At 36.2% G+C, this 72,089-nt stretch overlaps 3 protein-coding genes and 1 long non-coding RNA gene across 4 annotated transcripts; 2 read left to right on the top strand and 2 right to left on the bottom strand.

The window, feature by feature from the left end:
• Positions 1-33,736: 33,736 nt before the first annotated feature.
• On the top strand, positions 33,737-36,936 carry LOC132271838 (uncharacterized). Its single transcript, XR_009469855.1, has 2 exons — positions 33,737-35,768; positions 36,637-36,936. It is a non-coding gene; the product is annotated as an uncharacterized LOC132271838 (long non-coding RNA).
• A 2,607-nt stretch (positions 36,937-39,543) lies between these two features.
• On the top strand, positions 39,544-41,827 carry LOC132268668 (probable (S)-N-methylcoclaurine 3'-hydroxylase isozyme 2). Its single transcript, XM_059769477.1, has 2 exons — positions 39,544-40,436; positions 41,026-41,827. Exons 1-2 carry the CDS (start codon positions 39,549-39,551, stop codon positions 41,626-41,628), a joined length of 1,491 nt encoding a protein of 496 aa, XP_059625460.1. The 5' UTR covers positions 39,544-39,548; the 3' UTR covers positions 41,629-41,827.
• A 22,562-nt stretch (positions 41,828-64,389) lies between these two features.
• On the bottom strand, positions 64,390-64,797 carry LOC132270372 (uncharacterized). The gene has a single exon (XM_059771549.1). It carries the CDS (start codon positions 64,795-64,797, stop codon positions 64,390-64,392), a length of 408 nt encoding a protein of 135 aa, XP_059627532.1.
• A 120-nt stretch (positions 64,798-64,917) lies between these two features.
• Positions 64,918-65,826, bottom strand: LOC132270371 (uncharacterized). The gene is made up of 2 exons (XM_059771548.1): positions 65,311-65,826; positions 64,918-65,229 (listed from the first exon to the last, which is right to left on the bottom strand). Exons 1-2 carry the CDS (start codon positions 65,824-65,826, stop codon positions 64,918-64,920), a joined length of 828 nt encoding a protein of 275 aa, XP_059627531.1.
• Positions 65,827-72,089: the final 6,263 nt, after the last annotated feature.

The raw sequence follows: 72,089 nt of genomic DNA, 5'->3' as shown, positions 1-72,089 counted from the left end.
TTATGTACTGAGCAAAAAGGAGGAGGAAAGGTGAGGTATACATAGAACAGGTACAATATCATTATAATATTATATATAATATATATACTATTAAATATTAGTTCACTATATTTGCATTTTTAAGTAGACCAACATGCATGATTCTGATCTTTTTTAAAAATTTATCTGCTAATTTGTTTATTTAAATTTTTTTTTTTGAGAATTATACTGTGCATTCATTAATTTTAATTTTAATTTATACAAGTTCATTAAATGGAGTCATCTTCTAATATAAATTACATATTCTCCAACGTGCAATGTGATTGTGGAAGAAATAATTTCCCTTCCGTGGCCCCATGAGTCTCTAATACCAACCAAGATCTACCCAAATTGTTAAAAACAAATCTTGATCTCTTACTCTAGTAAATAAAATTATTCAAGTTTCTTTCATTGGATGAACACATTTTTATTGTGTAAACTTGAGTCATTACCAAAATCACCAACATCACAATAAGGCAGAAAGGGAAAGATGTGACATTCTTTCTTACATAAAATCTCAGAATGACCCTAATTCAATTTTTTTTTCTTTGAAAACTCCAAACTATCAAATGCAACTACGAAATTTAAATAATTAAAATAAAACAAAAAAACTAATATTGAATCATTAGAGAAACAATTATGTGCAAAAATAAAAAGAACAATCAAATTGCACTACTTTCATAAAGTAGATTTTCAAATAGGCTTAATGGATATTTTAGTCAATAACTATTTTAGTTTCCTTTCAATTAACTTCCATTTTTAATTCACCCCCCTTGGATAGTTGAGGGGGGTTTTTTGGCAAAAAAATAAAAAGGCAGGGGATTAATTTTTTATAGGGTGAACAACATTAATCGCCCTTTTTATATTTCTGTTTTGCACAAACCACCCCCTAGATAACATCTAGTGAGCACTAACTGTGGTGATTAACACCACCTACCTAACATAGCCTTATCATCACCAAGTCAGTGCCAAATAAGCAAGTCAAGTAAAAAAATTACTTTTGTTTTACCATATGTACGAATACCACTTTATGTCTTATACTTTATACAATTTATTATTATACAATTTAACTTTACCTTTTGACTAAAATTAAAATACAAAATAAAGTCACTTTAAAACAATTCAATAAAAAAATAAAATATGTATACAGAACATAAGGTATTTTTACCTTGATTTAGGGTGTTATTGTTCAATTTATCGAACTTGGGGGTGTCATTTTCAAAAAATGACCTAAGTTTTAACTACCTGTCTCTAACATTCCAAACATACAAGTGAGGTGAGGCAATTTACCCAAAAATAAAAAAGAAATAAAAAAAAAAAGGGAAAGATCAATCTTTTATATTCAATTTCACCAAGAGCATTCAATCAATTAAGTGTGTGGAGGGAAATTTCCCCACCAATCATAATACACCACGTGTCAGCAAATATAAAGCTCACCTTATATCAGAATAGCCTAAAAGCCAGAGGCCCAACAAGAAAGACTTGAAAAAAGGCCAATTTGGCCCAATTAGTAAAGGAGAGTTCATTCAGCAGCAACGAACCAAGGAATGGCCCAGAATCGGTACATTCAAACTTCCATAATGCCCACCATAAAAGAGAGGGTCGCATTATAAAGGGGCCATAAACACCCACGTTCAGAAAGAAAATTGCCAATAACGGCTCCATGTAAATCTCTATACAAGCTTATAAATAAAGCATGAATAAGAGAAGAAAATGATCGAATTCCTATTATTGTTCTCTCTTGCCAAAATTGTCTGTTATCTCCTTCATATTTCGTACATTTTCTTTGATTTATTTCTTTAAATGTTCGAGTGTGAAAAATTGCACCTACACTTTGGCGCCGTCTGAAGGAATTCGTTATAAAAAGTCCTTTTTCTACCACTTTTATGTGACATCATTTGTTTAAATGTTCGAGTGTGAAAAATTGCACCTACACTTTGGCGCCGTCTGAAGGAATTCGTTATAAAAAGTCTTTTTTCTACCACTTTTATGTGACATCACTCCGGAATGGCGACAGGATTAGACGCCGCACGAGCACAGCAGTAGAAAATCATTCAGAAGATACATGAAGAGATGCAAACACAGTTTGACGTCCTTCAACGAGCCAACGAAGCTAGTACTGAACAGATTAATGCACTAAGATAGGCTCACGAAGCCAACATAGCGCAAATTAATGCTCTATGCCAGGAAAATAAAGGACTTCGAGTCAATGCTCAGCAAAATGATCCGCCAATCAACCCACAACCCGAGCGTCAGAATGAAGATCCTCCTCTGGCACCCGAACTCAATAACCCTCCAATCCACCAGAAGGTTCCACGGCAGCAGCTCGATGAAACATTGGATCGTGATGAGGCCGAGGAAATAACAAGTCATTCCCGCATCCCGAGAAACTTCATGATGGGAAGGCCTCAAACCACCAAGGTCCCAGCCTCAGATGATGCTGATTCAAGAAGAAAAGAGGAATGGATCCCAATTGGTGATCAACAATCACCAGGGAATGATTTTATCGCTAGATTCCAAAAGGAAATGGATGAGCAAATCAAAGGGCTGAAGGCCCAAACACCCGAGGACATGGTGAGAGATTTCACTGCATCAATAGTGAAAACTCCCTCGAATGAGATAGAACAAGTGGCAAAACCCAAGAAGTTCACAATGCCAAAGTTCATCAAGTTCAACGAGATTGGAGACCCTCTCCAGCACCTCAATCATTACACTCAAGAGATGACTTTAGAGGCACACAATGATCCATTTATGTGTAAAATATTCCCATCCAGTCTAACAGGAGTAGCCCTAGAATGGTTCAAAAATCACCCGTGCAAGTCAATCTCAAACTTCGAGACACTATTCATCGCGTTTCTAGCCCAGTACTGCGGGAACAAAAAACAAAAAAAGACCATTGCTAGTCTCTTCACGATTCAGCAAATAAAGGGAGAAGGCTTGCAAACCTTTCTCACTCGGTTCAACATAGAATCTTCAGGTATTCCGGATTGTAACCAGGATACGGCCATAGAGGCATTCAAGATAGCCATGTTGTAAAGTTCACGTTTTCATTCTTCTCTGGTGAAAAAAACTCCGGCTAACATGTCAGAATTGAATTCAAGAAGGCAAAACTACATCAGACTCGAAGAAAATAAAGTAACCAGACAACAAAGAGCAACTCTGGTCACGGTTGAAAGCCGACTAAAGGAACGCCCGAGCACCTCAAGGATCCAACAGGAACCCCCGAGCATTAAAGGAAGAGCCCCTGAGAAAAAGTCTCGAACATCCGAGAAGATCACACCTCTCAAGGTAACACTGACAAGATTGTATCAGGAGACTAAGGGTAGGAACATTTTTCAGATCCCTCCGCCGATCAGACAACCAATGGAACAGAGAGACTAAAGTAAGCACTATACATTCTATAATGATTTTGGCCACCAAACTAATGATTGCAGGAGTCTGAGAAGATAGGTCGAGGCATTGATAAAACAGAGAGACTAAAGTAAGCACTATACATTCTATAATGATTTTGGCCACCAAACTAATGATTGCAGGAGTCTGAGAAGATAGGTCGAGGCATTGATAACCAAAGGCGAATTGGCAGACTACCTGGTTAACTCAGGCCAACAAAGGCAACCCAAGCAAGCCAAGCTAACTCCAAAAGCCGCAGGAGATAATCATCTCGTTCAAGTAATCAATACAATCCATGGCCATCCGGAAGAGAACGAACAACCAGAAAATTCTTACTGGATTCAACTCAAGCAAGCCCATAAGTAAAAAGGGTCGGCGAAACCAACGCAGTCGAGTGTAAGCCGAGTTCAGCGCATATTTCCTTCTACGAAGGAGACCTCAGGAGGATAAAGCATCCACATGAAAACCCACTAGTGATCAGCCTACTGGCAACAAATTGCTTGGTCAGTCGCGTACTGATTGATCTTGGCAGCAGTGCCAACATCATAATGAAGTGGACATTCGACCAACTGTAGTTGGACATGGACCAGGTTCGCCCCACCGGAAACCCCTTGGTAGGGTTCGATGGAAAGAGATTGGAGGCCATAGGCGTAATCACACTATAAGCAGCCAAAAGATCCTCGAAAGAGAACTTTATGATTGTGGATATCCACCCAACCTATAGCCTTTTAATGGGTCGAGGATGGATCCATCATATGGAAGGAGTCCCATCGACTCTGCATCAAGTCATGAGATGCGTTGTAAGAAGTTATCGATATATGGGGGGGATCTGGTGGCGGCAAAGGAGTGCTACCACACTACTATTTGTCCAAATGATAAAGGAAAGCAATTGCTAAAATAGCAATTACCAGGCTCCTTCTTTCCTAAAAAGAGTAAGGAGCCAGAAGAAGAACGTCTAACCGAAGAACCCCTAGAAGCCGTGTAAATAGTCGAAGGGGATGAGCTCAAGCTAACTTATATGGGGACGCTCCAATCAACCCAAGAAAAGGAAGAGCTGACAAAAATCTTAAGGTAGAACGCCGACATCTTCGCTTGGAATCACTAGTACATGCTAGGAATTGACCCACAGATAGCGTGTCACAGCCTGAACATAGACCCGAGCCACCACCCATTGAAACAAAAACATAGGAGATTCGCCCCTGAAATAAACAAAAACATTGGTGAAGAGGTCAACCGACTTTTGGAAGAAGGATTCATTTGAGAAGTCTAATACCCCCAATGGTTATCAAACGTAGTTGTTGTCAAAAAAAAAAATGACAAGTGGAGGGTATGCATTGACTTCACTAACCTAAACAAGGCTTGCCCGAATGATAGCTTCCCATTACCCAAAATCGATCAGATGGTGGATGCTACTACTGGGTATGAGAAACTAACTTTTCTTAATGCTTATTTAGGTTATATCCAGATCCCGATGAACCCTTCGGATAAAGAGAAGACTTTTTTCATTACCGAATGCGAGATCTGCTACTACAAAGTAATGCCCTTCGGATTGAAGAATATAGGGGAAACTTACCAATTGGTAATCAATAAAGTGTTCAAAAAGCAGATCGGCCGAATAGTTGAAGCTTAAATAAATGACATGGTTGTAAAAAGCAAAGACAATAAAGATCATCTACAACATCTGCAAGATGTGTTTGACACTCCTAGGGAAAATAAAATGAGGCTAAATCCAGCAAAGTGTTCATTCAAGGTATCCTCAAGTCAGTTCCTAGGCCATTTGGTGAACAAGAGAGGAATAGAGGCAAGCCCCACTCAACTGACAAAACTGCTACAGAACAAAGAGCCCCAAACCATGAAGGAAGTCCAAATCCTCACCGGGAGAGTAACGGCTCTTAGCCATTTCATATCCAGGCTGTCAGACAAATGCAAGCCTTTCTTTGATGCAATCAAGGCAAAAAAGGGAGACATTTAGGGGGCATAGTAGCGAGAAGCTCTCATAAAACTCTAGGAGTACATGACGAACCCCCCAATTTTATCTGCCCCTGAACCTGAGGAACCATTATACCTCTATCTAGTAGTATCACAATCGGCGACCAGTTCGACCTTAGTAAGAGAAGTGGGTAAGAAGCAACACCTAGTCTTCTATTCCAGTAAGACCATAACTGATGCAGAGAGCAGGTACTCGATGGCAAAAAAAGTCATCCTCGTTTTGGTCCAGACAAAAGGAAAGCTTCGACATTACTTCGGGGCTCATCAGATAATAGTCCCCACGACACATCCGATTAGAGTAATTTTTAGTAAGCCAGATATTTAAGGCCGGATTACCAAATGGGCAATTGAGTTAAACTCCTTTAACATTCGGTATGAACCACGCACTACAAAAAAGGGACAAGTGGTTGCAGATTTCCTCTTGGATACTAATCCAAGAGAGGAACAGCCAATCACAAAAAACCCCTGTTGGGAGTTATACGTAGATGGCTCCGTAAACCAGAATGGGACTGGGGCAGGATTTGAGATAAGAACCCCCAAGGGGACCAAACTCGAACAATCAATCCGACTAGAATTTCCAGCCATGAACAATGAAGCAGAATATGAGGCGTTGTAGGCAGGGTTTAGTGTAATACCCCTAGTTTTCAAAAGGATAAAATTGGAATTTAAATTTTAATTTCATGTGTATTTTTAATTGATTATGCGACTATGTGTTTATGTGGCAAATTGTTTATTTGAATAATTGTTTATTTGATTTTTGTGATTTAATTGTGTCTAATTGCTTGTTAAATTATGTGGTTTATTTATAATTAAATGGTTAGGCTTAAATGATATATTGCTTTATATTTTATTTTCATTTTATTTTAAAAAGGAGTTAATTTTGGATAGTAATAGTGGACCAGATAAATGTGTCACATGGACTACTTGGATAGACCTTCATTGTAAGGTGTAGGACCCATGGGTACTAGAGGTGATTATTATTATTATTCTAATTAATAATGATTAAGAAGATTTAGTTATATATAAATAGATATAACTATATTATATTTATAAATGATTATATTTATATGTAAATACGTCATATGTAAGGGTAGTATTAGTATTATTAAAGTAGGATTATTTGTTCCTCTTTTCTAGTATAAGCCGACTTATGGTTAAGCTAGGATTAGGGTTTTATGTTGTAGGTATATATTATTGCCTATATATGTATATTTAAGTCTGTAGAGGAGGAGGCTAGGTTTATTACGTGAGTTTAATTAGTTCTAGAGAAAGAGAAATAACAGAGAGGAGAGAAGAGAAACCGAGAGAGGAAGCTAGGGTTCGGTCGAAAGGGCTAAACCAAGGAGGAGGAGGAAGAGGGGCTGGCTCATGGGTTAAATCAAGAGCGGCAGAGGAGGTTCAACGGCAACTAAGATCGCTGAAAAACTTAGGAAGAAGACGGTTAAAGGTTTCAAACCGAAACCTTGAGAGGTAAGTTTTACTCTTACTCCTTCTCTTAGACTCGTGTTCTGTACATGCCTAAGTTAATTCCAGGATTAATCACGTATTAAATTGATCTTATGCTTATTTAAGTTGATTTAAAACAGAATTATATGTTTATATTCATAGTGGCTTGATCTTGAAATTCTTGCATGAAACTTGTTTTAAATTTATGTAAAAGATGTATAAGAACTCTGTAAAAATTATTTGAGATCATCTGGGACTTAGAACAGAAGTTTAGGATCCTTAACGGAGATGATTGGAATGATGAGAGGACGTCGGACACGAAGAAGAAGAAGCAGAACAGGTTGAGAGTCGGTTCCCAAGGGCATGGAGCCGGTTCCTTAATGAAAACAGACGACTCTCAGGGTGAGAGCCGGCTCCATGGAAGAGGGAGCCGGCTCCCTGAGGCCGAAAGCATGCTCTTTTGGTTGAGAGCATCCTCTATTAGTTAGAGAGCATGCTCTTTTGGTTGAGAGCATGTTCTACTAGTTTGGAAGCTTCCTCTTTTGGTTGAGAGCATGCTCTATTAGTTTGAGAGCTTGCTCCATTGAGGACAAAGCTTGCTCTCTCAAAACGAGAGCATGCCCCATCACTAGGAACTAGTAGATTTTGGTTTTTAAAGGTTCTGTTTGATTGTTAGGATGGTTCCAATAATGTTTAATTCAGTTTGGATGATTTATATGATTTAAATAAATTGGATTAATAACCGGAATACATAATCTATGACTATATGTTATGGACTTGAAAAATATAAAATTTTAAATCAATTTGCATATTGTTAACTAAGGATTTCATTACTTAATATTATTTAGCAATTTAGATGGATGAATATTGGAATTAAACTAATTAAATCAATTAATTGGATTTAAATAGTTTAATTACGTCCTGGAGGTTAAAATAATCTATTTGAGATGCATGTTAATTTAGTATTGTAAAAATTAAATGCATACTACTTAGAGTTGTTATTTTGCTTAATTATATGCAAGGATATATATATGATTTTTATCATGTATTATGGATTTATTTGATATACTGTTTTAAATGTTACATCATTTATGGATCATGTGGATTATATGTACCGGTATGGGACGATGGCATATTAGGAATGGATTAGATCAAAAAGCTAATTCTTACCTATTCATACATACGGAATGGATTAACTAAAATAGTTAAATCCTACATGGATTCAAGTCAGATCAACTGAATAAGTTGAATGACTAACTGGATAATTTGTTACTTATATTTTATGTCAGATCAATGAAAAATTGAATGACATACTCTGGTTTGGATGAACTTTAAATATATATCTATGGTACCGCGATATGAGCTTGAGTCTCAGAGTCGACGGTTAGGGAGCGTATATGCAATGGGATGCGTAGCTGGCTATGATAAGTAGTGGTGTACCCTGTTAGTCTTAGGTAGACATACCTACTTCAGGTGCGTTTTGCATGCTGCCTTCTATTCAAGTTGAGACCCTCTTTGTAGTCTAGTGAATGTCCTTAGTGTAGATATATATATATTTATGGACTAAACAATTATTGTTGAGTTATCTAGGATGTATTTACGTATCAGGTCTCTACTTGGATTGTAGTTAGAGTAGAACTTGTTTGTGGGCCTGACCCACCATCATTTTTCAGGTATTCGACAGGAGTAGGGATTGTTCGTGCTGAGCAGGGATCATCTTCTTCAATCTTCCGGATTAATTACCTAGAAGTTTTCTTTATGTTTCAGTATTCTAATGTAGTCACATGATCAGTTGGGTTTTTTTCTAGGGGTCCACATAGTATGGATTCCCGAGTTGTATTAGTAATGTAGTATGGATGTATAAGAATACTTTCTTATTTATAAAAAAATTTATTCTAAGGATTTCATTAATGAATTATCGTTTTAGTTTTCTTTCAGCAATTTTATTTATTCCTATTTATTATGTTTATATTCTGTGTTTGATTATTGCCATTTGTTTTTATATCCTCGGGTATTCAGGCGTGGGCCTGGCCAACACGCATCCGGAAATCCAAGGGTATCACAATTGGTATCAGAGCACTCCAGATTCAAGTGTCCTTAGGAATGTCTTTCGTTATATGACTTCCGTGTTGCGTCTCTTAAAACTTAGGGCTTATAGTAGGATTCGTTGTACTCTATCTACGGTTTGTTCAGAGGAGCTGATGTCATTTATATTCTGTAGTCACAGAATAGTTGGCACTAGGAAGGTGATGGGGTCTAAGATGAAAGCGATAAAGACCCAAAGAAGTAAAGGAGTACGTTATCGATTTCTTTACCAGAAGGCAGCATTAGGAATCGACGGTTTAGTTCCGGGGATGGCATTACTTAGAAAGTATAAGCCAAGGAAGGATTAAGGGGTAGGTGTTAGGTCACCACATATCAGGCCCAACATGACTTCAGTTGATCTCAACAAGAAGACAAGTGACGAATACGAGTCCAAAGAGGATTCTAATAGAGGAGATTTCAGCATATCCAAGAAAGAGGATACTAAATCTTGAAGATGAATGATCACACAAGGGTGATCTTATTCGCTAGTAGTATAGTGAATTATACTAGTAGAGTTGGTGTGGATCAATCTACATAAAAAATATATATATAAAAAAAAAAATTGAAACTTTCGTATCATCTCTAAAAGAGGTAGATAGAAAGTACTCTTTAGAAGTTTGGAGATTTGATGGAGTTCTTATCAAAACGAAATACATGATTTTATATCACGTTCAGGAAAGTATGGGGATTATGTTGTGACATTCTAAGTTGCTTTCTCAAGCCACGTTAGACGGTTTGCATTTCACGTATAAGGAAGATGTGGGTTAAGCCTTTGGTATTTGCTTAGGCAAATGGATATATTTTTAAGCTATGTTTAAAGATTATGTTTCGAGGTTGGATGATTACCTACGAAACTATAAAAGGAGATTTTGTGAAACAATTTTTACAAGTTGATTCCAGAGGAGATTTGCTTTTCTAGAAAGAAAGAGTCTTAAGTAAAATTATATTTTATTTTATTGTGTGTATCATACGTGTTTTATTTTTTAGAAATTATTCAAGATTGGGATTATGGTTTAGTTGGGGACACAAGTATGTGATCAGCCAATTATTGTTTTAATAACATAGAGTAATAGTGTTATTTACGCTAGGATTGTGAGCATAAGTTCATAGGATTTGGTAGATATACATAATTCTAGCCAATCTATTAGACATTGGTATGCATCATTATGGTATATTATTTGGGATGGGATAGTTAAACCATCACTACGCATCAAATAATTTAGTACGATTAGTTTGATATCATTTACGCTAGGTCTGGATTTGTATCTTTTTACAACGCCATAAAAATGGTGGTAGTTAATGTTTCGGTGTTTGTAAGGATGTGGTAAACAAAGACCATTGTAACAATACGATGGTTTATCTGAGGTGGCGGAGTTGCAGAATATCTTCTTAGAAATTCCAAAAGTTGGCACCTAGAGGGAAGGAGGATTTCATGCTGGGTTAGGTACTTACTGGAATGACACCGAAAGAGGATAGTAGACTGACTAAATCTTCATCAGTCTATTATTAACCAAGACACTATTCACGAGGTTGTCAATTAGAGGAGTTGTCGGTGTTGCATATGAAGGAGGAAACTAAGTCTTTTCATTTGCACAAATATATGGAAAATTAAAAAATAAAAAAATAAAATTTTAGGGCACAATTCGCAACAAATAGTTTTTGCTAGGGAATTGATGACTATGGGGAGGATGGACAAGTTCCATATTCATTTAAAGTTAGATAAGAAGTCTGATTGACACTTAGTTGTATTAAAGAAGCAAGGTATGTCAAGACCGGATGGGGAGACCGATCGCCCATATAAGGAAGAGGTGCACGGTGTGTGTGGAAAAGTCATAGCTAGTTTACTTTCGATGAATAGAATTACCGGTTAATTTTTATTATCGGTAAGTTTGTCACGGATCAGTGGTGCATGGATTCAGTTGTAGAATGAGCTTTTGAAGTTGATTCATGATGAGTGCTGAAAAGTGCGCATTTAAACCCCTTAAGCGAGGGTATTTTAGTCCATTTATCTATCTTTATTTACCCGTTTTAGTACTTATTTGTGTTTTTGTCTATTTCAGGTCAATAATGTTAAAACGAGCTAAAAATGGTTTCTTAAGACCTTTTTGGAGTTAAACTAAGTCTTTGTGAGAATCTGGAGCAAAAGGAGGCTGATTTGGAGCAAAAGGAGGCTAATGCTGAAAAACTGCCAAGTGAGATCTATCAGAAAATTTGGATCGATTGAACCCAGATCGATCAAAAGTCTGATCGATCGAACCAACTCTGATCGATCGAAGAAAAGTCTGATCGTTCGAAAATGTGCTGGCAGCGAGCTGTCTAATTCCCAAGCGCGCCAATCTCTACCTACCAAAAAGTTGCGGGATTAGAAATTTTTGGGCTATATTTCTGACTTAGTGGCTAAGAAAAGGACCTCAATATATAAAGGGAATTGAACCATTTTGTAAGAGAGCTTTTTCATCATTTTATTTTTACATTGTAATTATTACTTTCTCTCTCTAGAAAATTAGTGATTAGGGTTAGAAGAGAAGAGAGAAGTGGAGGCACATCTCTAGATCTACATACTCTCTCTCTCTAGAACTTCAAAGAGAAGAAGAAGAAGATGGAGCCATGTTTAGAGCTTACCCTTGAGGGTTTCATGACCACATTTACCTCCTCCATGATTGGCTAGATCTACACTTAGGGCTTGGATGAGCCCTAAGTCTTGTGTAATCTAAACCCTTTTATTTCTGGGGATTTATATATATATTGTTGTGATTAGTGCTTAGCCTTGTGATTGTTGATTTAATTCTTCCTTATGATTCTCTATTTTAATTACATGTTGTCTTATGTGTAATTATTTTGGGAATTGATCTCTACACTAGATTCTCTATGTTGGTTGCATGTCTATGTGCGATTAATTAAGGATTTAGTGATGGCTAAGCATAGGTTTTCATTGAATGGATTTGTCAATTAATTTGATGGATTATTCTTATGCTTGATGGGTTGTTCTATAATTTAATTCATCTTTGTAGGTAGGTAGACAATCTATTCTTGATTTGATATTCCATAGCTTATTATTGCAAATTCCATAATTCTCTAGATTGATGTGTGCTCTCATTACACCCATTTGTTAATTAATGATGGATTATGCTTTTGTCTCGGTGGGTTGTTCTACAGTTAGTTTACTTATTGGTTAGGTAGACAATTCACTCTTGCATTATATAGTTCACACTTTTACATGCAAATTGTGTTTATGTTTGTAGTCACATCTTGATTGCAAGAATGTATTCCCCATTAATGGAAAGCAAGTGGTTAATTACATGAGCTTTGATTCCAACACCCTAAGACCTCACTTCATATCTCTTAAATCCCTATCTTTCACTAGTTTACTTTAATTGCATTTTAATTTCCTTGCATTTTAGTTTAATCAACCAATCTCTATCTTTTGCAATCAATTGATACATTAGAGTCAAAGTTAAATTCCAACACGTATAATCTCTGTGGACGATCCCTACTCGCTATACTTCATTAGTTGTAGTAGTGGTTTTATAAATGTAAATTTGACTGGAAAGGCTTCTTAAACCACATTCATATTTTGACCTTGCGAAGCAACCTCTCGCATTAAAAAGTCCGTTTTCTAAACATATTTAAAAAGGGCTTGTCAAATTTTGGCGCCATTGCTGGGGATTAATGGTTTTGTTGGAATTAGACTAGACAATAGTGTTCATTTGATTGCTTCTATTTTTATTTTATTTTCGATTGTATATTCTTTTCTGTTATTCTCATTATTATTTGTCAATTAGGTACTTGACTACAAGAAAGGCAAACTTTGGATCTTAAAGCAATCATTGGAGTTTAAAGCTAGCATTGGAGTTTGAATGCATATCAAGCATCATCTTTTGATCCTTATGAGATTGAGTTCAATGCATATCAAGTATCATCTTTTGACAATGGGCTTAATCCCTTTCATGATCCTCCTTATGACTACTACATTCCTCCACCATTTTATGAAGAGCCAAATCCACCACGTTCTAGTTATTCACCCAGATTTGAAGAAAAAGTGTTAGTTTTACTTGATGTGCATATTTCACAAACTCCACTTATTAATTCTCATTCTCAAACTTTAGCCAAGCTTGAAACTCAAGTTGACTAAATTGCAAGTACTCTTTCTCGTCAAGAGGAGAAGGAAGAAGCAAATGAAAAAATGGCAAGAACTTCAATTTACATAGATGAGGTTGAGGAGAATGACGAAGAAGTAGCAAATAAGCTAATGCCTAGCACTCTATCTTGTATAGAGGAGGAAGTGGCTAGTGAGTTAGTGGCTAATCCAATAGAGCATAACATGATTAATGAGGACTTTCCTTGTTTTGATTATGATTTTATCTTGGCCGTTGATACTTTAGAGAGTGAGGATATATTGACCACTATAGAGATAGGAGAGGAGGAGGAGGAACTTGTTGAAGAGGGCCTACCTTCTATTCTCTCCAAGGACCCTCTTGAGGAGTGCCTTTTGCAAATGTATAAAAAGATGTGGTTTTGACATAGAAAGCTCTATAAATGAAGTCTACTCTCTAATGGACTCCTTAGCTAACTTAAAAGGTGAGGAGATGGTTATCTTTGAGGAAGAAAAGAGGGATGAAGAGAGGGTGTTTCTTGATATTCCAAATGAGTCTTTGAAAGAGAATGCCTCACCAATTATCAAAATGAATGATCCTTTGAATGTATTTCAAGAACACAACAAAGAGGCAAGCCTAACCATGATTGATTTTGTTTTCAAGACCGTGGATGAAAGGACCAATATCATTTCTTTCATTTCTTTTCAAGTCATTCTTTTGGAGGATGATTTCATTGTCATTAGTGGGACATTAAATGAGAAAAGTAAAAAGAGGATCAATAAGGATGTCTCATATCCAGTTTTTGATATGTTTGACTAGTGAGTCGAACCAACGTCTTGCTAGAGACGTTAACACTAGTATTTGTAGAGTTTTAAAACTCTATTCCTCCCTCATTTCTTTTTTATTTTTCATTTTTGTGTACATTCTTCTATCCATTTTCCAATCTCCATTCTTGTTATTATTATTGGGGCTTAGCATATGATTTTCTACACTTTCATCTCAAAATTAAGCATTTAGTGCCCTGTTCGATCGATCACAAGAGATATTTGATCGATCGAACATCATCTCTGCATATTTTCATCTCTCTATTCCATCGTTCGAACTTTTTCTTCGATCGATCCAAGTATCTTTCGATCGATCCGGATGTCCCTTCGATCGATCCGAATGTCCCTTCGATCGATCTCAGTTCTATACTTAGAAAATTTTTGGAGCTCTGCATTTTTCACCTCTCTGTGTATCAATCGAGCTTATCTGTAGATTTTCACATCTTCGATCGATCGAGTTTAGATCGATCATTCTCAGATCGACAGCCTGGCCCCTTTGACCCTTTGACTTTTTGACTTTTTCTTCTTTCTATTTTTATTTTACTTTCTTTTTCATTTTCTCTTACTTTTGTTATTTTCTTTTATTACTTTTCTCTTATGAAAAAAAAAAAAAAAACTTTCTCTGCATTATTTATTTCCTTGTATTTTCACTTCTTGCATTTTTATTTACTTGCCTTTTTATCTTTGTTTGTGTAAATATTTATTTTCTCTAGAAAATATAATTAAAAAAAAAAACAGAAAAAAAAAAAAACCAATCTTTCAAAGTGGTATTCCATCTTGCTAGAGACGTTTAACTTAACAATCATTGTGCATATTTCTTATATTTTGTTTCATTGTACATACTTTCAAAAAAAATTGCATCCCTTATTTCCTTACATTTTCATTCCTTGCATGTTTATTTATTTTATTTTTGTGTGTATACATACTTGTTATGTCATAAATAAATTAAAAAAATGAAAAAAAATAATAAAAAAAAAAATAGAAAGAGTTTTTATTTTTATATTTATTCTTTATTATTTTGTTCTTGCATCCTTTCTTACTTTTTGTTTTTCATTTATTGCATTGTATATATTCTTTCATTACATTTTACCTTCTTTATTTTTCTTTTTGCATTTTGTTCATGCATTTTATTATTTGTTTTTCTTGCATTTTATATATACTTGCTTTCATAAAAAGAAAAATATAAAAACTTTTCACCATTGTGCCCTTATGTGTAGTCATGCATACTTTATGCTTTAGTTAGGGCTTGATCTCATAAAACTCTATCATATTGTGTTATATTGCCTTAAAATGCATGATTTGATTATTCTTATCCCATTTGAAATTTGATGTGAGTTTGTTAGTGTGGTTATTCAAATAGGTTGTTGATTCCAAGTTTGGGGGAGACAGTTTTTCATATTGGATTATTGTCGGGCTTCATACTTTCGCCACCACGATATACTCTTTCCATCTTTTCCATTGTTCTCATTACACATTGAGGACAATGTGCAATTTAAGTTTGGGGATAAGGTGACTTTGTTGCATTTGACTTAACTTTGAGACTTAAATGCATGATTGAGATTGGAGATCCATGTTAGCAATGATTTTGATCTTTTGAGGATTATATTACTTAGAATTTAAAAATTGCTTGACTTGAGAGTCCAATACTCCTTGTATGCCTTGTGGATGCCATTTAGGAGTAAATTTTTCGAAAGATTGATATCTTGCTTGCACTTGTGGTTCACATCATCCTGATTTTGTGATTATTTTGAGATTCACTCTAGGATTTTACATTAGCACAGGCGCACACTAGCATTCATGTGTGGGGTACATGCTTTGTTGATTATTGAATTGGTTATATCCCAATTGGGCTAGTAGTGCATTGAAAGCTTTCATCTTGATAAAAGTGGATAACAAACCCTTTTCATTGAGCAGCCGGAATTCTAGCCTCATCAAGCACTGAATTTCTCACGCCGAAAGGTGGAGGGCCCAAACTCTAGGTGAATAATTGAGTACTAAAAAAAAAAGGGTTGTTGCGAAAGTAAATAAAAAAAGTGAGGACTTCTCCTAAAAGGTGAGAAGTAGGAAATGATTAGATGGAGGTTGTTTTGATTTGTAGCCTAGTTAATTTGAGCTTGTAAGTCCTTATGGGTGTTTCAACACCTAGTGCCCTAAAGCCATCTGGTTTGGGAGTCATTGACCTAACGCTCGACCTCATAGATCGCTAGAAAGCTTAATAGATCACTACATTACACCATGCTTCCATCTTTGATCCTTAGGGATGGTAAAAAAAAAAAAATTCGAGTGAAAAGAATAAGCGCACCTAGATCAATAAAACTTTAATAAAAGGTCTACTCTTTGTCTTGATAATCGGTATTAGATTTGTGTGCTAGTTTGAGGGTAAGGATGTGATCATTTCTCTAGTTGGCTTAGATAGCAACATACTTAATGCCGGTCCACTAAAAAAGGATTCTAGAGTTGTTTTGATTTGCATGATCATTTTCTTGATGTGTGGAGGACCATACTTGCTTGCTTGATGTTGAAATTTTGGGAGATTACTCGGAAATGGTTGAAAAATTGCATACTTGAGGTAGTTTTCTCCCAATACTTGTTTGCAACATTGGTGCCGCTCTTGTGAGAATGAGCTTAATATTTGCGGGTATTATTTCCGGAAACCCTCACGAGACTTCACTCGTCCACTAGAGATAACCTAGGAGTTCAAAAGGCTTGTTGCATGTGCTAAATGCATTCGTGTTCCCTACGAAAGTGGCGTTATCCATTTATTATTTTCTAGTTTATAATTGTTTAGTTGTTCATTTCATTCCTTTACTTTGCAATTCATTGCTAGGAACTAGCAATATTTAAGTTTGGGGGTGTGATGAGCACTAAAAAGTGTGCATTTAAACCCCTTAAGCGAGGGTATTTTAGTCCATTTATCTATCTTTATTTACCCGTTTTAGTACTTATTTGTGTTTTTATCTATTTCCGGTCAATAATATTAAAACGAGCTAAAAATGGTTTCTTAAGGCTTTTTTAGAGTTAAACTAAGTCTTTGTGAGAATCTGGAGCAAAAGGAGGCTGATTTGGAGCAAAAGGAGACTGATACTGAAAAACTACCAAGTGAGATCAATCAGAAAAGTTGGATCGATCAAACCCAAATCGATCAAAAGTCTGATCGATCGAACCAACTCTAATTGATCAAAGAAAAGTCTGATCGATTGAAAATGTGCTGGCAGCGAGCTATCTAATTCCCGAGCGCGCCGATCTCTACCTACCAAAAAGTTGCGGGATTAGATATTTTTGGGCTATATTTTTGACTTAGTGGCTAAGAAAAGGACCTTCTATATAAACGGAATTGAACCATTTTGTAAGAGAGCTTTTTCATAATTTTATTTTTACATTGTAATTATTACTTTCTCTCTCTAAAAAGTTAAAGATTAGGGTTAGAAAAGAAAAGGGAAGTGGAGGCACATCTCTAGATCTACATACTCTCTCTCTAGAGCTTCAAAGAAGAAGAAGAAGAAGATGGAGCTATGTTTGGAGCTTACCCTTGAGGGTTTCATGACCACATCTACCTCCTCTATGATTGGCTAGATCTACACTTAGGGCTTGGATGAGCCTTAAGTCTTGTGTAATTTAAACCCTTGTATTTCTATTTTTGGGGATTTATATATATATTGTTGTGATTAGTGCTTAGCCTTGTGATTGTTGATTTAATTCTTCCTTATGATTCTCTATTTTAATTACATGTTACCTTATGTGTAATTATTTTGGGAATTGATCTCTACACTAGATTCTCTATGTTGATTGCATGTCTATATGTGATTAATTAAGGATTTAGTGATGGCTAAGCATGGGTTTTCATTGAATGGGTTTGTCAATTTATTTGATGGATTATTCTTATACTTGATGGGTTGTTCTACAATTTAATTCATGTTTGTAGGTAGGTAGACAATCTATTCTTGATTTGATATTCCATGGCTTATTATTGCAAATTCCATGATTTTCTAGATTGATGTGTGCTCTCATTACACCCATTTGTTAATTAATTGATGGATTGTGCTTTTGTCTTGGTGGGTGTTCTACACTTAGTTTACTTGTTGGTTAGGTAGACAATTCACTCTTACATTAGATAGTTCACACTTTTACATGCAAATTGTGTTTATGTTTGTGGTCACATCTTGATTACAAGAATGTATTCCCCATTAATAGAAAGCAAGTGGTTAATTGCATGAGCTTAGTGGTGATTCCAACACCCTAAGACCTTTCTTCATATCTCTTAAACCCCTATCTCTCACTAGTTTATTTTAATTACATTTTAATTTCCTTGCATCTTAGTTTAATCAACCAATCTATCTTTTGCAATCAATTGATACATTAGAGTTGAAGTTAAATTCCAACACGTATAATCTCTGTGGACGATCCCTACTGGCTATACTTCATTAGTTGTAGTAGTGGTTTTATAAATGTAAATTTGACTAGAAAGGCTTCTAAAACCACATTTATATTTTGACCTTGCGAAGCGACCTCTCGCATTAAAAAGTCCGTTTTCTAAACACATTAAAAAGGGGCTCGTTACTTCAATTTAAACAGTGGGTGCAGATTCCATATTCATTTAAAGTTAAATAAGAAGTCTAATTGACACTTAGTTGTATTATAGAAGTAGGGTATGTTAAAACCGAATGGGGAGACCGATCGCCCATATAAGGAAGAGGTGCATAGTGTGTGTAGAAAAGTCATAGCTAGTTGACTATCGATGAATAGAATTACTGGTTAATTTTTAATATCGGTAAGTTTGTCACATATCTGCGGTGCATTGATTCAGTTGTAGAATGAGTTTTTGAAGTTGCTTTAATTTAAACAGTGGGTGCAAATGACAATTGGCGGTACCAGACTAATGGTATTTTCTGTAGACAAATTGGAACGAGGATGAAAGGACTGACGTATACAACACTTAATTCTTTATTCATCTTGGTCGAAACGTATTGCTTCACGATATGGAGCAAATGTTTGGAGGACATGTAGGAGGAGGGACATAGTGACTTAGTCTCCTCGTTTAATATTATTAGATAGCCGAGATGGACCATCAGAGATCACTAGATCCTTGCGGCCATTTCCTATACTAAAGTGGAAATGACAGAGCATTTTTCATGGATTTAGTTGAGGGATTGCTGATTTTACACAAGGGTTAGGATTCTGGTTGGGATGTTAGTTAACTGATATTAATTTTGTTTATTTTGAACTGGTAGGATATCTGTTCATACGAATAGAACGGATTACGAGATGGCTTAGATGGATAGATGTGGTGTTTCACACTTTGTATTTAGTTCCGTCTGGTGGAAGTGACTATAGAAATGAATGTTTTTATCAACCAAGGAAATTAAGGAAGTCAACTTCAAATATTGGAGCTGACTTTAGTGGAGGTGTTACCTTACTTAGATAGAGTTTAAGGTACTGGAGGAGGATTCATAGTTTCTGCAAATGATGTCGGAGTGAATGAGATATAAAGTTCATCAATTGCACTCAGACGATTATAAGGTAACAAGATATCGAATGTCTGTTCTAGTGAACCGGTTGGTGTAGGGACATGATTAATTGGTATATTTGGATAGGTTGGTTTTAAATTAATATTATGCATATGATATGCATGTTATGACTATGTGTGATTTAGTTCATCGTTAAATTTTAAATCGGTACATGGTTGAATTGTAGGCATGGTTGATTTGCCAAAGTATAAATAAATATACTTAAGGAGGCATGGTCGATTTGCCAACGAATAAATCCATATACTTACGAAGGCATGGTTAAGTTGCTAATATCTAAATAACTATATTCATAATGGCATGGTTGAATTGTTAAAGCATAATTAGATTTCTATGTTAAATTCGTTATTGGCTTTTGGTGTTGCATACAGATTAGCATTACCAAATTATTAGCACTGGATGTATAGGAATTTTGTGCGATTATCCTATAGAACTTGGAGGAATAGAGATCGTTGCCCTTAACTACATATTGGGTAAGATTGAGTTGTTGTTAGATACAACATAGGAGTTGTACATTTATGGTGTTTCTTAAATATAGGAACCTTGTTTATTGTTGGATGCATTGGAATTCGGTGGAACCTATACATAGAGGTTGAGTCCACACGAGAACGGAAATGAATTTTAAAAGGAAATAATTCAGAGTTTCGTGAATTCCGAGGACGGAATTTCTTTTGTTAGGGGAGAAGAATGTAATAACCCCAATTTTCAAAAGGATAAAATTAGAATTTAAATTTAAATTTTATGTGTATTTTTAATTGATTATGTGACTGTATTTATGTAGCAAATTGTTTATTTGAATAATTGTTTATTTGATTTTTGCGATTTAATTGTGTGTTAATTCTTTGTTAAATTGTGTGGTTTATTTGTAATTAAATTGTTAGGCTTAAATCTTTATGTTTTATTTTCATTTTATTTTAAAAATGAGTTAATTTTGGATAGTAGTAGTGGACCAGATAAATAGGTCACATGGACTACTTGGATAGACCTTCATGTGTAGGGTGTAGGACCCATGGGTACTGGAGGTGATTATTATTATTATTCTAATTAATAATGATAAGGAGATTTAGTTATATATAAATAGATATAACTATATTATATTTATAAATTATTATATTTATATGTAAATACGTCATATGTAAGGGTAGTATTAGTATTATTAAACTAAGATTATTTGTTCCTCTTTTCTGTATAAGCTGACTTAGGGTTAAACTAGGATCAGGGTTTTATGTTGTAGGTACATATTATTGCCTATATATATATATTTAAGTCTGTAGAGGAGGAGGCTAGGTTTATTACGTGAGTTTTATTAGTTCTAGAGAAAGAGAAATAACAGAGAGGAGAGAAGATAAATCGAGAGAGGAAGCTAGGGTTCGGCCGAAAGGGCTGAACTAAAGAGGAGGAGGAAGAGGGGCTGGCTCGTGGGTTAAATCAAGAGTGGCAAAGGAGGTTCAACGGCAACTAAGGTCGCCGAAAAACTTAGGAAGAAGACGGTTAAAGGTTTCAAACCAAACCCTTGAGAGGCAAGTTTTGCTCTTACTTTTTCCCTTAGATTCGTGTTCTGTACATGCCTAGGATAATTCCAGGATTAATCACGTATTAAATTGATCTTATGCTTGTTTAAGTTGATTTAAAACAGAATTTATATGTTTATATTCATAGTGGCTTGATCTTAAAATTCTTGCATGAAACTTGTTTTAAATTTATGTAAAAGATATATAAGAACTCTGTAAAAATTATTTGAGATCATCTGGGACTTAGAACAGAAGTTTAGGATCCTTAATGGAGATGATTGGAAAGATCAGAGGATGTCGGAGATGAAGAAGAAGAAGCAGAATAGGTTGAGAGCCGGCTCCCAAGGGCATGGAGCCGGCTCCCTAATGAAAATAGACGACTCTCAGGTTGAGAGTCGGCGCCATGGAAGAGGGAACCGGCTCCCTCAGACCGAGAGCATGCTCTTTTGGTTGAGAGCATGCTCTATTAGTTAGGGAGCATCCTCTTTTGGTTGAGAGCGTGCTCTACTAGTTTTGGAGCTTGCTCTTTTGGTTGAGAGCATGCTCTATTAGTTTGAGAGCTTGCTCCATTGAGGACAGAGCTTGCTCTCTCAAAACGAGAGCATGCTCCATCGCTGGGAACTTGTAGATTTTGGTTTTTAAAGGTTCTGTTTGACTGTTAGGATGGTTCCAATAATGTTTAATTCAGTTTGGATGATTTATATGATTTAAATAAATTGGATTAATAACCGGAATGCATAATCGATGACTATATGTTATGGACTTGAAAATTATGAAGTTTTAAATCAATTTGCATATTGTTAACTAAGGATTTCATTGCTTAGTATTATTTAGCAATTTAGATGGATGAATATTGAAATTAAACTAATTAAATCAATTAATTGAATTTAAATAGTTTAATTACGTCCTGGAGGTTAAAACAATCTATTTGAGATGCATGTTAATTTATTATTGTAAAAATTAAATGCATGCTACTTAGAGTTGTTATTTTGCTTAATTATATGCAAGGATATATAAATGATTTTTTTTATGTATTGTGGATTTATTTGATGTATTGTTTTAAGTGTTGCATCATTTATGGATTATATGAATTATATGCACCGGTATGGGACGGTGGCATATTAGGGATGGATTAGTTCAAAACATTAATTCTTACCTATTCATACATACGGAATGGATTAACTAAAATAGTTAAATCCTATATGGATTCAAGTTAGATCAACTGAATAAGTTAAATGACTAACTGGATTATCTGTTACTTATATTTTATATCAGATCAATGAAAAATTGAATGACATACTCTGGTTTGGATGGACTTTAAATATATATCTATTGTACCGCGATATGAGCTTGAGTCTCAAAGTCGACGGTTAGGGAGAGTATATGTAGTGGGATGCGTAGTTGGCTATAATAAGTAGTGGTGTACCCTGTTAGGCTTAGGTACACATGCACACTTCAGGTGCGTTTTGCATGTTGCCTTCTATTCAAGTTGAAACCCTCTTTGTAGTCTAGTGAATGTCCTTAGTGTGGATATATATATATTTATGGACTAAATAGTCATTGTTGAGTTATTTAGGATGTATCTGCGTATCGGGTCTCTGCTTGGATTGTAGTTAGAGTAGAACTTGTTTGTGGGCCTGACCCACCATCATTTTTCAGGTATTCGACAAGAGTAGGGATTGTTCGTGCTGAACAGGGATTATCTTCTTCAATCTTCTGGATTAATTGCCTAGAAGTTTTTTTTATGTTTCAATGTTGTAATGTAGTCACATGATCAGCTGGGTTTTTTTTCTAGGGGTCCACATAGTATGGATTCTCGAGCTGAAAAGTGCGTATTTAAACCCCTTAAGCTTAGGCATTCTAGTACCTTTATCTATCTTACTTTACCATTTTAGATTGATTTCGTATTATTTCCATTTTCAGGCACTTATCCCGAAAATAAGCTAACTCAGCCAAAGAAGAGCTTAATTGAAGCAATTCTGAGATTAAACAAAGAAATGAGCAAAGTGGAGAAAGAAAGAAGCAAAATGAAGCAAAGCAGCAAGTTCGATCGATCCAAGTCCAAGATTCAATCGATCGAACATTGATCGATCTCAGCACTTCAAGATAGATCCAAGCCTTGACCCAAAGCACTTAAGTCCAAAAGTTCGATCGATCCAACATCATTCTTCGATCAATCGAACACCTTTGTCCTTATCCAAATGATTGATCATGTCCACAGCTGTACCACCCACTAACCACTTTTGTCCTTTTCCCATAAATATTTCCCATAAATATCTTGGATTTGTCTTTTTCCGAAAAGTTCAGCCAGTTGGATCGATCCAGCCTAAGTTCGATTGATCTCACTTCCTTTCGATCGATCGAACTTCCTCCAGTGCGAAAAAGTTAAAATTCCATCTCATTGAAAGTTGTCCTTTATCCAATCATTAGGGAATATTGTGTGCACGACCCCACCTCATTTTGGGTGTCATTTTGACCTACCTATATAAGGATAAGGATGGCTTTTTCAAAGGGAGCCAACATTATTTTTGATATCATCTCTTGGAGAGGAAGTTAAGAGGAGGAGGCTAGAGACACCATTGGAGATCTTCATCAACAAGGAGCAAACCTCTTCCATGGAGTTAGCCCTTGAGGGTTGGAGCATCCTCACCATGAGTGGCTAGACATCCTCTTGGGGCTAGAGTTAGCCCCAAGCATGCTTTCTATATCTTAATCTTGTGTATTATTGAGGGATTAGTGTTGTAATTAATGTTTTGACACTTTAATATATATAGATCTTGTTTAATCAATGATTTTTATGGTTTAATGCTTCCAATTGATCATTTCATTCTATTCATATGTCTATGTATGCTAGAATTGATGTTCATGTTCTTGTCTCTAGATTTTGTGTTGTTGATGCATGTCCATGTATATTGATGCCATGGATTTAGAGATTGTCAAAACATTGTGCTTAAAGGAATGCTTTTGTGATTCTCTTGATGGTTCATGCTTATCTCTTGATGGATTGTGCCTCTCCCCTAGTTTATTTTCATGCTAGTAGCTTAGATGTAGTGTAGTTGTAGTGTAGTGTTAAATGGGAGGACAATCCATGCTTATTGTTTGATGTTCTAAGCTTTTGAATACAAGTAGCATATGTCTCTAATTTTGTGTTATATTTGGATTGTGAACCTAATGAAAGGATTAATGACTTGTTTTGATTTATTGTGCCTTTCACATGTTGTTTAGACAATATATGCTTCATTGCTTAGATATATTGTGCCTTTCACATGATGTTTAGACAATACATAGTTAACTAGTCATCCTTGCTTGTTGAATCAACCAAATACACACACACCAATATTGCAACACCTTAATTGCCCTCATTAATTACTTGTCAATAATATAGAAATGCATTACTTGGTGGTGATCTCTAAACCCCAAGACTCTTCTCTCTCTTACTTACTCTTAATTACACTATTTTGCTATTACTTAGTCTAATTTAGTTGCCCTTTAATCAACCAACCAACCAATTATTTGATCACTCGACCTACTAGCCCTAATTGCAATTCCACAATCTACTCCGACATTGCTCAATCCCCATAATCCCTTGGGACGATCCCTACTCACCCTTACTACATTAGTAATAGTGTTGGTAGTGATTTTTATAAATTTAAACTTGACCCAAAAGGCTTTTCTTGAACCGCACATTCACTACATCAATTTTGGCGTGTAGGAACGGCCACGCCAAAATTATAATAATTATTCTGTATCAAAATAATGGAGTATGGATGTATCAAAATACTTTCTTATTTATAAAAAAAAATTATTCTGTGGATTTCATTAATGGATTATTGTGTTAGTTTTCTTTCAGCAATTTTATGTATTCCTATTTATTATGTTTGTATTCTGTGTTCGATTATTGCCATTTGTTTTGATATCCTCGGGTATTTGGGCGTGGGCCTGGCCAACCCGCATCCGGAAATCCGAGGGTATCACATTTAGACTGGCCAAGGAGCTTCAAGTAAAATGTCTCCGAGCTCACAGTGACTCACATCTCATCACCAGACAGGTGACTAAAGAGTATACCCCCAGAGAAGAATGAATGAATGCATACAAAGAAGAAGTAGAGAAACTGGCAAAGCATTTTGACATGATTGAATTCCGACAAATCCCGAGGGAAGAGAACCCGATTGTCGATCGCTTGGCCTACGCGGCATCTTCAATAGATCCAATTCTAGCATACCTCGAAAGAGGGGAACTCCCCAATTCCAAAAAAGAAGCCTAACAGTTAAGAATAAAGGCTGCCGGATACTCAGTTGTAGAAGGACAGCTCTTCAAGCGATCACACTCAAGACCCTACCTCAAATGCCTGACTCCCACGAAATCCAGAGAAGTTTTGAAACAACTGCACGAAGGAGAATGCGAAAATCACTCTGATGGCAGATCACTAGCTCACAAAGTTCTAACTCAAGGCTACTTCTGGCCCTATATGGCAAGGGAAGCCGAAGAGTATTCCAGAAGATGCGATAAGTGCCAAAGGTATGCCCCCCTCATCCATCAACCCCTAGAAGAGATGCACACCATGAGTAGCCCTTGGCCATTCGCTCAATGAGGAATAGACGTAGTACGACCTCTACCACTGGCCGCATCACAGAAAAGGTTCGTCCTATTAGCCACTGACTACTTCACTAAATAGGTAGAGGCAGAAGCATACGTAAGTGTAACTAACGTTCAGGTGAGAAAGTTCATCTGGAACAATCTAATATGTAGATTCAGAATACCAAAATCTATCATTATGGATAATGGCTTAAATCTGAGCAATGAGTACACTCAGCGTTTCTAAGACAAATACAGAATCAACTAAAAAATGTGAGCCGTTTACCATCCATAAGGCAATGGACAAGCAGAAATAACCAACAGAACAATCTTCGCCTGCATTAAAAATAACCTCGAAGACAAGAAAGGAAAATAACTGGATGAATTGCCAAATGTCCTATGGGCATATAGAACCACTCCGAGAGGACCCACGGGCGAAACTCCTTTCTCTTTAGCCTACGGAACTGAAGCCATAATCCCCACTGAAATGGTAGCACCTACTATTAGAAGCTTAGCTTGGGAACAGAGGTTAAATGATTAACTCCTATTGCACAATCTAGATCACTTGGAGGAAAAAAGAGAAGTAGCGGTTATTTGGCTAGCTGTGTATCAACAGTAGATAGTAAACAGGTACAACAAAAGAGTCAGACGCAGTGGCTTCAATCCAGGAGACCTGGTGCTTCTAAAGTCAAAAAAGTATGTCGGCAAATTGGAACCTAATTGGGAAGGCCTGTACCGAATCTTAGATGTGATTGGAAAATGAGCTTACAGACTCCAACACCTGGATGGCACTGAAATGGCCAAACTAAGAAATGCGATGAATTCAAAAAGGTATTTTCAATAAAGTAATCGTATAATGTTTTTCAGTATTTTATTTTTGCGAATAAATAAAGTTATCCTTTGTCTTTATTGAAAGTCCCACATCGAATAAAGTTTTCCACAATGGGACCCACTATCAGGGGTCTCCACTTCACACCTTTTGTCTTGTTTCAGAAAGACGAAACTTCTCTATCCATAAAAAATTAAATAAAAAAAAATGTCCCACATCGTCTAGAAAATATACCTCTATGCTATTCTTATAAACTTATATGATTTACTTACAAATCAGTGATAGGATCCTTGATAATAGTAACCCATTTACGATAAATCTATTATCAAATGCCCCATTGTCAAAGGTCTCCACACACTCCCCACACCTTTTTTAATAAAGATATTTCCTTTTTAAAACCTGGGTCCCACATCGACCAAAAAGGAAAAATAACTTTTATTATTAAAGTACGACTTTATTGGTATATAATCAGTGGGTGAGGATCCTGAATTATATGATCTATGGACAATTAGAGCCCATTATCATGGATCCGTAATTCAGAGTATTTCTCGCTTTCTTTTGGAGTTAAATATTTTCAAATAAATATTTTCTTTCAAATCGTTCAGTGTCCCACATTAACTAAAAAGGAAATATTTCCTCTATAGTTAAAACAAAACTACTTGACTTCAGTATCAGCGGGTCAAGCCCCTTAATAATGGAGGCCCATTATCACCTATTACTGAGGGAGAGACCCATTTTGACTACATAGACCCAATAAAAAGGGATTGTCCCCACATCAAGACACATTTATTATGTTCGGACCTTCATAAGGGCAAAAAAAAAAAAAAAAAAAAAAAAAAAAAAAAAAAAAAAAAAAAAAAAGAAAGGCCAAACGGCCATAAGAGTCGATCAGAAAAATAGGCGAAGGCCTTAAGAGTTGAACGCCTAATCAAGATTTAATCAGAAAGTTGATCAAGTCCAAAAAAGCCGAATGGCCCCAAGAGCCGATCGCAAAAATAAGCGAAGGCCCTAAAAGCTGAACTCCCATTCAAGATTTGATCAAAAAGTTAATCAAGTCTAAAAAAGCCGAATGGCCCCAAGAGCCGATCGCAAAAATAAGCGAAGGCCCCAAGAGCCGAATGCCCAATCAAGATTTGATCAGAAAGTTGATCAAGTCCAATAAAGCCGAATGGCCCGAAGAGCCGGTCGCAAAAATAGGCGAAGGCCCCAAGAGCCGAACACCCAATCAAGATTTGATCAGAAAGTTGATCAAGTCCAAAAAAGCCGAATGGCCCCAAGAGCTAATTGCAAAAATAGGCGAAGACCCCAAGAGCTGAACGCCCAATCAAGATTTAATCAAAAAGTTGATCAAGTCTAAAAAAGCCAAATGACCCTAAGAGCCGATCGCAAAAATAGGCGAAGGCCCCAAAAGCCGAGCGCCCAATCAAGATTTGATCAAAAAGTTGATCAAGTCCAAAAAGGCCGAATGGCCACAAAAGCCGATTGCAAAAATAGCTGAAGACCCCAAGAGCCGAACGCCCAATTAAGATTTGATCAGAAAGTTGATCAAGTCTAAATGGCCAAATGGCCACAAGAGCCAATCGCAAAAATAGGCGAAGGCCTTAATAGCCGAACACCCAATCAGATTTGATCAAAAAGTTGATCAAGTTCCAAAGAGCCGAGCGTCTCATCAAATTTGATAAAAAAATAAATAAAATAAAATAAAAATGTTTGATCAAACTTAACAAAAGACTCAAACAAATATAAACAATCAAAAGAAGAACAAAGAAAACTTCTATTAGAAATAAAAAAAATTTACAACGAAGGCATGACATACCCTACACCTCCATAACAAAAAGATCAAGGCACATGAACATCAAGTACTCATGTGCGGGGTCATCCTGAGGCTCAGCTCCACCTTCCGCTTTAAACCTCTGTGTAAAAGTATCAACCAGTTCCACCCTAGCTGGAGTAGAGGAGGGGGCATCAAGTGCTGAAAAAGGCAACCCTTGAGAGCTCGAAAGATACTGAAGTGGGGGCAAAACCTCAGAAGCCACCTCGCCCTTCAGAAGAGTAGCAAACTCAATTTCCCTAGGACCAGCAGAGGGTTCGGCATATTCTTCAGTAATCAAGAGCCCCTACTCGGCGTCGTGCTCATCAGCATCACCATAGTCTCTCTCCTCAGAGGGAAGCTGCCCTTGAGCAAAGCCAAGTCTAAAACCCTTGGCATAACAGAGATTGGCAACTTGGGAAAAGCGGTTAAACATTTCCAAACTCCCTTCCTTGCAAGTTTGGATCAAGCAGTTCGCCTTCCCAAGTTGGAGGCTAAGCTCAGCCGCCTCGTTTTCAAGCTCCTTGGCCCTCTTATCAAAATATTCAATTGACTTGTGCTGTTGGGCCTTCTCCTTCTTAGCCTTAGCAAGGGAGGCCTCCAAAAGGTCTACCTCTTTTGAAGGGCAGCAGATTGGTTCACCTGAAGAGAGTCAGCTAACAGCTTCTTCATAAAGGCAAACATCAAGAAAGAGTTCTGCAAAAAATGAACAAAGTGTTATCAAGAAGCTAAAACAAATAAGTAAAAGAAAGGAATCAGGAAATATTACCTCTATTATGGACTTGGGAGCAAGGGAAAGGAGATTCTCAACACTCATCTGCTACTGCAGAATCTCATCCCTGGGCAGCCACATCCCTCTAGCTAAGCCCATCAGTGTCTCCGGGTCCTTGGCTCTAGATTTACCAATAGTAATAGGGGAGCCATCAACCTTCAGCATCTTGGGGAACCACCTTTCGGCAAACCTCACAAAGTCACCCCCCTACAACATCAGTTGAACTAGGAACCAGGGCACTTCTGCCTCCAAAAGCCCCAGCCATAAGCTTGGAGCGCTTGGAAGGAGGATTATCCCTCACAAAAAGGTGTTTGCTCCCCTTCCCAATTGAACCCCCTTCTGTTTTTGAGAAAGGGAAAACTTACTCGCCACAGTAAGGGCATTCTTCCTCTCCTGCAATAGCTTTGCAGTTGCCTTCCTCTCTTTCCTGGTCATATGAGGTTTAGGAGGGGGAAGTTCCATTACAAATTGAGAAAGAAGAAAAGGGGCAGGCGAAACAAAATCAGTCTTAGTATCAGAGGCCACAAGGTTAATAGGTTCCTTAAGATTCTGAACAATCACAGGGACATCTCTAGAAATAGCCTCAAGAAGGGAAGAAGAAAGCAAGACCCGAGCGGAAGAAGTGTCAATCCAGACACTAGCCTGCAAATACTCAAGTCGGATATCTGTAAATTTCGAAGGAAAAAGTCAGCTTTATGGCCCAAGAAGTCATAAATATAATAGAAATGCTTTACAACATAGACAAAGCAAGAAGACTCGCCCGAATCATCAAACGCATAAACAGATGGGGCATGAAAGCTCGTCCGGATAGAGAAATCCCGAGCGGAAGAGGAGCGCCACACCCCTCCGACCTTAACAGTTTTATCTTTCCACTCCTTATCAGAAGTGTTAAGATGAGTAAAAAGAGCTCTACCCGTCCTAGAGTGAAAGTGAAATCTACCCTCTTCACTTTTTATTCTATTGAGCGTATAACAGAATAGAAGATCAGTAAGATTCAAGGTCAAACCTCAAACCCTATTCAAAGCAAGAAGGCAAGAGAGAATACGCAAAAAAGTTAGGGTTAATTTAAAGGGGAGCCAAATTCAACACCGACAAAACACGAAGATAGAATGGGTTAAGGGGAAATCGAAAAACAGGAAAGTGCAAAGTCGAGAAGAGCATCTCGCCCTCTCCTAAACCCTCACCACACTACAACAAATTTGGGCTCTTGCCACGAAATTTTTTGCCACGCATAAAATTTTGTGGCAAAAAGTACCTTTTAGCCACAAAATAAACTTCTTGTGGCTAATATATAAGTGTTTGCCACGGAGTAAATTTTTCGTGGCAAATACTTGTTCTTGCCATGAATATTAGGGACGACCTAAAAATTTGTGGTAAAATGTTAATTTTGCCACGACGAATTAGGGACGACATACAAAGTTGTGGCAAAATGCTATTTGTGCCACGAAATTCTATTCGTAGCAATTGTATGTTTCTTTTGCCACAAATATATTTTCGTGGCAAATCACTTTACAATTTGCCATGATGTTATTCTCGTGGCAAATATAATTTTTTGGCACGAAGTTTTTTTCTCGTGGCTAAAAGATGGATTCTACCACGAATTATTAATTGTGGCTATAATATGCTCTATTGCCACGAAACTATTTCCGTGCCAAATCTATTAATTATTCGCAACGATGCTTTATTCGTGGCAAATAATATCTTTTGCCATGAATTTTCAATTCTTGTGGTGAAATGCCTTTTTTACAATGAATTTGTTTTCGTGGCAATTAGGAACTATTTTGTCACGAATTTTCAATTCTTGTGGCGAAATGCCATTTTTGTTAATGAATTTGTTTTCGTGGCAATTAGGATATCTTTTTTGACTATTATTTATTTATTTATTTAGATTTTGTAATTCCTTAAATAAGAGGCCTAGAACACTGAATCCCTAAGCAAATTAATTAATTGTTAATAAAAATCCAAAATGGTATTTCTTTTAAATGTGACCCTTTTTAAATACTACTACTTGTCATACAGAAAAGATTAAAAAAAAAATGTACCAAACATTCTTATATTGAATTTAAATTAATCATATATATATAGATATAAATCCATAATGCAATATTTATAAGTAATTAAAAGTTAAAGATATAATAAAAAATATAGATCAGATATCAAATCTTGAATAAATTTACAATTACAAAATAATTAACTTATTATACGACCTATTCTATTATATATTAATTGATCACCTTCAGATTGAGATAACTTTTAGTGAACTTAATTTCATACCACTAAGTTGGATACAATAATTAATATTAAATCTTAAAACATTATAATTATTATTACAACATTGTACTATGTTGACCTTAAGAATTTCATCCAAGGATAATCTAATTGTTTTTATAATTACAAATCATTAATGATGTGTATAGACTAATATCTATATTGAGTGTTATAGATTATCTACATTCAAAGATTGACCTCAATGAAGCAATAAAGATTAATTCCAAGTATTCCATTATTTAAGATTATATCAAAGAGCTAAAGAAGCTGTGAAGTTACAAAGAGCTAAATGCAAGTCCATCCAATGATAACTTGGACAACAATGATCTATCAAGCAAGTAACTCAAAGAAAGGAAGAAGCAAGAAACCTCAAAGCATAAATGATTATGGACAAAGCTTGAAGAAAACAATAGATAGGATGGTAAGTATTTAGAATTCAATGTTAAACTCTTTAATAATCTATTTAAAGCTTATCTCTATAGGACCATATGTCAAATGTATATATATATGATGAAATCCATTTAAAGCTTATCTCTATTGGACAAGGCATATCAGTACATCATTCATATGAGTCTTAAAACCATTAGGAATTGACTATAAACTTCATCATATATATATATATATATATATTTGACATATGAAGTTATTGCTAAAGAATGAGTTAGTTCAAGCTTGCATAAGCTTTAAAAGAACTCAACACTTGGGTTAGAAATGCTAGGACCATGCATATCAATCATATGATTTATTTTGGTTTCTAGAAAGTAAACTTTAAGGCACTGAACTTATTTTTCATCCACAAGGCCTTTGTTACCATGACTGGATAAAAGACTTTATGACCTGTTCATTTCTTATGAAAATTGTTTTTGCTGTTTTTGGCTAAATTAAAAAAAAAAAAAAAAATTTGAAATAAAGATATTTTCAAAATAATTTTTCCCGGTATTTACTCATTACATATTAATTAGTCAAATCTGATTTTATTATCAACCTTACATTGGTGTGTATATATATATATAATTCAACCAACATTGAGGATTTGCTGTCTTGCTGAGTCTGGAGGTATCATGTTGAACTAGACTCGTTGTACTCTCTTTCTTTATAGTGAATTTCTTGGCCAAGCCAAGTCCCGAGCATTTTTTGATCCCGAATAGGAGGTAAAATTATGTATAATTGGAATTTATAATTATTTATTACTTAAATATATAAATTAATTAGATTAATAAAATCAAATGTAGAAACATTAATATGAATGTGTATATATATATAAATATATAATATTCATAAACACTCCTTCAAAAAGTTGACGTACGTGTATATATATATATACAAATGCAATAATAACAATTCATACCATTAATTGATAAGTTTTTCATTTCTTTTAAAATATTTTTTTGTCTGAAAATCATATATAAAATGTAAAATGTTTAGAAAACTTAAATTTAAACATATTATATTATAAAAAATAAAATTACTTGTACTTAAATTTTTTAATTATTTTATTAATTAAGTTGATTTAATTAAATATGATAACATATAATAAGTAGTTTATTTATATATGTAAATCATTTATAAAACATTTTAAGGAAAACTATATTAAAAATATTTTTAAAAAATTTTTATTTATTTTTTGCTTTTTACCAAAAGTTTTTAAGTGCGTTGAAGCGGGAAAATTTCGCGCTTCGGATTTTTCCAAACTCGATTCTAAGTGCCTCAATATACATACGTTTTTTAAAAAATAATTCAATCGCTAATAAAAGAGTATCTATTTATATATTGGGACTTAAATGGGAAAAAAAGATTTAAAAAAAGGACTTATTGCTCATGATGAAATTTTTTAGGATTTATTTGTTTCTCAATGATAAAAGTAGGACTTAGTAATAATTTTTCCTTTTAATATAGGTTTTTAAAATATAGTAAATCGAACTTATATTAGTGTCATTAGAGAGAATACTAAGTCTATTAGTCTCATATTTATTAAACACCTATGCAAAACAAACTGTAAAAAACATTAATAAGGATGAATTTCACTATCAATTAGTGTATGCCATATTGAGAAAACAATATATATAAATAAATTTACTTATGTATGAAAATTAATTTAATTTGTATGAAACTTATATAACACTTGTAGTATAATATATCATACTATTTAACAAAATAATTTATTTATTTAAATGGTTTATAAAAAGTTCTAAATATTTAAACAGGTTATAAATTTTTTTATATTTAAATAATCTTTTATTTTTTATTTTTTTAGCTAAATGCAGGAGCGCCAAAGTTTGGCGCCTGAAATTTGGCAGAAGGAAAATGAGATTTATTTCGTATTGGGATACTAAATCGAGATAGATACCTCATTCTTTTACATTAATTCTCTCATTTCCTCTACTCTCTCGTAAGGACGCTCCCTTCCATAGCATCATCTGATCATGTTAGCGGCCACATCGGATCGTTCTCTCTTCTGGATCTTCGCTGGTAAGTGTTCTCCCTCTTCCATCATTCACTCTCACTCTCGCCCTGGCTCCTTCACAACCTCGTTTGTCTATTGATGTTGAGTAAGGACTTGAAGATCAGCAATCGACCAAAATTGCAGAACTCTACAGGTAAATGTTCTCTCTTATCTTTCATCTCAAAATGTTGGCGGAATATTTATCTCCGTATGTGGATAAGTAATTGTGATGAAAAATCAGCTGGGAATTTTGGGATTTGAGGATTTTACTAAATTAATTTGATGCAATTTATTGATTTTCTTGAAGCCCTAGGTTTAATTAGAGTTCTATTATGTTTTATGTTTGTGAATTAATGAAAAAGGTTTCGTGATTTAAAGGAGAGGAAGAGGAGACGTTGAAGATATGGGTTATAAAGACTATTGCTGAGATAATGAAGCTCAGAAATGTGCACTCAAGGTGCTTGTAAAATTGTCTGAACCAAATCTCCAGCTGTTCTACTAGAATTTTTTGAAGTAAAATGCCCCCAAATCGTGCTAGGACCACCTCCTCACCATGATCCTACTTTTTTCTTGCCATTGACAATTATTTCCAGTGGAATGGTTTGGATTTAAATATACATGCACACAAATCACAAATATACATGAACATATGTAGAAGTACAAGTAATCATTAGCTCCTCTTTCCCTTCTTCCATTTGACTGAGTTGTTAAATTTTAATTAATTGAGTTCAAATTATTGTTCATATTTATTGGCATATACTTTGTAGATACTAATGTCTATAGCACTTGTCTGTATACTTTGTTGATCCAATCTCTGAATTTTCCATAGCTGATAGCCGTAAGTACCTATTCTATAACTACTTCTCTCTCTCTCTCTCTCTCAATTTCTGTCTCTCTCTATAGTCTATAAATTATATATTTATATGTCAGAAACCAATTGAAGGATTATTGGGTGAATTTGTAGATGAAGCGTGCAAAGAGATACTGATTGTTCCCCTATTTATCCCTACTTATTTATTATCAGGTTGATACTTCCTTTTTTCTATGAAAAACAATTTAATATAAGGTTACGATAAAACCAATTCCTTGTTTATTATCATGGTGGGTTGACTAACTTGTTTATAATCATGTGTATGCTTGCTGAAGCAGAAGTTTATTATCATGTCTATCTAGATTGTCACCAGGTGGTGCTTGAAAGTTTATTAATCTCTGTAGAGGCAGCTATTGTGATGTTAAAGCTAGCATGCTGGGTAAGTTCACCTTTTACACTGTTCACATTAGGATGTTCAAATTAACCATATTAATTTATTGTGCTTTTCCAAATTTTCCCTTTCCTATATAATGAGTAATATTATATAGTAATTGCTTTATTCATAAACATGAATTTCAATAGAGTGAGTACCTACAGTTTAAATTTCACTCGTTGTCATTAAAAAAAGGGTCAAGTCTCAATTAAGTAAACCTTTTTGCATCTCTCTCTCGCACAAAAATGCGTAGTGGGTTCTCACAATGTGTAATCACAATTTGATAACCTACATTACTATGTTTAATTAATGGGACATGGCCACACCTTTAACAAGAAAGTAGTGCATATTGGAACCTTGTTGAATTGATGATTCTGTTTTACTGGTTACCATGTGATAAAAGGATTTGATTTTCAAGTACTTATTTTCTTTTATTTATGTCTTTATTTTTCCGGAGCAACAAAATTAATGATTTCAGTTTACAACAAAGGTTAGAGTTTTCTTCTTTTTCATTGCTATTTGGTGGGAAATTACGATTTACATGTTTGGTTTTTTAAGAAAGTGAGAATGAAATATAAAATAACTTAAGATGTGCTTGGTAAGATATATATATATTTTTTATATTTTATCTCCACTATCATGTTTAATCCACATGGTAGTCCTTGGCAATGCATTCTATGCTTAAAAAGTTAAATATTTTTTCCGTTGCAAATTGTGTGTTGTGCCTACCCTATGAACTTGTGTGTTTAGCTTGTTGTAATGTAATGCATTCACAAGTTGTATCCCGTTACTTGGATTTTCTTTCTTCTCTTTTCTCTGTTTTTGTTTCCTCTTTTTGTCTTTTGTGGTTTGATTGTTGTTGCAGGTGGAGGAAAGATCATCAAACCCTGCCAAATGGGTACCAAGAATTCTTCTTCCAAAAGAAAAACCTTCAAGATCCCCTCTGAGGTATCTCTCTTTGTATTATCTCCTCTCTCTCTCTCTGTCTCTCTCTCTCTCTCTCTCTCTATATATATATATATATATATATGTTGTAATTCTTAATTTTTTCTAGGGTTTTTTTTCCCCTTTCATTCGCTGGTTCTAAGGTCTAATTTATTGAATTTGCACTCGGATATTGTTGCGAATTAAGTTACCTTACCCAATTATTAATTGATACATGAATCTGTTAACGAGCAATCATAGGAAAACAAAAGAAAATTTTGAAATACATGTTCAGTCGAACTAAGTCACAATTATTTAATTTCATATTTTTGTTCTATGGGTATCCCAGATTATTGAAATCTTCCTATTCAGAAATCTAGGGCCTGTTTGGTTTAGCTTTTTGGGAATAGTTTTAAGAGCACTTGAAAACAGAATAAAGTTCAAAAATAATATTCATTTGGTTGCCGTTTATCTCAAAAACTATCTGTGAAAACTGAGTTAAAAAATGTATGATATAGACAACTTTCTTTTCTAGTTCTCTTAAAATGGTTCGTTGTTTTTGAAGTCTTGAAAACTGTTATCAAAGTACTAAACTATTTTTGACAGCATGTTAACATTAACTTCAAAAATCCATAGTAATTTCAAAATTCAATCAATTTGAGCCAAACAAAATCATGTAAACTCATTAACAATTGAACTTTCATATCTAAAACTTAATTTAAAAGATAACACTTTTAAGTATAGAGATTTCAGTTCTAAAATCAGCATTTTTGGTTTCATTTTCCAACACTACTCTTCATTTAAATTCTAACAATTCTTTAACTAATTTAATGTAAATATAAACAAGGCAATAAAAATTAGTAATTGTATTTATTCATTGTTTGTTTTGCAGATTTTTGGATGGGTTCATGCTACAAGACTTTAAACTCTTTTTGTTTAAGATGGTTTAAGTAGTGCATGTCCAGGTCTTTGAACCCTTTGTTTAGGAATCTATTGCTTATTTTTGTCTAAGATCTTGAAACATTTTATTTAAGATACTAACTTGTTTTGGTCCAAATTATTGGAGTTTGAAATTATTTTAGATGCGAAGACTCAATTTTTTACTTGATGGGCTTTATTATGTATGTTGTAAACAATACATTTTTTGGTTGGTGTAACTTACGCAATATCAAGTATTTATTTGTTTGCATAATCGTGTTGATGTGATAATTTTTTTTTTTTATTTTTTTTTATATTATTTCTTATGTTTATAATGTTAATAATTTACAGATTTGCTACAAATTCTTATCGTGCCACAATAAATATGTGGCATATTTTTAGTGTTTACCATAATATATATTTTTGGCTATTAAATTAAAATTTATTTTATTAATAATAGAATAGTCACGGATAAACTCCGTGGCCTTTTTGGATATTTGCCACGACGTATATTCGTGGGCAATTAGATTTATAGCCACAAATGAACTCCGTGGTCTTTTTGGATATTTGCTACGACATATATTCGTGGGCATTAAGATTTATAGCCATGAATGAACTCCGTGGAAAAAGGGTTAAATTAGCCATGATATATATTTTCGTTGCAAAAGTACTGAATTAGCCACGATTAATTCCTATATCGAGATTGTTAATTGCTACGAAAGTATTGGTATTTAGCCACGAAATAGCTTGTGGTGATAGGAGGTATTTTACCACGAGTTCAAATTTTGTGGCAAAAGTTTTACATTTTGCCACGAAAATTTTTAGTCGTGGTTATTTGCAATCTGTGACGGGCTACGCCCATGACTGAGCCACGAGCTATTTCTTGTGGCTAAAAGGCTTTTGCCACGAAATTTGAAGGTTTTTGCCACGAAGTGTCTTGTGGCAAGAACCCTAATTTGTTGTAGTGCCAGTACTGAAATTTAAATCATGGTCATACTCCTCTAGGGTAACGTTAGAGGGGACACGATTTTTCTTTCTCAACTATGCAATAGAGAAAGGCTTCCTCTCTACAATATCTGGGGAAAGAACTATTGCCCCCTTAACGTGACCACTCGAACTCACCGCCGGCGTCCCCGATTCGGAATCGGACACACGAACGCTATAGGTTCGTTCGCTACTCTCTTGACTCATAATGACAAAAAGAGGGAACGAAAGAATGACTAACCTTAATGGATGGAAAGAGGATTATGCAGCGGCAGACAGATTCTTGCTTAAGTCAAGGACGAGATCACAGGTGCAGGCTTCCGAATGATAAGAATGCAATACATAGATAAAGTTAAGCAGATATCGAAGAAGCAAGCACGAAACCCTATAAATAGGGAACACAAATGGCAATGATGAGCAGTAACATCCGCAGAAATTTCTCCACTTCCTGAAAACAATTACAATTCCATACATGAATACAATTCATAAAAGGAATTGGGAGCAAAGTGTGGAGGGAAATATCCCCACCAATCATAATATACAACGTGTTAGCAAATATAAAGCTCACTTTATATTAGAATAGCCTAAAAGCCAGAGGCCCAACAAGGAAGACTTGAAAAAAGGCCAATTCGGCCCAATTAGCAAGGGAGAGTCCATTTAGCAGCAACGGACCAAGGAATGGCCCAGAATCAGTACATTCAAACTTCCATAACGCCCACCATAAAAGAGAGGGCCGCATTAGAAAGGGGCCATAAACACCCACATTCAGAAAGAAAACTGCCAATAACGACTCTATGTAAATCTCTATACGAGCTTGTAAATAAAGCATGAATAAGAAAAGAAAATGATTGAATTCCTATCATTGTTCTCTCTTGCCAAAATTGTATGTTATCTCCTTTATATTTCGTATAGTTTCTTTGATTTATTTCTTTAAGTGTTCAGGTGTGAAAAATTACACCTACAAAGTGATCATTAAAAGTCTAGTCAAAAATTGAGTAGGGTGGCAACATTTGACACGACTTAAACATTACACCAAATAAATGATTTAAAGTTTGACATAAAGATGTTCGAGTTGTTATCGTGTCCAAACCAAATTAAGATGGTAATTAAACGCGTTTTGTTCGGGTTTAGCCCACTAACGTGTTTAAACGTTTTATATAAATGTATTATGTTCATGTTAAAAATATCTATTTAACTAAATGTGTTAGAGAAACGTGTCATGTTCATGTTAAAAATATTTAAAACAAATTTTCACTCATTTAATCAATATATTATGCGTCGCGTGTCTTGTTACCCATATAATAATCTTGTCGTGTTTGTGTGAAAATTTCTTGACACCAATAATAATTGTATTGCATTGATATCGACCCATCTAACACGATATCCATATGTTAACACGACACAAATACAACTCTCCAACATGAACTCCCAACCCTAAATTTAAGGACAATAAATATATATATATATATATATATATATATATATATACATATATATATACAGGCACAGACCCAACATAGGACCACTGAATTTTTTATATTTTCATTTTATACTTCAATTTTTTTTAGAATTTATGGAGATGTCCCCACTAAAATTATAATTTGCCCCCACTGGATTATATTTTTTTGCGTTTTATAATTTTTGAGAGTTTATGGAGATGCTCTTACTAAAATTCCAATTCACCCCACTGAATATTATTTTTTTGCATTTTATACTAACAATTTTTTAAAATTTATGAAGAAAACCCATTAAATTTACAAAAATTGATCCACTGTATAAGTTTGTCCCCACAATTAAAAAACGCCTGCCCCTCTTACAAAATTTTTTGGGTCCCCTCACTGTATATATATATATAGAGCAATGGTGATGAAGCAATTCAGTTGTAGTGTCACTAAAACCATCATGGAAGTAACAACACTAGTAACAGGAGAGACCAATCTCTTCTTCCCTCTCATCCTACTCTCCTTCCTTACCTTTGTCATCTTCAAGAGCATTAATGCACCCAAAAAACCACTTCCACCATGTCCCTATGCATGGCCTATCTTAGGCAACATCCTCCAAATGGGTAAGAGTCCCAATGTGAACCTTGCCAAGCTAGCCAAAGTCCATGGTCCACTCATGTCACTACGGTTCGGTGCACAGCTGGTGGTGGTCGGGTCGTCCCCTGAAGCCGCTGCAGAAATTCTGAAGATCAATGACCGTGCACTTTCAGGACGGATGGTGTCTGATCCAATTAAGGTAAAGGGTTCAAAACTTCACAACTTATGTCCTAGATTTTGCGACGAGTGCGACGATGGTTGGAGAATCCTACGGACCATTTGCCGGACAGAGCTCTTTTCGACCAAAGCCATGCAATCCCAAGTGGAAATTAGGGAGAAGAACGTGATGGACTTGGTGAAATATTTGGGTGCAAAGTCAGGCCAAGTGGTGAAGATAAAAGATATAGGATTTGCTTGTGCTTTAAATATCTTGGGTAATGCTTTTTTTTCAATGGATTTAACAGACTTTGAGGGCAAGGGTTTGGGTGAGCGCATGTCCCAATACATGAGGAGATCTGCGGAGTTGGGTGGTGTTCCACAATTATCAGACTTGTATCCTATTTTGAGTGGATGGGATTTGCAAAGATTTTATAAGAAGTTGATGGGTAGTATTGAGAAAATATTTGCTTTTTGGATTGACATTGCAGAAGAAAGGAGGAAAAATAAAAATGATGTTTCAAGTACACCAGCTTGCATCGATGCTTTGATTGGAATGGGGCTAACCAATCAGCAGATCAATCCATTGCTTTGGGTAACTCTCTCTCTCTCTCTCTCTCTCGAAAAACATAGAAAAATATGTTTACATAATCTAAGCTTTAGCAGGAATTTATAACCTTAAATTTTTATATATATGTGCATGTGACCATATATATATATATATATTTATTTATTTATTAGGTACAATAATATAATTACAAAAATATAGAACTTTGGAGACTAATTTTCAGTACCAATTTTGTGTATGCAAAAACGACTCTTGTACATAAAGTTACCATTCTTGTGTAGGTAAATAACATTTTTGTGCAAAACAAGTCATCAAAATGGCATATCTGAAAAGCGGTACCTCCCATGCATGGAACATCTTTGCACTATAGTAATACTTATATAGATACAAAAATAGTACTTTAGATAATAAGAGTTGAACTTACACACATAATAGTGATACCTCCATGTACACCAATACTTTTTGAAGAATCATGAAAAAAAAATTGATCGATTTAGATTTCATGACATTGTGTATCATCATCCAACACTCCATGTTTCCATAATTATCCCTTTATATTTAACACACTCGTAACAAGTGGACTAATTATATGAAACATATATTCATTCTTCTCTAGGAGCTATTTACTGGTGGTACAGAGTCTACAAGTGCAACGACTGAATGGGCGCTTACAGAACTTCTTAGAAATCAAGAGGCCATGGAGAAACTTCGCAATGAACTCACAGAAGTGATCGGCAAAGACACAATCAGAGAATCCAATTTGTCAGAGTTACCTTACCTTGAAGCCTGTGTTAAGGAGACACCAAGGTTGCACCCTCCCGGACCACTGATCCTACGTCGCGCCATACAAACATGTGAGGTGATGGGCTACACCATTCCTAAGGGCTGTCAAGTGAAGGTGAATATGTGGGCAATTGCACGAGACCCCACCATTTGGGACGATCCATGGAGCTTCAAACCGGAGCGATTCCTCATGTCAGGGTTGGACTACAAGGGAATGAATTTCGAATACATACCATTTGGTTCAGGAAGAAGAATGTGTCCTGGAATACCTCTGGCTTCAAGGGTAGTTCCTCTAGTGCTAGCTTCTTTAGTCCACCACTTTGATTGGTTTCTTCCAGGCAACATGAATCCTTCGGAGATTAACATGAATGAGATGTTTGATGTTTTCGTGAAAAAGAAAGAACCACTGTGCCTTATTCCTATGATACGAAAATAGTTGAAGGCTCGTCAAGTTATCAAGAATTCTGATTATGTATTTTTTAAGAATGTGCCCACCAATAGTTGGTCGCTGTTATTTCATCCTGTCCGAGTATCTATGTCCCAGTATTGTGTGCCAAGTGCTAAAATTTATGGCATGCTTCTCTCATGGTGTAAGTTATTACAATAATAAACTTATCTTGGCACATTAGAGCGTAAATTTTTGGACAACACTTGGTTCCTAGGAGGATGAAGTTTGTACTCCAATAAAATGTAGAGTAAAGTACAAAAAATCTGTCACCTATGTTGAAATTTGTAAATAACTTCCTTGAAGTATATTTTGTGCATAAAATCCCTTGAACTATCACATTTAGTTGCAAAATGCTCTAATGCATTGACTATATTTTATTAAATGACCATAATGTCATTTTTTATTGAATCACACCTAATCTATTTTTCTTGTTAAAATAAATTATGAATAAAAATTCATACTAATTTAATGACATATTTTTCATTAAATTTGCATAAATTTATTTATTTTTTGAAATTAAATTTTTAAATAACAATCTTAAGTAGAAAATTTTAAAACAATTAAAGTAATTTCTTAATTTTTAATGAATTTATTGAATAAAAAGATGGTATTTTTTTATTTAAGTATTTATTAATTTTTCATAAATATATTACAAGTAAAAGAAGGTATTCTATGGTAAAATAGTTTATAGTGAGTAAAAAAAAAAAGCTTTATTATAAATAATAAAATTTTAATAATAAGTTAATTCTTTTAGAAAATGGTAGTTACAAATTTATTTTTTTATTTTTTCATTTTTATGATAAATTGATACTAATAATAAAATTATTATAAATGATATAATTAATATTTAGATAAGAGAAAAGATAATAAAAATAGTTTAATAAGAAATGACAAATGTAATGAGAAAGGGTAAAATAATATTTTGAGATGGATTTGTCTTAATTGCAACAAATCAATAATTTAGGAAACAATTTGTAGTTTAGGGAGGTTATTTGTAAAAAGGCAATAGTTGAATGGAGTTTTTTTGCCACTTTATCCTATAATTTTTGCATCTATTTAAAATTAAAAAATTACTAAAGAGGATATTACCCATTTTCTTACTGGCTAAATTTATTTATTTATTTATTTTATTTTTTTTGCAGTCACCTTACTCTCTTCTTTCTCTCTCAGCCCTGCAATCATATCGTAAAAAGGCAATAGTTGAAGGGAGTATTTTTTTACACTTTACCCTATAATTTATGCATCTATTAAAAATTTAAAAATTATTAAAGATAAATATTACCCATTTTCTTACTAGTTAACTCTTTTTCTTTCTTTTTGTTTTTTTGTTTTTTTGGCAGTCACCTTACTCTCTTCTTTCTCTCTCAGCCCCTGCAATCATATCGTAAACGACCTCGGAGACTCCGACGACATGACGATTCCAAGCGTGCTCCATCAGCTCCTCTATGTACACTAATCTCAGCCCGTTCTCGACTCTCGTGGCTACGATAACTCCATTTCCTGACCTTCTAGAAGTAAAGCGTCCAGAAGAGTAGGTGAACTTCAGGAGCAGGTGTGAGTAGGTCAAGAGATTCACCATTATCTCTTAACATGTAGCAATTTGATAGCATCTTTGTGAGGAACTTTTTTAAAAACTCCAATATTTTTAAAAAGTTGTCACATTATCTCAATATACCCGTTAATTAGGCTGTAAAATAATAAATTTGACCTTATTTTTAATATTAAATTAAAAATAAAAAATTATTATTTTTTAAATTACAAAAATACCCTCTTGAAAAAAATTGACCCCTTTTGCCTCTAGGGTTTCGGTTACTTACTTTGGAGGTAACTCTGACAAATTGGATTCTCTAATTGTGTCTTTACCGATCACATCCCTCTATTTTTCTAATTTAAAAAATAATAATATTTAGTTTTTAATTTAACATTAAATAGTAAGGTCAAATTTGTCATTTCACAACTCCGATTAACAGGTCGGACACGAATATTGGAGTAATGTGATAACTTTATAATAATATTGGAGTTGTAGAAACAGGCTAGGTTTTATGATCAAAATTGAGAGTAGTGGGGGTTTTATGATTTAAAGCCTTATTTAAATTTAAAAATTAAATAAAAAATTAAATTTTATTTTATTTTTTTTTAATTTATTTATTAAAACAATTATTAACTATTTTGTTTGATTTTTTTGTTGATCGGACTCCGTCCGTTATTGGATCTTCCCAATGTCAATACATGCTTTGCATAATATTTCATCTTCTTCCATGGACCAATTATTTTTCGAACTTCTTAAATTATGTTGGATTTGAGAAGATTAGAATTGAGATGATTAAAATTAAGAAGGTTGGAATTGAAAATGAGGTTGAAATTGGGATGTGATGGGTATGGAAAATAAGTTGGATTTAAATCGTATGCATTTCTATTTAAAATAATATTTCATATTAATTGCCCGATTTCCAAATCTACTAGTCACGCCTTGGGAACCTAAAATATTTTTCAAACTCTTTTTATAAAAATTAACTAATATACAACAAAAATAAAACAAGTCCACATGTATGTACCCAAACCTTAATGGTCCCTGAATAAATTACACATGTATGTAACCATTGGACATTATTTTTTACAACTTAATTTTTACGGTTAAGAAAAGCACAAGAACATGTAATCATAATACAAGAATAAAATTTACTTTGAATATGGCCAATGATTTATTTCGTTGGATTTTGAAATTTAACAAGTTTATTGTATGAAATTCGAATCCTATTAAATATTTTTTTATGGTTAAATTTCACTGCCCTGTCATAATTTATCCAATTCAAATGAAGTGACGCCTTCCCAAACCCTAGGGACATTCAAGCCCCAATCCCGTCAGTGCCACCACCATCTGTTCTCCTTTTTTTGTTTTTCATACGAGTGATAATTAATTGCACTTTATAGGGTATAATAGTATACTGCACTACGGACATTCAAGTCCCAATTCCATCAGTGCCATCACCATCTTTTCTCCTTTTTTGTTTTTCATACAAGTGATAATTAATTCCACTTTATAAGGGTATAATAGTATACTGCACTGGGAGACATTCAAGTCCCAATCCCATCAGCTTAACAATAAAACTCTCTGCAACCAAAGACCAAACAGCATGTGATCCAGCAGTATTACCTTTTTTCTTTTTTGTTTCCAAAAAGAAAGTCGAGGGTTTAAATTTTGGTGAAAATAAAGTGTGCCCTTTAATTATTTTAACTTCTCAAAATTATATATATATATATATATATGCACACACACATATATATAGAACTTTGTTAATTACAGTCACTAATATGATTATAATTTTACAATCGCTTGTTCTATTAATCTAAAAATTAGTTCTCATTTATAATTTATCTAGATATAAAAACCTAACATTACATAACCTCTTTTACGTTTTTATCCTAATGGCAATATATATATATATATATATATATATATATATATATATATAGGACTTTGTTAATTACAGTCACTAATATGATTATAATTTTACAATCGCTTGTTCTATTAATCTAAAAATTAGTTTTCATTTATAATTTATCTGTGTAAGTGCAAAATTCTACTCAAGCAATAACAATTGAGAAAAATAATACAACACACTCAAGAATAGTAAAAATAAATAAGAGCAGTATCTAAAGAAGCGTAGAAGTGCTTGGATACTTTTATTGGAGGTTTGGGCCTCTATTTATATACAAAAGTTAGAAGAATTATGGTAGGACTCGCGTTGCTTGTCCTCTAATTCTTTCCATATATCAATTTCTTTACAAATAGAATTCTTTCCTCTTTATAATTCTTCCCTTTCCGGATTTTCCTTACACAGAACTTATTCTTTTGATGAATCCTTTTCCTTGTAGGACCGGTTCCTTCTTTAAATGGATTTGGGCCGCATCTAACTTGGTACACATGACTGCTGGCGTCTTGATTCGAGCTTTAGTAAAGCCCGTAGTTAGATAGCGGTAGTTTTGGGCTAATGACCAACTCAACTTGGGCTTTTGACGAAATGGGCTTTGACCTTTATTGAAGATAAAGTTATATTTATGATGACGTGGATTGCTCTTATTGGAGGGAGATTTTTCCCTGCACACTTTGCCCCCAATTCCCTCTTTAATTGAATTGCGGCTCCTATTAAAAAGGGAATTGAAGTTTCACGGTTGTCTTTTTTACCAAAAGACGTTTCGAAGATTGCCCCTTGCCATTCTGCCTTAAGAGATTCTATAAGGGTTACTTTTGCTCTCACTACGTTTCTTGCATTCTTCACTCCGTCATCTTATCAGGTTAGTTCTCCATCTTTTTCTCTTCGATCTTGCATTATGAGTACTTCGACTACTCCTGAACGTATAGATATCATAGATTTTGAGTCCACTCCCTCGTCTTCCCCTAATCTCATTAGGGTTCCCCCACCTAGGGTTTCGAACTTTCCTAAACCCGTAAGTGACTCGGCTAATCAGCCAGGTGTTTCTCCGATCCAAGCTGAAACATCCACTTCCGGGTCGGACAATATCCTCACTAAGGAAGAGAGGAGTACAATTCTATCTATTCGTCGCATCCCATTTTCCATTGAATCCGTAATGGAAGAATTTGAGATTCCCGAGGGGAAAGAAATTGCAGAGTACCCCAAAGGCGCTGATTTTTTGCTCCGGCGAGGGCGTCGGAGAAGATGAGTTGCTCCTCTCTATTGGGCATCTCAACGCTCTTAGGTTCCCCTTTCATCCCTTCTATCATTTAGTCTCCAACAAATTGGGGATTGGACCCCTGCAAGTAAACCCTAACTTCCTTCAAGTAATCTCAGCACTCCTCATTCGCCGGTGGCAGGAGAGTCTTGACCTAACTCTGGCTGTCTTGCTGATTACTTATTCTATTTCTAAGCATGGAATCGAACCTTGTCGTTTCTTTTTCACTTCCCCCTTGCACCAAAGGATATGCACAGACCTTCCTACTTTTGAAAAGAAGTGGAAAGAGAGGATGATAGTTGTTAAAGGGAAATGGGCCGTGCCCTAATCGAGCAAACTCCCAATCCCTCGCAAGTTCGAAAAATTAGGTATAGAACGTCCCCTTTTTCTTCATGAAGAGTGCTCGGGCTGTTTCCCATGTCGAGTCTTACTATTTCGATATATTTACGAGTTTCTTGGTGTTTTTTCAGCAACATTTCCTTCTTTGGCTGCTAAGAAGAGGCTTTCCTTCTTGGAAAAACGGGTCTGGAGCAACCCTCCCTCGATCGAGAGCTTACTCACTTCTGCGAGTCTTAAAGCATTTGCTTCCAGAGCTGTTGTCGTGGATCTCATGGACCTCTCACTTCTATCTTTTGACAGCTTCCCCATGACTGAGGAAGAAAAAAGAGGGCCGAAGCCTTGAAGAGGAAAACTGCAGAGAATGCTCCGTTGACTATACTACGCACAAATGAGCAGGAAAAGGAGATTGACGAAGTCCCTTTAAACAAAAGGGTAAGGCTGAACTCCTCTTCAACCGCGAAAACCAAGGGTGCTTCCAACCCAAAAAGCAAAGGGAAGAAAACCGAAGAGGTTAACCCTAAGGATGAGGTCAACGCTTACGTCCTTGCCGAGGCTGGAACACCTTGGACTAACCCATCTGCAGCACTGTTGGTGATTCTATGATCACTAACCCATCTGCAGCACTGGCCGTTACTTGGGGAATGTGGTTCCCCAAGGATGAAGAAATTATCGGCAGAATGGGGCTGGAACAGCTACTCTCATCTGCCCCTGTTCGAGCCATAGAGTTTTGCCCCGTCTTTCATTTCCATTGTCATAATTGCCTTACACACTTTCTTACATTGTTATTATCTTATAATGCAGGGTTTGTATCATACTATGGCCCTCTGTGCTACTGCTGAGGCTCAGTCTCTTTCCCTTAAGAAGCTGGAGAAGGACCTCAGTAATTCTGAGAAGAAGGCATCCCATGCCATTGCCAATGCACAAATTGCATACGAGGCTCGGGATGTTTACAAGAAGCGTTTGGCTGCCTCTGATGCCAAAGTTGAGTCGCTGGAGGCTGAAGTCCAGCGTTTGAATGATGCCCTTAGCACCTGCATCATTGCAGGGAGGCAGATGCAAGGTCGTTACACCAGTTTGGTGCGCCTATCTAGCGCCAAGGTATTCAGGTCCGGCTTCAATCAGGGTTCAGGGGAAAAGACAACAGATCCCGAGGCTTTTGATGGCCAAATGGGAGTGTCGTTCCCTTATGATGAGGGTCCAAAAGCTCAGGAAGCTAAAGTTCTTTTTGCCAAGATGGTGAAAGCTCATCCTGAGGTCCCTTCAGCTCCAAGTGTCTCTACTCTTGCAACTGGCCCATCAAATCCTCCACCTGCAAGTCCAGCTGTGGTAGATGCTTTTGAATCTACCCCGTTTGATCCGAAGAGGAAGTAAGATCGAGTAATATTTTATTTTTATTTTATTTTTTTCCTGTAATGAAACAACATTGGGAATGAATGATATATTCATGTTTCTTTAAGCTGTGTCATTTTTATTCTGCTTCGACTGAGTATGCTTTCAATATTGCACACACTTTGTCAGATGAGATTATTTCTAAGGAAAGTACTCTGCTTGAGAGTTCCTTATCTGTTCCATTCCAAAGCAAAATAAATAAGATGTGAAGAAGAAATCTCCTCTAATGGTTTATCTGATAATAGAGGATTGTTTTTTCCTTTGGTGATTTAATCGTTAAGAGAACCCTTCTTGAAACGGATTTGTGTGAAACAAGTATATTTATACTTATTTCTTCTTGTAGTTTTTCAATGTGGGACAATCTAGTGGCTTATATTACCGAACTTAGAATCAGTGAATATGAGCGTAAGAGTTAGGTTTGCCGAGCCGGATACTTAGGGTCCGAGGTGAATAAATTACTCCCCGGCGCTGAGCCTGAGGGGAGGTTTGCCGAGCCGGACGCTTAGGGTTCGAGGCGAATAAATTATTCCCCGGCGCTGAGCCTGAGGGGAGGTTGGTTTGCCGAGCCGGACGCTTAGGGTCCGAGGCAAATAAATTACTCCCCGGCACTGAGCCTGAGAGGAGGTTTCCCGAGCCGGACGCTTAGGGTCAGAGGCGAATAAATTACTCCCCGGCGCTGAGCCTGAGGGGAGGTTTGTCGAGCCGGACGCTTAGGGTCCGAGGCGAGATTTTTGTCAAGCCAGACACTCAGAGTCCGAGGCAAATGAATTACTTTCCGGCGTTGAGCCTGAGGGGAGGTTTGCCGAGCCGGACGCTTAGGGTCCGAGGTGAATAAATTACTCCCCGGCACTGAGCCTGAGGGGAGGTTTGCCGAGCCGGACGCTTAAGGTCCGAGGCGAATAAATTACTCCCCGGCACTGAGCCTGAGGGGAGGTTTGCCGAGCCGGACGCTTAGGGTCCGAGGCGAATAAATTACTCCCCGGCGCTGAGCCCGAGGGAAGGTTTGCCGAGTGATAAGTGCCGAATACTGTATATTCAAGCGCCCTAAATTGCATTAGTTAAGTCTGTTGTTTGTTTAATTCTGTAAATTATCTTCATTTGTGTGTTTTTATGCATTTTTAGGTTTAATTGCAAAAAGGGAGCAAAAATAAGCCCTTGTGGATTTTTGATCAACAATGTGCTCAAAAGCTGAATTTCTGGCAGCAGTGAAACCTAGACTTTGCTTACCATTTTGACCTTCCAAACTCGAGAACTGGACTTCCCTCATAACATGAAAGATTTATAGCTCTGAATTAGCTTTCTAAATCTTCAAACGGTTTGTCATTCGGAGCTCGGAGTAGAGAGTTATGGCCTTGTTACCAGAGGTACGCAGAACTGCCTGGCAGCAATGAAATTCTGCATTGATCTTCATTTTCGACCAACCATTCTTGAGAATTGGATCTCCACCAAAACATGAAGTATTTAAAGCTCTGAATTAAATTTCCAAATCTTCAAATGGTTTGTCATTCGGAGTTTGGAGTGCAAAGTTATGGCCATTTCATCAAAGTAGGTCCGGGCAGAGCAAATGGAGAATAGGGCATTCTGCCCAATTTTCAAGTGCTCAAGGCCCTATTTCGAGCACTCGAAATTAGGGCAGAATTCTACACGACTCAGCCCACTTGTGCTCAGATTTTACCTACTTTGGAAGTTTTCCTTTATGAGTTGGTTGGGGATGTTTCTTGGAGGAGAGAGAGAGCTTTTTGGGTGGATTTCTTATCTAAATAAAGAGGGGAGAACCACACATTATCTTTATCTTTCATTTTCTTACAAGATTAGAGGAGAGAGAAGAGAGCAAAGAAGGTGTTCTTCAAGCTCCAAAGAGGGTGCACGAAAATGGAGATGAGGATGATGCTTCTTCCTTCTTCTAGCTCACCAATGGGCAACTAAACCTCATCTAGGGAGGTGATGAAACCCCTCCCTTGTAAGCATGTGTTAGTATAGTTTATTTTTGGGGATTACAATGTATTTTTGATAGTTTTTCCATGATCAAGAGCCTCATTTTTGTTGTAATGAATGTTGAATGTTTATAAATGATTATTGTGAGTTATTCATCTTGTCTTGGATGGTTACTTTTCTTAATCATATTGCTTGCACTTCCATGGTGACAATGGAAGTTAGATCATGGAATGGTTTTAATGGCATGGAGTTGGAGAACCTAGATAGTTCATGGCTTAGGGTTTCCCTTTGATGGTCTATACTTGATTCTTAGCTTTATGTGCATTCACCATTTAAATTAGGGCTTGATAATCCTTGACTTAGTAAGCGTGTTCTAAGCTACATTTTAGTTTAGGTAGTTAATCATGTGAACCTTTGATGGTTTATTCTTGCCTTTCTATTTAAATGAACTTCTTAAGGATATTATAGCAACCTAGTATTGTTATGTATCATGACTATCATATATGTTGTTTTTCCCTTAAATTAATCTTAACCTAGCATGTGTATAGGGATGGAGGTGGATTAATTTCCCTAGCCTTCTTTACTTGTACTTCACTCCCTTGAATTCTTGCAATTTATTGTTTTATGCACTTTTAATTTCCTAGCTTAAGTGACATCCAACAAAACCTTTATAAACCCTTCATCATTCTAAGAATGATTCTAGACATTTAGGTTGTATTAGACTAGCGCAGTCCCAGTGGTTTGACTTACCCGACCAATAGCCCTATTTTACAATGATTCGTGCTATTGCGAAAGTTGATGTATAGTTGATCAATCGATCAATTTTTGGCGCCGTTGCCGGGGACTTGCAAACGGTTTAGCAACCAAAGTTTAGGGTTAAATTTAGTTTGATTGTGCATATTGTGTTTTGTGCATATTTTTCGTGTGGTTTAACCATCTTTGTGTTGTAAGTGAGATTCTAGGAACTCAAAGCTCGCCGTGGGAATGCTTGCAAATTGTAAGTCTAGAGGACCCCAGGTAAGTCTCGTGGCTTCTATTTTCGAATTGTAAGATATCGTGCATGTGTTAAGCTTAGAAGTAGTTAATTTATTTGCAAGCCCTTGTTGAGGCTATATTATTGTTTTAATTCTGTGTATTAGCATCGGTCCTTGTCGTGGCCATTTATTTTCTGTCTTGATAATTGAGGAGAAAGGGAACATCGTATGTGGAGTTGTGGATAATGAATTGCTTTGTTAATTATATGTTGTGCTGTTGATGTTCAGTCGTAGGTCACTCTCTCTACCCACAATCGATTCGCCCATTGATATCAATTCTCTTGAAAGAACTCTTAGAAGAAACCTTAGGGAATCTACTCTTACAAGGGATCTTGAAACTGAATTTAATACAATGGGAGATAATATAGGAAATCCGGGGAATGAAAGGGCTGGAATTCCTAATATCGAGCCAATGACTCTTAGAGATCATTTCATCCCTACCACCTATGCTTCTCCTTCTTGCATAGTAATGCCAAACATCGATGCAGCTCAATATAAGATCAAATCAAGCACCATCCAAATGCTTCCATCATTTCATGGCTTTGATAATGAAGATCCATATAAGCATCTTGATGAGTTCCTTGAAATCTGTTCGACCATCCGGTTGAGAGGTTTTCCGGACAATGCACTCCATCTCCATCTTTTCCCATTCTCCCTAAAGGATAGGGCAAAATATTGGTTGAACTCCCTCGCTCCCAATTCCATTACTTCTTGGGCTCAATTGTAACAAGAATTCCTTAAAAAGTATTATCTGGTGAGTAAAACCAACCAAATGAGGCGTTCCATTCTAAGCTTTTCTCAAGTTGATGGAGAACAACTCCATGAGACTTGGGAAAGGCTACAAGATCTTCTTCGGAAGTGTCCTCATCATTTGATCCCAAAATGGCAATTAGTGCAAGCTTTCTATGCCGGCTTGACCGACAACCATAGATTCATGGTTAACTCTTCTTGTGGTGGGATGTTCATGTTCAAGAATGCGGATGAGGCTTGGACCTTACTTGAGAATTTTAGTGAAAATTCACTTCAACACAATTCTCGTAGGGCTCCGACGTCAACCACTCCAAAGAACACCAATCCTTGTCAACAAATATCAATAAGGGAGGAATCATCTCAAGTGGATGCCATTACTCATAAATTCTACCAATTGATGGCACCACATCTTCCCCCTTCATTGTCTCAAAATTCGGCAAGTTCGGTTTGTGTTTCTTGTACTAGTCCATTCCATCTCTCGGAAGATTGCCCCACACCAGAGCAATTTCCCAATCCCAACCAAGAGCAAGCTAATGCCATGTTCTCAAGGCCCGGGCATAACCCGTATTCCAATACATATAATCTAGGTTGGAGGGACCATCTGAATTTTTCGTGGAGGCAACAAGCCCCACAAAATTCCCAACTTCAAAATCAAGGGCCTCAAAATCAGCCCTCTTCTCAATATCAAGGTAGGCCTTTCCAAGCCTCTTCAAGCTACCAACCTCCATACAATCTAAATGTCTCCACTCAACCTCCTGGGAATCCAATTGATGAGATAATGGCTGCAAACAAGCAAATGATGGAATCATTAAATGTGCAAATGATGGAATCATTAAACAAGCAAATCATGGATTCTAACAGGCATCTCTTGACATCCTTGCAACCTACTCTCCAAATGGTTCACCCCCATACTCAATCCATAGCTAGGCTCGAAAATCAAATGGGACAAATAACTAACCAAGTGAACCAACTTCTTCAAAAAGACAAGGGTAAGCTCCTGCTCAACCATTTGAAAATCCTAGAGGGATACATGCAATTGATGAAACCCCTCTTCCAAGTGGGCCGAGTCTTGAGCATGTTCAAGCTATCACCACCCTTCGGAGTGGTAAAGTGGTTGACAACAAGGTCGATGGAGACAAAAGTGAACAAAATCCTCCTTTAAAAAATCCAAATTCAAGCTCTTCCAATCCAAATCCAAGTTCTTCTTGTCCAAATACCATTCACGAAAATCCCACGCATGTAACCCCAAATGTGGAAACTACTTATGAGCCAAAAGTTCCATTCCCTCAACGTCTTCAAGAGTCGACACATTTTGGGAATAAGAATTGCAAAATTCAAGACATGTGGGAGGTCTTTAGGCAAGTAAAGATCAATCTTCCTCTCTTGGATGCTATCAAGCAAATTCCTCCCTATGCAAAATTCCTTAAGGATTTGTGCACTTAAAAGCGCACTTCCAGAAGTCATTTACCAAAGAAAGTGAGGTTAACCGAAAATGTTAGTGCGATCATTCAACACAGCACTCCTCTGAAGTATAAGGATCCGGGTGCCCCCACAATCTCTTGTGTCATTGGTGACAACAAAATCGAGAGGGCCCTCCTTGACTTAGGAGCTAGTGTGAATTTGATTCCATATTCGGTTTACCTACAACTTAGTTTGGGAGATCTTAAACCAACTCCGATAGTATTGCAACTTGCTGATAGATCTATTAAGCAACCACGGGGAATCATTGAAGATGTTATCATAAAGGTGGATAGGTTCTACTTCCCGGTAGACTTCATGGTTCTTGATACGGAACCAGTCCACGACCCAAGAAAACACATTCCCATAATTCTCGGACGTCCTTTTCTAGCTACAGCTAATGCTTCTATTAACTGTAGAACCGGATTGATGGATATCTCTTTTGGGAATATGAATGTTAAGCTCAATATTTTCAATGCTGTGCATCTTTCTCTGGATGAGAGTGAGTGTTTTGCAATCACTATTGCTGATGAACTCATTGAAAATCCAATTCCACCTCCTTCAACGGAGGATCCCTTACAAGCTTGCTTGGTCCATTATGATTTTGAGGATTTTGATGAGGAAAAATCCATTCGGAAAGTCAACTCCTTACTTGATATTCCATCACCATTTTCCTCTCCTTTATGGGTAGCACCAAACCCATCTCTATCTTGGGAATGTCCATCTCCTTCCATTTCTTCACCGGAGTTACCTCAACATTTTGAGGGTGAACCACCGGACAAAGGTAAGGAGAATGTTGACGAGTTGCTGGAAATTCTTCCAATCATTCCGGCCCAATCTAGAATCATTGTCCATGATACTCAACCTGTGAACAAACCATTTGAGTACAGTGAGGTATATGACTTGGAGATTGCAAATATGAATGGTCATGATCCTCCCATTGTTAGTCAAGACAATGACATTAAACGAGCCTCCATAATCTCGAACAAGTAACACCTTTGCTTAAATCTGAAAATAAAAGAAGTGAGATTAAAAGCGATGCTCAAATCCTCTAAGGCCAAACTTGTTTCTCTTCAGAAGGATCAATATCCCTCACCATTCATTGATCCAAGTTTGAAACCATATGAAGGAGTCAAGTTGCATACAGAGCGTTAAGGATCCATCTCTCCAATGGATCCCGATCCTGGTTCGTCTAGCTATCGACATTAAATTTAGCAAAGCAAGGGAAGAAATTCTTTCGATGTTCCAAGCTTCCCTACCTTCTCAAATTGCTCGTGCCTTGAAATTTTCTGGGAAATGGTTTAGAAAAGCCAAAAATTTGATTTTTCTGAAATGGTCTTCAGTTGTGTTCCGCAATTTTAGACCGGCCTCTTAGACCTTCTCAGCTCTAATTTTCATTCCCGGAAATTTCCATCGCTTTCTAGCAATTTCATAGGATCTTTGGCATTCAACTCATGTGCACAACCTCTCATTTTCAATGCATTGTTGGATCATGGTTCCCCAAAATTTTCCATGCATTGGAGATGAAGTGCAAGGTAAAAAAAAAAAAAATTTTCCTACATTCATCCATGCATTTGAAGAGACCAAATCCCATCCATGCATTGAAGAGATGTTCTAAGGTTTAAAAATTTTCTCAAAATCATCCATGCATTGTGTGAGGTTGCAAAAGTTGGGAAATCTTCTTGAAATCATCCATGCACTCATTGAAAAAAAAAAAAAAAAAAAAAAATTTGCACAATTTGAAAATTTTTCTAAATTTTCCATGCATTGCAATGAAATGCAGAGTTTGACAATTTTCCCTCCTTGCATTAGAATGGATTGAAGTTCAAAAGTTTGAAAATTGTCCATGCATTAGAAAGAAGTTGAAAAGTTTTCAAAATTTTCCATCCATGCATTACATTGGAATGAATTTGCAAAGTTTTAAAAAATTTTCTGAAATTTAATTCATGCATTGTGTGATGTTGCAAAGGTTTAAAAATTTTCCTACATTCATCCATGCATTGGAAATGTGTTACATTTTGAAAATTTCTCCAATTTGATTCATGCATTAGCAAGATGTTGCAAACTTTGACACATTTGTTTCAGCAATTGCATCCATTCAAAATGCTCACTGGGCCAAGATTCTAGCACTCTAGCTTCCATTTGGATTGCTCCAAATTACCATACCAATTTTGCATGCTCACTGCCCAAGTTTGGAGCGCTCTAGCTACCATTTGGATTGCTCCAAACTTCTCCACCATCATTCCGAGGCTATTGCTTGTATTTAGAGCACTCTAATTCCATTTTAGAGTGCTCTAAATGTGAACCAATCTCATCCCAAGCTCACTGCCTTCATTTAGAGCACTCTAAATTCCATTTGGATTGCTCCAAATTTTCAGCCTAACTTCCCAACCCACTGCCTCATTTTCGAGCACTCTCAATTCCTGTTAGAGTGCTCGAATTTCCTGCACTAACCATGCCGAGCCCACTGCCTTCAATTCGAGTGCTTGCAGGCTCAGTTCGAGCACTCGAATCTGCTTCCTCACTCTCTTGTCAACCATAAACCAAGCATGCCACAGCACCCATCTCTCTTTCCACCCCTCAACCAAGCAAACCATTTCATGTAACCACCACCCCTCAGCATCTCCAACCTTCTCTCTCTAGGCAACAGCCAACTACCACACAAACCCAAACCTTCCACTCCTCAACCAAGCAATCCCACCTCACCATCCCAACACCAACCCCAGCCACGACCCATGTATGCCAATCAACCTCCCAACCTCCACAGCAGACAACCATCCTCACCACTCTGCATGTCTACGGCAAACCCACTTCCCACAACCAATTTCGAAATCCCACCACCAAACCCACAACCCACCCTCTCGGCTTCTCTCGCTACCCAACTCCCATGTAACCACCCAACTCCTCCATCTTCCCAACCGGCAACCTTTCACCACCATCAAGCCCACGGCCTCCATGTATGCATGCACACCCCATGCATGCATGCCACCCACAACCCACCTAAACCTAACACAACACCACTCTCGGCAAAATAAACCCAACCAGCCACCATCCCGAGCACTCGCCACCCCATGCCTACTGCTCGAACCTTCCCAACCCAATCAACTCCAAACCATTACCTCTCGACATAAGCCATTACACCCTCATCCACAACCAAAAACCAACAAACACACCACAAACCCACACACACCAACCTGCTGCAACACCATGCACCCACATCCAACCACACAACTCACCAACCCAAACAGCCCACCTCCCTCAACCAACAACACAAACCGAGCACTCGCAACACCCTCAAGTCTTCACTTCACGACACTTCTCTCTCATCTCTCACCACCTCCCAACCATCCTCCTCACCAACCATGTAACCACCTGCAACCCACACCCACCCTCTCGGCATTTCATGTAGCAAACCAACTCCCTCTCACTCGGCCACCTCTCATCCAACTTCCATGCAACCCCACCATCCTCAACCCAAAACAACCAACCTCATCCCTCTCGGCATTTCACCAAACCAACCCTCAGCCTTCTCCTTCAACCAACATCCCACCCCAAACCAACCTTTCATGCATACTATTTTGAGTAACAAAAAAAAAAAAAAAAAAAAAAAAAAAAAAAAAAAAAAAAAAAAAATCATAATACTATATATATATAATAATAATATTATAAAAAAGAATATATATATATAAATAAGTAAATAAAATAATAATAAAAATAATAACTATACTGAATATAAATATAAATATATATATATATATATATATAAATAAATAAGTCATGTTTTTCTTTTTATTTATGTTTTGATTTTTACCTGTGTACATTAGTTGTATTTTGATAGGTCTTCATGTCCAAGTTTGGGGGGACGCTTTTGCGCACTCACATAGCTGAACATCTTCGCATTTGTCACTCCACTTGGTATTATTGTTCTTTAACCCTCTCTGCGCTTATTTTGATTTACTTGTCTTCTCACATTGAGGACAATGTGACATTCAAGTTTGGGAGTGCATTTATGCATTTTTGGTTTCATAATTTTGCTAAGCAATGATAGTATAACTTGACACTTGTCGGAGATGAAGCATATGTTTAAAACTTTGTGTATAGAAGCAACTGATATTTTTTAAAATAAAGAAAATTTGAGTTGAAATGATCATGTAGATTCAAATTAATCTGTATAAATGTCTCAATTAAATTCTCGCTAGATTTGACAGTCTTTTAAGCTTCACAATGCACAGATGCACATTGGAAACTTAACTGTGAGGCATGCAACTTGATCGACCTTGACCTTAGCCTAGTTAATCTGATTTGATGAACCTAATAGATGAATATCTTTGGCATGATTTAAGTTGTCTAAAAAAAAAAAAACATTGAGAAGGAAAGAAAATAATGACCAGTTGACGTCCGTAGCCTTTCCAACTCGAGCTATTAAGCCTTTGGAGTGTCTCTACACTTAACACCCTAAAACCATCTGGTTTGGGAGCTGTTGGCCTAACGTTTGCTACAGGGGTTGGTTAGAAAGCTTAAAGGACTTAAACATTGCACGGTCATTCAAAAAAAAATTGTAATAAGCATGGTTCGCTGGAGTTCGGAGCCTTTCCAACTTGAGCTATTACGCCCTTTGGAGTGTCTCTTCACTTAACACCCTAAAGCCATCTGGTTTGGGAGTTGTTGGCCTAACGCTTGCTACATAGGTTGGTTAGAAAGTTTAAGGGACTTCAGCATTGCACAACCATTCTATGTTTCGCTTATGAGTTACAATAAATTGTCAACAAGCAACAAAAGTTGTCTTGTAAATAAAATCATGCCTTAGGGACCTCATTTAAAGGGGAATTCAATGATTTGAAAACTTGTGCTTGGAAATTGGAAAAGAAAGTAAAAGCCACATGTTGAGAATCCAATCCACTTTCACTGAAGTTAGAGTTGATTTCCATTTAAGAGATGACAATTGAGTTATTTATATGGACTATGATGTTGATACATGCATGTTGAAATGTGTTTAGTATCAATGCTTCATATATGCAAGGTAGTCTTCCCAATGACCCCATCTCCAGCTCTTTTTCTGTTTCAAGTTATTTTTGAGCTATGTATATATCTCATTTTACCATGGATGATATTTTTGTAGTAGCATGCCCATGGTTGTCTTTTCATTAAGTTTTTCATTGTAGTTTTGCTAAGGGACTAGCAAAATGTAAGTTTGGGGGTGTGATAAGTGCCGAATACTGTATATTCAAGCGCCCTAAATTGCATTAGTTAAGTCCGTTGTTTGTTTAATTCTGTAAATTATCTTCATTTGTGTGTTTTTATGCATTTTCAGGTTTAATTGCAAAAAGGGAGCAAAAATAAGCCCTTGTGGATTTTTGATCAACAATGTGCTCAAAAGCTGAATTTCTGGCAGCAGTGAAACCTGGACTTTGCTTGCCATTTTGACCTTCCAAACTCGAGAACTGGACTTCCCTCATAACATGAAATATTTAGAAATCTAAATTATCTTTCTAAATCTTTAAACAGTTTGTCATTTGGAGCTCGGAGCAGAGAGTTATGGCCTTGTTACCAGAGGTGCGCAGAACTGCCTGGCAGCAGTGAAATTCTTCCTTGATCTTCATTTTCGACCAACTATTCTTAAGAATTGGATCTCCACCAAAACATGAAGTATTTAAAGCTATGAATTAGCTTTCCAAATCTTCAAACAGTTTGTCATTCGGAGTTCGGAGCGCAAAGTTATGGCTATTTCATCAAAGTAGGTCCGGGCAGAGCAAATGGAGAATAGGGCATTCTGCCCAATTTTCGAGTGCTCGAGGCCCTATTTCGAGCACTCGAAATTAGGGCAGAATTCTACATGACTCAGCCCACTTGTGCTCAGATTTCACCTACTTTGGAAGCTTTCCTTTATGAGTTAGTTGGGGATGTTTCTTGGAGGAGAGAGAGCTTTTTGGGTGGATTTCTTATCTAGCTAAAGAGGGGAGAACCACACATTATCTTTATCTTTCATTTTCTTACAAGATTAGAGGAGAGAGAAGAGAGCAAAGAGGGTGTTCTTCAAGCTCCAAAGAGGGTGCACGAAAATGGAGATGAGGATGATGCTTCTTCCTTCTTCTAGCTTACCAATGGGCAACTAAACCTCATCTAGGGAGGTGATGAAACCCCTCCCTTGTAAGCATGTGTTAGTATAGTTTATTTTTGGGGATTACAATGTATTTTTGATAGTCTTTCCATGATCAAGAGCCTCATTTTTGTTGTAATGAATGTTGAATGTTTATAAATGATTATTGTGAGTTATTCATCTTGTCTTGGATGGTTACTTTTCTTAATCATATTGCTTGCACTTCCATGGTGACAATGGAAGTTAGATCATGGAATGGTTTTAATGGCATGGAGTTGGAGAACCTAGATAATTCATGGCTTAGGGTTTCCCTTTTGATGGTCTATACTTGATTCTTAGCTTTATGTGCATTCACCATTTAAATTAGGGCTTGATAATCCTTGACTTAGTAAGCATGTTCTAAGCTACATTTTAGTTTAGGTAGTTGATCATTTGAACCTTTGATGGTTTATTCTTGCCTTTCTATTTAAATGAACTTCTTAAGGATATTATAGCAACCTAGTATTGTTATGTATCATGACTATCATATATGTTGTTTTTCCCTTAAATTAATCTTAACCTAGCATATGTATAGGGATGGAGGTGGATTCATTTCCCTAGCCTTCTTTACTTGTACTTCACTCCCTTTAATTCTTGCAAATTATTGTTTTATGCACTTTTAATTTTCTAGCTTAAGTGACATCCAACAAAACCTCTATAAACCCTTCATCATTCTAAGAATGATTCTAGACATTTAGGTTGTATTAGACTAGTGCAGTCCCAGTGGTTCGACTTACCCGACCAATAGCCCTATTTTACAATGATTCGTGCTATTGCGAAGGTTGATGTATAGTTGATCAACCGATCACCGAGCCGGACGCTTAGGGTCCGAGGCGAGATTTTTGTCGAGCCGGACACTCAGGGTTCGAGGCGAATAAATTACTCCCCGGCGTTGAGCCTGAGGGGAGGTTTGCCGAGCCGGACGCTTAGGGTCCGAGGCGAATAAATTACTCCCCGGCGCTGAGCCTGAGGGGAGGTTGGTTTATATTTTTTCTCAAACAACTTATGATGAGGCTGAGGATTAGAAAATGATAAGAGGCCAAGAAAGCGAGTAACAGTGGCTGTGAAGTTTCCTATTTGTTGACTTTGGAGACTTTCCTCCTCCATTGATACTCACTTCTTGGCAACCAAATGTAGTGGACTACGCATATATTAATCGCATTTCTTTTCTATTTCTATCCGATGTGGGATATAGACTAAATTTTGTCAAAAAGGTCGGTGTAAGGAATGCCTCTGGTATTGAACTTGACAGCCTTAAATACCAGTGGACCCTCCTTACACCACAATTAACTATTTGAATATTCCCATATATAACAGAATGTAGCACATATTTTTTTGTCGATGTGGGATAGAAAGTTTTAAACATAGGCCATAACTCATGTTTTTTTTTTCCTTAAAAATCATTGTGACGAATGCTTTTTTAACAGCTTGCTTCTAACATTGCTTTGCATAAAAATTGCATAGTGCGACTTGGCATGTATAAAAATTGCATAATCATAGAGTAGTATGAAAAAATCTCTACATAAAAATTGCAATGCGACGCATGCATAAAAGTTGCAAAATCATAGAGTAGTATGGCCCCCATTTTTATGGAAAGAAATAAATAGAGTAGAATTGTACTGAATATGATAGAAACAAAATAAAGAAAAGTTTGGCTGACTGTGGACATACTCAGCCTTATTTGTGAAGAATTTGTAGCAAAATTGACAAACTTATCTAATGGAAATACCTTTTAAGGTGTATTGCGTTCCAAGGACGCGCAATGGGACGCTCGTCAGCTTCGGCCAAACGATACGCTCCTTTCCCCATTACTTCGTAACCCTATAGGGTCCAGTCCAATTAGGTTCCAGTTTCTTTACATGAGCTGTTTCTTGCTTCAGAACCTAATCGCCTACCACAAAGCTCCTGAATCTGACGCGTTTGTTATAACTGTTGCGCAGCTGTTGCTGATATGAAACAAGCCTAATTGCTGCAGCATCCCTTTTTTCGTCCAGGAGATCGAGACTATGTTCGAGCTGCTGACTATTGTTTCCTTCAAGCAATAAGAATGTCCGAAGGGTCGGAACTGCCACTTCGGTTGGGATCACAGCTTCAGATCCATAAGCCATGGCAAAAGGACTCTTTCCCGTAGGCCGCCACGGTGTGGTTCAGTATGCCCAAAGCACCTGAGGGAGATTCTCGTACCATTTCATTTTGAGTTTCTCCAATTTCTTCTTTAAACAACTGAAAATTGTCCGATTAGTTATTTCAGCCTGTCCATTCCCTTGTGGATGACTAACCGCAGCTAACTTTTGTACAATTCCATGCTCAGCAAAGAATTTTCTTGTACTTCTATTATCGAGGTTCTTACCATTGTCCATCATAATGACTTTTGGGACCCCAAACCGGCAAATGATGTTGTTCCAAAGGAAACTTTTTCCCTGCTCATGGGTCACACTTGAGTAGGCCTTGACTTCTACCCATTTAGTGAAATAATCTGTAGCCAATAGCACGTACTCCTTTTGTTCCACAGTCTTGGATAACGAGCCCACCATATCAATCCCCCATTGTGCGAATGGCCATGGATTTGCCATTGCGTGCAAATCTTCGGCAGGCTGATGCTTCATAGGACCGTGACATTGACATTTGTCACACCTTCGTGTATACTCTTCTGTATTCCGGGACAAGTACGGCCAGAAGTAACCTTGAGTCAGGACTTTATGCACGAGGGATCTGCCCCCAAAATGGTTACCACAATCTCCGTCATGGATTTATCTCAACACCACAAGAGCCTCAGTAGGGCTTAAACATTTCAGGTAAGGACCTGAAAATGACTTTCGGTATAACTGATTGTTAATGATGGCATATTTAGCTGCGGTGATACGGAGCTTCCGTGCTTCGGACTTCTGGTCTGGAAGAACCCCATGCTTGAGGTAAGCTTCCAATGGATCAATCCAGCATGGTTCTCAAGGAATAACTGGAACTACCATTACTTCCTGCAGAGGATTAATGCTGGGCTTGTCCAGAACGTCAATCGGCACAATTCGAATCAAATCCTCATTTGAAGATGACGCTGATGTGGCCAATTGATCTGCTTCGGCATTCTCAACACGAGGTACCTGATAGAATTCGATCTGATCGAATCCCCGTGTAATGTTCTCTATAGCTTCTTTATATGCTTTCATTCTTTCCTCTTTGGGATGGTACTGACCTGTCACTTGATTTATAACAAGATGTGAGTCACTAAAAACCTTTAAGCAACGTACCTGGAGACTGCTAGCCAACCGAAGACCAGCAAGTAATGCCTCGTACTCGGCCTCATTGTTCGTAGTTGGGAACTTCAAACAGATAGATTGTTGCAGCTTGGTGCCTTCGGGAGTTGACATTACAACGCCTACTCCTGCACTTGCTTGATTTGAGGAACCATCGACTCGAAGTTCCCACTGTGGTTCTGGGTGTGCCGGCTCTTCGGGAATATCTTCATACTCGAGAAGGAAATCTGCTATGACTTGTCCTTTATGCGACACCTTTGGCTCATAGGTTATGTCGAAGGAACTAAGCTCGATAGCCCACTTGGTAATTCTCCCAGATAAATCAGGCTTAGAGAGTATACCCCGTATAGGATAGTTGGTGAGTACCACAATGCTATGAGATTCAAAATAATGCCGAAGCTTCCTCTTGGCGTAGATCAAAGCTAAAATAACTTTTTCTGCTTTACTGTATCGCGTCTCCGCATCTGTCATGGTCTTACTTGTGTAGAAGATTGGATATTGCCTCTTTCCTTCATTTCTAATCAATGCTGCACTGTCGATGTATTAGAAATTGCCAAGTACATAATAAGAACCTACTCGGGTTTTGGAGCGAATAGAACGGGTGGTTTAGCCATGTAACCTTTCAACCGACTGAGGGCCTCCTGCTACTGAGGTCCCCATATATCTTTATTCTTGGATCGTATAGCATCGAAGAACGGTTTGCACTTATCTGACAATCGGGATATAAACCGGCTGAGTGCGGCGATCCGACAGTAAGTACCTGCACCTCCTTGCGATTTTTTGGTTCCTGATTCTGGATGAGGGCTTTAGCCTGAGCTGGACTTACCTCTATCTCTCTTTTATTCACTATGTGGCCGAAGAATTGACCTGATGATACCGCGAAGGAGCACTTAGATGGATTCAACTTCATGTTGCACTTCTTCAAAGTATTGAAAACTTCCTGTAGATGCTTCGGATAATCTTCTTTCTTCACACTTTTAACCACCATGTCATCTATATATGCTTCAACTGTCTTTCCCAGCAGATTATTGAATATCTTGTTGACAAGGCATTGATAAGTAACTCCAGCATTCTTCAGTCCGAAGGGCATGACCCTGTAGCAATAAGTCCCCTTTTCTGTAATAAAAGCCGTTTTTTCTTCATCTTCAGGGTCCATAGGAATCTGATTGTATCCCGAGTATGCATCTAGGAATGTCAACCTCTCGTAACTGGTGGTAGCATCAACCATCTAGTTTATCCTTGGCAGAGGGTAGCTATCTTTAGGGCAGGCTTTGTTGAGGTTGGTATAATCTACACAAACCCTCCACTTTCCATTCTTCTTTTGTATGACTACCCCGTTCGACAACCACTGCGGATATTGTACTTCTCGAATGAAACCTGCTTGCAATAATTTGTTTACTTCTTCAGCTATAATGCGATTGCGTTCAGGGGCAAACCTTCGGTGTTTCTGCTTAACCGGTTTGAACTCCGGATCTACCTTCAGGCTATGGCAGGAAACTGTGGGATTGATCCCTACCATGTCCGAGTGATCCCATGTAAAGGCATCCGCATTGCTCCGGATAACATCAATTAATGCCTCATTTTCTTCGGACGTGGAAGAAGAGCCTAGATAAGTAACCTTCTGAGGGTCGCCGAAGATAACTTCCACTGCTTCGAGGGTCTCTTCGGTGGGCTTCGCAATTTCCTCTTCCTCCTTTCCCTTAAGATACTTGGGCAGTGGGCTCTGTAATTGCTATTTGGGTCCAGTTTTGGAAGCCTCACCTGGTTACTGTTGAGTCGACATCCTCTTCGCCTCAACCTCTGTCAGCATATAGCATTCCTTCGCTGCGACTTGATCGCCCCACAGATTAATTACTTCTTTCTCGTTCGGAGATAAGCACCGCATCACCTGGTAGAGGGTGGACGGAACTCCTCTCATCCGATGTATCCAACCTCTTCCCATGATGAGATTGTAAGAAGGATGGATCTCTGTTAAAATAAAGTTCTCCTTCAGAGTCCTCTTCGCCGCGGTTACGGATAAGTCTATTACTCCAAGGGGATCTACTCTTGTGCCATCGAATCCCATTAACGGGCTGAAGGTAGGTCGAATAGATGATGACGCGATCTCTAACTGATCAAAGACCGTCTTTGTGATTATGTTAGCGCTACTTCCTAGATCTACCAAAACCCTCATGATCATACAATTGGCCACTAAAAGACTGATGACCAATGGATCCTCGTGGGGGAGTTGCACTCTGGATAGGTTGTCATCTTTGAATCTAATACTAATGCTACCAGAATTGATAGCATTGACCTATGATATCTTCTTGAGCTTGTGGGTCGCCCTCAATCTGGACCTGTACACCTCCTCGGACTCTTGATCATCTTTAGACCTGCCATATATTGCATGGATGACTTTTACTTGCGTACCTTCTACCTTGCAGGGATAGACCTCGGGGGGCTTTGCATTCTCCTTTGTCATGAGGTAATTCGTCAACTCACCTCTGGCGATCATATTCTCCACCTGTCGCCTGAGGGATCGGTAATCGTTTGTTGAATGCCCATAATCTCGATGATGAGCGCAATGCTTGCTTTTGTCCCTTTGCTCCACGGGTTGCTTTATTGGCTACGGAGTTGTGAACTTCATCTTATTCTTTTAGAAGAGCCGAGCCAAGGTAGTTCGGAGAGGTGTAAATCCTTCCTCTACCCTTTGCCTTTTTTCAGGGGCTTGGGTGACTGGCGTTGAGGAACGTTGGCTTTTTTGAATCTTTGGAGTTGGGATTCTTTCTCGAGGCTTGTTTTCCACTGTCACGAGGGTAGCGTGCTGTGCTCGGTGGGCTATATTTTCCTTAAGCCAAATGTAGATCTGGGCTCTGGCATTTAGAGTCTGCATGTCGGGAGGAGAATACTTGACTAGGGAGGTGTGGAACTTCGTCCCCTGAATCATTGCAAGTTTAAATGTCTCTATAGCAGTTACGGGATGACAATCCGCTATTTCTGATGCATCCATGTTGAATTTTGATAAGAAATCCTGCAATGTTTCCCCCCTTTTCTGCCTTACGGTGAAGAGGCTGGCAATGCTTTTCTTTTGCTTTTTATTTCCGCAATACTGTGCCAGGAACATGGTGCATAGAGTTACGTAATCCGGGATGGATTTATGCGGTCTATTCCTGAACCACTCTAGTACTACTCCTGTCAAACTGGTAGGAAAAACTCTGTACATCTAAGGGTCATTACGATCATCCAAAGCCATCTTTTGAGCATAATGATCTAGGTGCCGAGAAGGATCCCTTGTTCCATCAAACTGGGTGAAAGAAGGCATGGTGAATTTCTTGGGCCTCTCTACCAGATACACATCATCAGTGAAAGGAGTTTTGATTAAAGAATTTTTGTGTTCTCTAGCCATCTCGGTAGGTGTTTGAATCTTCAGGAGTCTTTTCTCGTCAAAGGCATCCTGAACATCTGCATCATCTGGGATTCCATTGGACCACACCGTAAGCTTATGGCTGGATTCGACCTGCTCATCCTGCGTGCGACGAGGAACGTTATCTGAAGCCGCAACCTCGGATCTTGCCTTCCGTTGCTGCTGAACCTCATTCGGCTGAACCTCATTGGGTCGTGCCCCATTAGATGGAACCCCATCAGGCGGAAGTCCAGTAATTGGAGGAATATTCTGACTAGGGGGTGCTGCTGTGTCACCCACTGGTGGCAGTGGTGCCAACTGAGCCAGCGTCGTTTGTAGAGCATTATTCTGTTGTTGAAGCAAGGCGATCTGAGCTACTCTTGCTTCGTTTGCCTGACGAAGTACGTCAAATTGGTGCAGAAACTCTTCACGCATCTTTTGCATCAACTCCGTCTGTTGATCTGCTGAAGATCCTCCGTTCGACATTCTGGACGGTTAGCTGCAGGATTCTCTTGTGAAACAAAAACAAGAATGGGAATATATTTGCACACGATTCCCACAGACGGCGCCAAAGTGTAAGTGCAAAATTCTACTCAACCAATAACAATTGAGAAAAATAATACAACACACTCAAGAACAGTAAAAATAAATAAGAACAGTATCTAAATAAGCATAGAATTGCTTGGATACTTTTATTGGAGGTTTGGGCCTCTATTTATATACAAAAGTTAAAAGAATTATGGTAGGACTCGCGTTGCTTGTCCTCTAATTCTTTCCAAATATCAATTTCTTTACAAATAGAATTCTTTCCTCTTTATAATTCTTCCATTTCCGGATTTTCCTTACACAAAACTTATTCTTTTGATGAATCATTTTCCTTGTAGGACCGGTTCCTTCTTTAAATGGATTTGGGCCGCATCTAACTTGGTACACATAACTGCTGGCGTCTTGATTCGAGCTTTAGTAAAGCTCGTAGTTAGATAGCGGTAGTTTTGGGCTAATGACCAACTCAACTTGGGCTTTTGATGAAATAGGCTTTGACCTTTATTGAAGATAAAGTTATATTTATAATGACGTGAATTGCTCTTATTGGAGGGAGATTTTTCCCTCCACAATCTAGATATAAAAACCTAACATTACATAACCTCTTTTACGTTTTTATCCTAATGGCAAGTCACATGCCTTGCCTTATTGATCACCAATTTCAAAATCAGTTATTATTTCTGACTTGTCTGCCCAATTTGCTTAAAACCAGTGGACTCACGTTTTTTTTCTTTCAAATAACAACCACCTGTCCGGCACAATGCCCAACAAATGAAGGAGCCGGAAGTCTATCAGACGTCAGTTCTGAGTTCAGTATACATCATTGATACGTTAACTCAATGATAATATATTATTTTATGAAATTGATATTGCTATATTAATTTTTACCGACAAAACATACCAATAATTTGGTATCCTCGACGCCATATCTACTCCTTTCATGAACCCACCTGTTGGGCACCGTGCCCAACAAATATATATATGTTGGAACATATATATATGTTACCATCTATATGTTACCATTTAGTATGAGCGAGTAAAATGGAACATGTATATGTTACCATGCATGTGGAACATGCATCTTTTTTTTACTAACGTATCCCATGCAGGGATGGAGGCACTCAGAGAAATTTTTTTTTAATATTATACCCCTTGTAAAAAAATTATTTTAAAATATATATCTATAAAAATTAATCACTATCCCTACAATTTTTTTTTAAAAATTAACACTATTACCCCACAAATTCACATTAAGCTTCCTTAAAGAAAAAGGACCAATGACCCAAATCACTAAAAATATCAATCTAACTATCAAACACGTGGTTTGAATTTTTTTTTACTTATTATAATGGTTTGATTTTTTTTTTTTTTCTTTTTTTATTGTTGCTGTTAAAGGTCACCCCCACTCACATAATTTTCTGGATTCGTCCCTGATCCCATCTGATAAAGTTTAGCTTATTTTTGTCTTAACATTTTGCCAAAACAAAAAGAAAAAGAAAAGAAAAGAAAACTCCATCACTTATAAGACAAAAAATCATCGAAAGTGCAAAATAGTTTAGAGTTCTATTACGAGGGGTAAAATAGTCCGAAAATCAATTTCAAATGGTAAAAATTTCTAGGGGTTTCTACTAAATGTATACATGTTATGTATATTTACATATGTGTTTTCTTAAAATATATAGAAGCTAAATATTACTTGAGAACAGTTTTGGTAAAAATACTAATACTTTCCATATTGATATTTTAACATGTTCTTGAGTATCAAAGAAATGTTTTCTAAAAGATTGCATTAATAGTATTTTGTTAAGTTTTAAGTTATCTTACACACTATATATGAGTACGCATCAAAAAAATATATTTCTAGAACCTTCTAGCATGTTTTACGATGATTAAAACACGTGCTAAATTAATTGAAGTTGATCACAAGTCAAGGAATTCAAATATAGCGAGTTATAGCTGTCTCGATCGAACCCAACATTTATCAATCAATCGACACCTTTACAGCTTCAATCGACAGACTATGCCGATGACATCAATCAAATTGTTTGCGATCGATCAAAGGCTTACACAGTAAGATTGACATAAACATTTTAAATATAAAACTTAATTTTCATATTGTTTTCTAATATTTTAATAGGTTAAGATTAAAATGTTTTGCAGAAGGAAAGATACATATACGTTATATATGCTTCTAGAATTAACTTTTCTTATATTCTATTATATTTTCAATTGATATCTAATATTCGGCTTGAAAAACAAGTCTACTTGAAGTCTACTGGAGACCAAGACATTTGATTTGAAACAAGTATTTAAGGTTTGAAAATACAGACTATGTGCCATCCATCGTGTCTTAGACTGTGTGCCACAAGTGTCAAATATTAGACATTAAGTCTATACAACCCTAGAATGCTTAACATCGCCCAAAAAAAATCGTTTCTTTATTTATTTATTCATGAGTGTTCTATTTGAGAATTTAACTTATATGTATCTATAAAAAAAGTCTATGTGTAACAACTCGAATTTGGGATCTTAAATCATTAACGGGTCTTAACCAGAACTCGGGAACACAAGGGTTAATTGTCATGACAAGGGCAGTTTGGTCATTTACATTGGTTACAAGATACAGTAATTAATATGATGTCATGGGCCAAATCTAAAATTTAATAGAAGTTCTGGGTCAAATGAATTTTTTTATTTTTTATTTTTATTATTTATATAATTATTTAGTTTGTTTTAACACGTTATAGACAGTATGTTTTGTCAATAAAATTAATTGACAATAATTTTAAAAATAGATGCGATCAATTTCATAAAAATAATATATTATCATTGAATTGACAAATCAATGATGTATAAGTGAACTCAAAACTGACGTCTGCTGGACTTCGGGCTCCTTCATTTGTTGGGCATTGTGCCCGACAGGGGTTGTTATTTGAAAGAAAAAACGAGGGTGCTAATTACAATAGTTCTTGACTGGGAAATTTTAGTCGGATTGACGTTTATATTTTTTTTTTAATAATTAATTATTATTTTTCTGCTAACTTCTTTTTAGATCTTTCATTATATATAATTATTATACTAACATCTTAATTGAGAAACTTCAAAAACCTTCACGTTCTATCTCATTTTAAAATTTTATTTTTTACAAAATTTCATATCTAAATGTTTAAAGTTCTAACGCTAAATTTTTTTTTTTTTTTTATTTACAAAAGTACATATCTAAATGTTTGAAATTTAAATCTGAATTTTTTTAGATCCGTATTCTTTGTATTCGAAGTATTGCTCTGATTTTTCACATTAAAAAAATTAAAAAAAAAATTATCATAAAATAAAAAGAAAAAAAGTACTATAATTTTTTTTCAAATTATACTATTTTTTATCTGATTTTATTTTTTTTATTTGAAAAAAAACCAAATACTTCAAAACAGATAATAGGGATCTGATAGTACTTTTTTCACCAATTTTTTTATTTTTTTTAATCTGAAACCTCCACGATTCCATCTCACTTTAAAATTTTATTTTTTACAAAATTTCATACATAAATGTTTGAAGTTCCAACACTAAAATTTTCTCTATATAAAAGTCCATTAATGTTTGAAGTTCAAATCTGAATTTTTTCAGATCCGTATTGTTTGTATTCGAAGTATTGCTCTGATTTTTCAGAAAAAAAAAAAAAAAATTATCATAAAATAAAAAGAAAAAAAGTACTATAAATTTTTTTCAGATTATACTTTTTTTTCATCTGATTTTATTTTTTATTTATTTGAAAAACAATTGAATACTTCGAAACAGAGAATAGGGATCTAAAAAAATAAGATAATTTTAGAGAGAGAACCAGATTATAGTACTTTTTTAACTGGTTTCTCAGTTAGGAGGCTAGTATAATAATTATATATAATAAGAGACCAAAAATAAGTTAGCATAAAAATAGTAATTAATTATTAGAATTTTGTAAAAAATAAATTTTAAAGTGAGATGGAACCGTGGAGGTTTCTAAAGTTTCTCAGTTAGGAGGCTAGTACAATATGAGACCTAAAGGAAGTTAGCAAAAAAATAGTAATTAATTATTGAGAAAGAAAATATACGCGTTAATCCCTAAAGTAGCGACTGAGATTCGACAATCGCGGGGGCGACTGTGATTAGCACCCCTCAAGAAAAAAACACGAGTCCACTGGTTTTAAGCAAATTGGGTAGAAAATATATATATGCATTGTGTGGTGCAGAAAGTTATACTCTCTCCGTCCTATATTAGTAGTCTATTTTTTTTTTTTCTTTTTACATGTTTCAAATTAATTATCCTATTTGAAAAGTCAAAAACATCTTTTCATTATGTTTCAATCATTGTTCTTTATCTTTTTAAAAAAATTTAAATTTTATAACTATATATATTTAAATTAAGAAAGACAATTTAATAATTAAAAAAAAAAAACAATACATTAATTGTGCGTCATCTTAAAAATTTTAATTTCTAAAGATGAATAGAATATTCAGGGCGGAGGAAGTATTGTTAACCTGAAAAAGTGGAATTAATTATCACTTGTATGAAAAACGAAAAAGATGGTGATGTGCAGAAAGTTATATTGCTAACCTGATAAAGTGGAATTAATTATCACATGTATGAAAAACAAAAAAGGGCAAAAGATGGTGATGGGACTTGCATGTCCCCTAGTACCCTTTTTATTTTTTTTATTTTTTGTCAATCACAACTATACCATTTTCAAAATAATGAGACGCTTTAAAAATTGTGACTCACACTTAATAAATTTATTGTATGTTACACGTTCTTGTGCTTTTCTTAACCTTAAAAATTAAGTTGTAAAATAATTTCGAACGAGTACATACATGTGTAATTTATTTAGGGACCATATACATATTGAATTATTATTTTGAAATAATTTCATAAAAATGAAATTTTAGGAGCCACAGAACAAAAGAATAGAATCAAAATTAAATTTTCTAAATTGATATGAAAAATTACTATATATTATCTTTTTATTCCCAAAATAACCTTCTATTATTGTTATGAAATTATACTACTAACCCTCTCAAATCTAGAGAGAAAAGAAAAACACATTTCTGCCAATCCTCTCAAACTTTCCTTCTCCAGCAACTTCTATTTCCTCAAACTCCTGAATCATACCGTCAAAATCACTGTAAAAAAATTGAAGTCAAAATCCACTTTTCTGTTCATTTTTTTTATAAATCATCAGTTCTCAATGTAATTTTCTTTCTAACTTTGATTTCTTCCTCTATTTTACTTATTTATTTTTAATTTCCTTTCTAAGTTCTCAATGTAATTTCCTTTCTAACTTTGATTTCCCCCTCTATTTATTTCTATTTTACTTATTTATTTTAATGTAATTTTTTTAATTAAAATAATGAAGTTTCACAATTATTAAAATAAATTTATTAAACAAATAAAATTGCCATTTAAACCGACACTGATAAATATTATAGTCTTTGATTCTCTCTATTCTCTCTCACTGCCACTGCCAAATTCAAGATATAGATATATAAAAATAAATAAGTAAAATAGAGGG

This window comes from Cornus florida, unplaced genomic scaffold, assembly GCF_030987335.1.
Source record: "Cornus florida cultivar Cherokee Brave unplaced genomic scaffold, ASM3098733v1 CherokeeBrave_3.0.0_Hap2_Chr08, whole genome shotgun sequence".
In the NCBI taxonomy this organism is placed as follows: domain Eukaryota; kingdom Viridiplantae; phylum Streptophyta; class Magnoliopsida; order Cornales; family Cornaceae; genus Cornus; species Cornus florida.
Note: the sequence above shows the minus strand (reverse complement) of the source record. Positions and strands in the feature narration are given on the sequence as shown.

Coding starts and splice junctions, on each gene's coding strand:
- LOC132270371 (XM_059771548.1), bottom strand. CDS start 65,826: ATGTACAGAGTTTTTCCTACCAGTTTGACAGGAGTAGTACTAGAGTGG. Junction 65,230..65,310: donor CCCCTGAAAAAAGGCAAAGG/GTAGAGGAAGGA, acceptor ACAACTCCGTAG/CCAATAAAGCAACCCGTGGA.
- LOC132270372 (XM_059771549.1), bottom strand. CDS start 64,797: ATGAGGGTTTTGGTAGATCTAGGAAGTAGCGCTAACATAATCACAAAG.
- LOC132268668 (XM_059769477.1), top strand. CDS start 39,549: ATGGAAGTAACAACACTAGTAACAGGAGAGACCAATCTCTTCTTCCCT. Junction 40,437..41,025: donor AGATCAATCCATTGCTTTGG/GTAACTCTCTCT, acceptor ATTCTTCTCTAG/GAGCTATTTACTGGTGGTAC.